This window comes from Panthera tigris, chromosome D2 (assembly GCF_018350195.1).
Source record: "Panthera tigris isolate Pti1 chromosome D2, P.tigris_Pti1_mat1.1, whole genome shotgun sequence".
Lineage (NCBI taxonomy): Eukaryota > Metazoa > Chordata > Mammalia > Carnivora > Felidae > Panthera > Panthera tigris.
Window position 1 is genome coordinate 74,138,017 of NC_056670.1, and position 72,089 is coordinate 74,210,105.

The 72,089-nt window shown below is 47.3% G+C and overlaps 1 protein-coding gene across 1 annotated transcript; it reads right to left on the minus strand.

Annotated features, from left to right (window-relative positions):
* Positions 1-31,882: 31,882 nt before the first annotated feature.
* PRLHR (prolactin releasing hormone receptor) lies at positions 31,883-33,308 on the minus strand. Its single transcript, XM_007084855.3, has one exon. It carries the CDS (start codon positions 33,306-33,308, stop codon positions 32,199-32,201), a length of 1,110 nt encoding a protein of 369 aa, XP_007084917.2. The 3' UTR covers positions 31,883-32,198.
* Positions 33,309-72,089: the final 38,781 nt, after the last annotated feature.

The following is a 72,089-nucleotide window of genomic DNA, read 5'->3' on the forward strand; positions in this document are numbered from 1 at the left end:
TTTTGTTTCTGCTGTGTGCCCCCACCGAGCAGAAGACAATATATCATTGTGGGTTTTTGTTTTTTTTTTTGGCAGGGGGGGGCTCTGCAATCAAATTAGGTACAAACCCCAGCTTACAGGCTGTGTGACATTGTGCAAGTTACTTAACCTCTCTGGGCTCAGTTCCCTCATCTTTAGAAGGGAACGCTAACGGCACCTACATCACAGGATTACTGAGGCTGAACTGAGATAATCCATGTAAAACTCTATGATTAGCCCAGTAACAGTAAGTAGATTATTAGTTATTAGGATTCTGGTCCTGTCCAGTCCAGCTGCTTAACCTGTCTGGCTCCTGATTGCCATCTCCCTGTTCCATCTCAACCTTTGGTTTCTAAGTCTTTTCTGCATCTGGACTTTCCATAACCATCTCCCAGTGCCCCCTTCAACCCTGCCCCACTCTTTTGCCCCTGACTTTCTACCCTGCAGGTCCTGGCCCAACAGGACACATCTTTCCCAGAAGCCCTGATGCAGGGGAACAGACAGCCCGCACAGCAGGCAGAGCTTTGCCTACAACATGACAGTGCCTTCATCTGCAAAGCCGGGTAACAGAGACAACAGGGCAGCAAAATGATCCCTCTCAGCTTGTCCAAGGCCTGAGCCTGCCACCTGACTCACGTACCACCATAAAAGACCCAAAAGACCAAAAGAAAGACCGTCTGATGAAAACAATGATCTACTAATGAGGGAATTAGCATCTGAATGAGTGGCTTTTTGCATACCTCGAGTTCATAGCCTCCACCCTGCAGTGCTTGGTCCTAAGGGAAAGGCCGCAAGCCCTCCCAGATCCCACAGCAGGGGTGTACCATCTATTTATCTGAGCGGGGGTGGCTGGGTGGGTGGTGGCAGGGGGAGGCTGGGAATCTTCATCGAAATGTAAATTTTCCTTTTCAACTGGCATAAGAAAGACACGCAGAAAGAGAAGCGGGTGTCAGGCTCCATCCTCCTTGGTCCTTTCCCTGTCACACTCCTGGGAGAGCCAAGGACTTGCCGCTGATGACATCGAGGGCTGAGGTGAGGCACCTGTGGGGCTGCAGGCAGCCCCGGGCACGCGGGAGGGACTCGCTGTGTTGTTTATTAATTCGGCGACAGATCTGTGCTCCCGGAAGATGCTCACAGAAGACCATCCGTGAACCAATTCACTCTGTTTAGCATTTGCCAAGTGCCCAATATGAGCCAAGCCCAAAATGACAAGATCCAGGCCTCTCACTGCGGGGACTAATGGTCACAAGGGAAGCCAGCAGGGAGGACTCGGGGGGGTTGGGGCCACAGCAGGTACAGTTGGAGGGTGGGACAGCATGCTGGCCACCCTCTTTGGGCCACTGGCAGCTTTGATGCTTCGCGGCTACTTTCAAAACATTTGCCCAGGAAGGGCTATGGTATCAGTTGCTAATGTTCAGCATACAGTGGTATCCCACAACACGATTGCCAATTCCACGTATCGTGTGCGGTGACCTCATTGGGAAAGGTGATAACAGGGCTCCTATCCTGCCATTTTTGAGCACCTGCTAAAGTTCAGCATAAGAAAAGGTCAGGAAGTGCCTAAGAGAGGGCCAACTCTCTGCAGGGGAGCCTAAGAAGAACATGTAACGGCTGTAAATTTGCTCCACAACACTCAGATGACAAAAAGAAAAAGGCCAGATTACATTCTTTAAGAAAAAAAAAAATCAAATTAAATTAGATCTGGCTCTGAGCCTATGTGACTAGAAACTCTATCTCAATCACGTTTTGAAAGCAGAGGTTTATGAGGGTCACATGACATCCCGGGGGTTAGGCGGTGGCCAGAAAAGGTGGGTAAGGCCCACGCTTAGTGTGCCGGGGTCGCCGAATCACCGTTGATCCTTCTGCTGAGTGATGTTCCCAGCCCCACTGCCTGGGTGAGCACAAAGGTTCTCCACAGCACCCACTCCACCGAGTGAGGGGTCAGCTAAAGGCCCCCTCTCCCTCTGCACCCCACATCTCAGCTTTAGTAGTACCTCTAGATCAGCGCACAGCCATCCCCACATCTGGCTGCAGCAGGCCAGTGGGACCCAGGACCAGAGCATTTGTGGGCCCATACCCCACACATACACAAATCCACTCCCTTCCCTGTCCTGGACGAGCCCAAACGCACCCTCTGGCCTGAGCCACCTCTGCAACCTCCCTCAGCTTCTCCAAGGACCTACATCCCCAAACAAAACCACGATGGGTCAGGGATCTCCCTCCCATGCGTCTGGCAGGTGCCATTTTGACTCTGAAACACCAAAGCAATTTAGTTGGGAAAGCCCTGCTTGGGAACGGCTTGGTGCCTGCTCAGGACGGGAGGAAAATACCGCTCTTCTTATGAGCCTCAAGGAGAGCCATCGAATGAGTGTCTGGATAAACCTCCTGTCCCACAGGCCCCCACAGAGCAATGCACTGTCATGTACATGTTATACAGCCCATACACAGCCTCTTAGCTCCCACTGCTCCAGTCCTGATTTTGTATTGCAATTAATAAAGTTCTCAAAGACTTTCAAAGACCCAGTCTGTCCCCAGTTTCCGTGATGGCACAGAGCTGCAGAAAGGACAATGACCTTAGAAAAGTGGTATTTCAAGCATGATGAGAACATAGAGAACATCTGTGTTTTTCCCTATTTGTAAATTCTTATTTACCTTTTTCTCCTGCTTAAAAACAAAATATTTGCATATTATGTATTGTTCAAGGGGCAGCTGGGTGACTCAGTTCATTAAGCATCTGACTCTTTGTTTCAGCTCAGGTCATGATCTCAGGTTTGTGAGATCAAGCCCCACATCGGGTTCTAGGCTGGCAGCATGGAGCCTGCTTGGGATTCTCTCTCTCCCTCTCTCTCTCTGCCCCTCCCCAGCTCTCTCTCTCAAATAAATAAACTTTAGGGGAAAAGATGTTCAAAATATTTCAGAAATATTTGGTCTAAGAAACAAAAATCCTCCCCCCCCCCAAAAAAAAAGCAAAAATCATCTACAATCTCACCCATCGGAGTTAAATATCAACAATGGTTCGGCACATAGTCCTCCAGATATTTTTTCCCAATGAGCATATTTTAATTACTTTTTTATTTATTTTATTTACTTTATTTTTTTAAGAAACAAAGCCTTTTTTTTTTTAATTTTAATGTTTATTTATTTTTGAGAGAGAGGGAGACAGAGCATGAGCAGGGAAGGGGCAGAGAGAGAGGGACACACAGAATCCGAAGCAGGATCCAGGCTCTGAGCTGTCGGCAGAAAGCCTGACACGGGGCTCAAACCCATGAACCGTGAGATCATGACCTGAACCGAAATCGGATGTTTGACCAACTGAGCCACCCAGGCACCCCTACTTTTTTAAAAAATAAGATCGTACTATATGTGAAATATTTTTTCAACCAACAGATCTTGGACCTGCCAAAAACTGAGATATACCTGCCTCAGTCTTTCTAAGAGCTGTGTGGTATTTTACTGTACGCACATAATTTACGTAACCTGTCCCCTGCAGGCTGACATTTTATCTACCCACATTACAAGTGAGTCCCAGAGGGCCTAATGGGCTTGGGCTGGGTCACATGGATAATTAGAGATAGACCCTAGACTAAAGCCTCCGCTTTTGTCAAACCAGAGACAGCCCCCTAAGTTTCTATTTTTTTTTTGTATTTCATTTCCCAACAGCAGGAGCAGGGTCTATACGGGAGAAGGACTTTGGGTCAGCTTTTGTGCCGGTGATTCCAGAGAAGAATTCAGGACAACTGGCTGTCACAGCTAACAGAATGCCATTCAGGTCCTTTCATTAAAGAATGAGTTAGACACATGCCATCCTACTGAATTAGTAAGAACATAGAGACAAAGAACATAAAAGAACCTGGGTGGGGGAGGACTGGTGTCTGGTCCTTAAATCAATTTTTGATAATGAGTGTCATATATTTAAATGTTCACACATAATCATCACATTAGCATTAACTATACCATCAAAGACAATCTGATTACATAATATGCTTCTTCATGTATCACCGCCATGAACTTGTTAATACATGTAATTATAAATGGAGAAGTAGATTGGGGGTATATCCAATAGAAGCCTCTGGAAGGCTGGGTGTGATTTCCTGCTGTTTCCCATCAACTTGAATGAAACAAAGCTAATGATTGTCCTGGCACCATGATGCCAGGACACACTGCCTGGCCATTTCTCCCAGGCATCACAGCAGACCTGCTGTTGATGCTTTTCAAGGTGTTTGTGGGCTCTGTGTATCATCCTCTGGTGGCCAGAGGCTTGTGCCTAACCTTTACCAGCTTCAATGGGAGAGGGGTGGGGTGGGGGTATTGGGAAGTTGCTGGGGTGGTGCCCAGATCAAAGGGGACTAAACCAGCAAAATTCAAAAAAGCAGAAGTAACGCTGGTCCTAGAGGAACAGCTCAAACATTGCCCCACTGTCCACACATTGGCTACACACTGTGGATACTGGGGCTCCAACACCTTTGCTACAGATGCCTCGCTCACCCTGCTGAGGCTCCAACACCCTATGTTGGCCGCTGTCCTCATCCTACTCGTGCTCAGATTTACCCATGTTCACACTCCTCCATGCTACATGAGTTCTCATACTCCACGACATGCTCTGACACCCCTCACTAGGCCACCCCCACGTGGACACCAATGCCCTCCTCACTGTATGCAGGCCCCACACCTGCTCCAGGTACTGAAAATCCAACCACCCTCTGCAGATCCCTCCCTTGCCTGGCTCCACCTAAGAACTGCTGGACCAGATTGTTGGGGATATATAAAAATGGTTTGTATAAGACTGAAAGCTGAAGGCATTTATCTTCATAGATACCAGGTCTCTCGGAGCCAGCTGATGCCTCCAAGGGAGACCCAATAAAAATGGATATATAAAAATGGATAAATAAAAAACTGGATAAAAATGAAGAAATCTCTGACATTCAGTCTTGAAGACAACCATATGCCTTATGGTAAGAGCAGTGTTGCATTATGGGAAGTGTTCAGGCTCTGGGCTTAGATCCCCTTCTACCATTTACGACCTGAGCAACCACTGAGCAGGTCGTTGATATCTCTGGGTCTCCATTTTTTCATCAGGTTTGTTTGGTGGTAACTGTTTTAAGCCTCTTGTACATGGGAGACACTAATAAATGGTATCAATTATTATTATTGCTGGATAAGAATGGGGTACACAAGCTGTTCCATTTATTTCTTTTTTCTATCCATGTCTAGTCCAGTTAAAAAAATGCAAACAGAATTGTCTAGAATATTTTCTGTATTTGTCAAGTTTCCCTTTAAAGATCCATCCAAAACATCACCTTATTTTAGCAAGATGGATGAAAATTCCAACTACCAGTTTTTAAGACTGTTTTCTATCTGGAGTTTCCACTGAGCCAATGCATCAAAGGTTCTCTCTCCTCCACTCGGTGACTAGGGGCAGTCACTGGCCCCCAGACTACCCGCAACCTACTTGAGATGCATCCGTGAGCCGTTCATGTTTCAGATCCACCCCAGAGAAAACCCTTCAGCAGCTCACTGGCTGGGTATCCTTTGGCAGATCTGCAACACCTCCCTCTCTCCTTTCAGATGGGAAACTGAAATCCAGTGATGAAAGTCTTTATACTCACTTTAACCCTGAGAAAAAGCAGGGGAACTCCTCAAAGAGACTTTCTCAACCAAGCCATCATTGGGATGTGGACCTTTGTGTCTTCCCTGAAATGGCTTTCAAGATCACTGTTTGACCTTTGATATTGGTGTGGCTATCACTCCAAGACTAGGAGAACACCAGTTTGGTTTTCTCATGGTAGGCACACACAGAAGAGCTGGTTTTGGGGTGCTTCCCCCATGATATAGGGAATGGGAACAGAGAACTCATGATCATGGGAAAGGGAGAACAAGTCTTTAATTTCACCCCAAGTTTTGTTTCTCCCACCACTTCTCAGGTCAGCTCCTTGGGTAGACCAGCTGCCTGAGTTTCCTACGTGGGCTGTGCAAAGCTTCTGGTGCATATATCCAGCCTGATGGGGAGAGAGAGCCCCCTATCAGCAGAAGGGCGAACTCAATACACGCTACTTTAATCAGAATTACAACTCTAGTTAGAATGATTTTTAAGAGTGAAGGCAAGACATCCACAAGACTCTTTCTTCAAGTGAAATCTGTTGTATAAGCCTAATACGCAAAACAGGTGAAAGAAAAGCTTGTCCAGTATTGGCCAGGTCAGTAGAAAGTGTCCAGATGAACACGTACACACAGAAAATGAGATATAAAGCTAGTCATATTCTTGGGGACTCCTGAAATTTGAAAACCACCAACAAGAGGATGGAATGTGGGTTTTGATTCTGAGACACCTCAGTTTGAACACCAAACCTACTTATTTCCTAGCTCTGTGTCTATAGGTAAGTGATTTCACTTCTCTTAAGCAAGGCTCCTAGTCTGTGCAATGGAGACACTAACACTGATCTTACTTTTTTTCTGAGGAGCTCTCATAAGGACGATCACAAAGTACATGAAAAGCATCTTGCACACTGCTGGTGCATGGTGAACAGCATTGTGAGCATCTCAAGTGCTTGGATGTTTTCTCCACTTTTCTAACTCACTTAGCTCCCATCCAACAGTTGAAAGCATGGTTGCTGAATAAACGCTTGTTGTTTTCATTGCCTTTTCTCCATTAAAAATGTGTCCATGTAAAAGTAGGCCTCCACAGCCCTAAATCCTGAGCTATCATTATTCTGAAAGAGCACAGTGGGACACAGATCATATTGAGAAGCATTAGGCTAAACAGAGCTTTTAATTGCAAATGGCAGATAAATGAAGATGGGTCCCTCTATGTGTGTGCACACGAAAATTGACAGTCCAGATGGCGATAGGAAATTGAAAGTGCTACCTGCAATGCTTGATATGAATTACAAACTGATCTTCTATAATAGCCCAAATATCTCTAAAGACGTTTAATGTAACCATTCAGTAGCACACCCTTTTTAAAAAATAAATTTGCTTTACTGAATGTGTAAATGGATTAATTGATAGAGGGTCACAGAAGCCTTTGCCACAGTGTTGATAATCTTGTTAATAAAACATCATGAAATTTTTCTAGGGAAAAAAAAAATCCTTTTTCTGATTTCAACCTTAACCGGAAGGGAAAATGTTCTTTGCAATGACAGCAAATCTAAGAAAAGCAGGAGAAAATCATCAATAAATATAAAAAGGAGGCATTTATTAATCAGAAAACAAGAGGAAAGAGATCACAGTAAAATAAACAAATGTCCAGATAATGTGATCAAGAAAAAAAAGAGAAAACAGTTCCTAAGAATCAGAAATAAGTGGAGGGATATAAACAAAGATATGGAAGTGATTTTATTGTTTTTAATCTGAGAGAGAGAGAGAGAGAGAGCAAGTGAGAGAGAATCCCAAGCAGGCTCTACACTCAGCATGGAGCCTGACACAGGGCTCGATCCCACGACCCTGGGATCACGACTGGAGCCAAAATCAAGAGTCGGACACAACAGACTGAGCCACCCGAGCGCCCTGGAAGTTATTTTCAATCATGGAGAAGTAACAGGTATATTCTGTGATGATAAATTTGAAAAGCTTGATAAAATGGTTTTCTAGAAAAATATAAACTGTCCAAATTTTCTTAAATAGATAGAAAATCTGAGCAGACTAGCAACTCTGCAAAAAACTGAGAGTAGGCAGAGAATTGGAAAAGTAGTTTACAAGGCCCCTGAGCCCAAATGGTTTTATAGCCTATTTCATTTAACATTCAAGAAACTATCATTTCCATATATAAATAGTTCCATTAAGTCTGAAATAGATCCTAAGTTTCCCAATTCAATTCATGAAGCTTAGCATAACCTTGACACAATACCATGAAAAGAAAAAAACAAGAGACATTATGAATATAGATAAAATTTAAATTGCAAATCAATAAGCAAATAAGCAAAATTTCAAGTAATAGTAACACCATAACCAATTATGATTTGGAATATAAGGCATGCTCAATAGCAGGAAAGCTATTGATGTAATTTATCATACCGATGGATCATAAAAGACATAGCACAAGGACAGCCCAGATTTAGAAGTCAAACATAAGACCTTGAAGCTAGAGCCCCTGGGTTGGAAACATGGCTTTTCCTCTGATGCTGACTTTTATCAAGCAATTAAACTTCTCTCGCGCGCCTGGGTGGCCCAGTCGGTTAAGCATCGGACTTCAGCTCAGGTCACGATCTCGCGGTCCGTGAGCTCGAGCCCCGCGTCAGGCTCTGGGCTGATGGCTCAGAGCCTGGAGCCTGCTTCCGATTCTGTGTCTCCCTCTCTCTCTGCCCCTTCCCCGTTCATGTTCTGTCTCTCTCTGTCTCAAAAATAAATTAAAAAACGTTAAAAAAAAATCAAACTTCTCTGTACCCCGGTTCTCTCACTGAAAAATGGAGATACTGACATTATCTACTTTATGGGGTTGTTGTGGGGATTGAAAAATTCACATTTATAAAGTTGTTTACACCAATGCATGGTGTTTAGGAAGCCCTACACACATACTTGCTAAGTAAAATAGACCTAATCTTCATCTCTATAAATGCTGATGGCAGTTTATCATTCCCTGTTAGAAACTTTCAGTAAACTGAATAGAATATTTCCTTAACACCATAAAGAATATCTATCCCAGACTAATGACTAGCACCACTCCATCCTGGCAATAAAGGGACACCCATGAAAATCAGGAGCAAGATCCTGATGGCCACCATCACCCCTTTGACCTCTGCCAGATGAGTCCCCAAGGCAGCCCAACTACAGGGAGAAAGAAATTATTCTCTAAGTAGACAACACTATTTTGTTTGCAATCAGATTTGTCTTCAATATTTTCCTGATCTTCAGCTAATAATGAAATAATCCAAGTTATTCAATTATTTCCTCTCATGCCAAGCCCTGACATAGAATACTCAGAGGTCCCACATAAGCATTCTGGTGAGAAGCAAAGTGTCAAATGGTCCCGAGGGATGGTGCCCACAGAGACCAGCAGCTCCTGGCTGCGATGCTGAGAGCCTTGTGGGGGAAGCAAGCCCCGGTTAGAAAATTTGACACTGGAAGGAGATTTCTTGGCTTGGTCCAAGGTCATGCTTCCTTGACCTTCCTTCAGTTCCCTTTTTTTAAATTAAAAAAAATGTTTTAATGTTTATTTATTTTTGAGAGACAGAGACAGAGAGGGAGCAGGGGAAAGGCAGAGAGAGAGGAAGACACAGAATCCAAAGCAGGCTCCAGGCTCTGAGCTCTCAGCACAGAGCCCGATGCAGGGCTTGAACCCATGAACCGTGAGATCATGACCTGAGCTGAAGTCAGATGCTCAACCAACTGAGCCACCCAGGCACCCTGATTCCCCCATATATGAGGATAGTGTGACCCAACCAACTTTTGATTTGGACAATATGTCCATACACTAAAGATTAAAAATTTACTAAACAAATATTGAAACTCTGTAGTTAGTCTTGTTTTTCTCACAGAGCCATGGGTTAGCAGTGCTGAAGCTACCTTTTGTATACACTAGGGCTGAGCAAATAAATAATGGGGGCCAGGTTTCTCACTGGTAGATAAAGGAGTTACAGAGACAGAAAGGGGAAAAGCTAGAATATACCCTGTAATGCTGGGTTGGAACTGGTAGTATCAGTGTGAACAATGGGTCTTAACATATACAGACTACTCAACATGAAAATAGATGTGTGTGTGTGTGTGTGTGTGTGTGTGTGTGTGTACATACATCTATGTCTTAGCTATATTCACTACAAGGGCCTAGAAACAATGTCATCCCAGTAGCAGTAAGCTATAAGCATCCAGATATTGGTTTCTAAATACTCTGATCCATTAAAATGAAACAGAATTCCTTGGAGAAATTGCTGATTCCAGGGTGGAAATAGGAAAAGTGCAAAGATGAACCTAGAACCTAGAACATTTTATGCCCAAAAGTAAGGAAGTGTTCAAAAACAATGACAACCCATCAAAAGGACTTGGAAGCCAACTTGAAGGTATCTAATGGCAAAATCTGGGACAACTGCACATCAAAATAAAGAATGATAGTAAAAGCTTATGACCTATTGACTATAATAAGAATCCACACTAATGTAAACAAGCAAACACATATATTCATACTTACATGAATAAATAGATAAGTAAGAAGGAAAAGTTCTTCTTTACCGAGGAAAGTCAATGAATAAATGTAAAAGAAATGATAGGATTATAAAATCACCTGTCCGGCCAATTGATTAAGGCAAGAATACTCAATGGATAATCAAATCAGTAAGCGAAATTTTTATTTTGACATATGAACATTTATGTGGTTACTAAGTATCTTTCCATAATATGTTTATTAATTATAAATGGCAAAATAGCAACTTTACAGTAGAGAAACCTACCAAGCAACTTATGTCAAACAATCAGCTTTAACATCATCAGCAATAGGTCAGATCAATAGCACGTGTCTCTTAATATGATGCACTGACAGATCACGACATCATTCCTGCCGAAAGCACATACTCTGAATCTAATCACGAGGCAACATCAGACAAACCCAAAGGAGGGGCCTTCTAAAAGCTTGACTGCTCTAGAGTCTTCAAAAATATAAATCCACAAAATATAAAACAAGTCTCAGAAACTGTTCCAGTTTGAAGGAAACTGATGAAATGTGACAACTGAGCACAACACACGATGCTGGGTTTTCTTCTGCTATAAATACACTTACACTGTGTCTTTATAATTGAGTTCCTAGACAATCGTAGTCTGGGTCTGGTCTCATATTGGAAATAATGGATAATGGATAATGGATTAACATTAATAACATGTAATAACTAATAATTTTAGACATTGTACTATGACTATCTAAGAGAAGTTCCTTGTTTTTAGAAATTCATACAAAAGTAGACAGGGATAAAGTCTTAATCATGTCTGTAACCTATTCTCAACATTTCAGCAAAAAATTAATAATGTAGAAGTAGAGAAAGAGAGACAGAGAGGAATAAAGCAAATGTTAAAGGTTACCATGTGGAGCTCGGTGAAGAGTAATACCAATTCTTTGAACTACTCTTACAACTTTATGAAAGTCTAAAGTTGTGTCAACATTTTAAATTTTTAAAATAAAAAGGATGGTGTTGCAGTCTTAAAACATAGCCATGAATTCAGTGGTACTCTTCCCATTGAGAGGTAGGTCAGTGTCCCTTCCCCTTGGTTATGGGTGGGCTTGTACCTACTTGTACCTTGGACTGTGACGGAAACACTACCATGTGACTCTAAGACCAGGTCATCAAAGACGACCATGCAGCTTTCGCCCTCATAACTGGAAAGTTTGCTCTTGGAGCCCAGAGCCACCCTGAGACCACCATGCTGGAGAGACCACATAGAAGCTTCCAGCTACCAAGAGTGCCAGTTGAGCAGCCTCAGTCCAGTAACCAAACAGTTGAGTGAAGAATGTCTTAGAAGTGGATCCTCCAGCCCCACCTATTCCCACCCCCAATAATTTAATGTCACCCCCAACCATTTGAGTCACAGCTGAGATCCCTACTGACATGACAGAACAGAAAAGAGTACCCCTCTGTGTCTTCCAAATCCCCGACCCACAAAATCCATAAGCATAATAAAACTGTTAATGTTTCATGCTACTTGGTCTTGGATGATTTGCTACACAGCCATAGGGACCCAGAACAAATAGCTAGTATTTCTACGGCACTAACTGTAGGCCAGCCAATGTGCTGAGCACTTCACCTGGATCGTCTCCCACACCCCTGTGCACACCCTGTGTGACAGACACTATATTCTTCCTGTCTTACAGATGAGGAGATGGAGGCCCAAAGAGTTTTTATAACTTGCCCAAGGCTGGTTCATAAAACTAGGATGTTTTCACGGGAGTCCATATTTACACTGGAGCACCAGTTTGTCCCCATCAATGTATTCATTCCTTCAGTTCCCATTGACCCAACAAATAAACCACATGAGGGGCTGGAGACACTGCAGATATGGTTCATGCCTTTGTGGGACGTACAGTCCGGTAGAACAGACAGAAATCAAACACGCGACACCAGAGGAGATATCAAAGAGCAACATGATTAGTGCAGGGAATGAAAGGGACACGCATTCTGATTCAGCCGAGCAAGTCAGGATTATCAGGAGGCTAGAGTCCTTCTAGAGCAGAATTCTAGAGCAAAAATCTAGAGCAAGATTCCAGAAGCCCCTGCCTCACTCTCACGGGCTTGGGGCTCCCTGTTTATGTTTCAGACAAGCTAGGATGCAGACAAGTCTCTGCCTGGGCTGGCTTTAACCACCTGGGCACAGGGCAGACCAATATGTGTGGCTGTTTCCCCAAGAACTCCCTCCCCCCACCCCACCAAGGGGAAGTGAATTGTGATGAAATGTGGCCACTGTTCCCTCCAGTTCAACCAACAGAAAAAGACGGGTTTCGAGTATGCCACCATCATCAAAAACAAGTATATCTGAGAGGGCCTAGGAATCTGTGTTCTTCCCAGCTGGTCAGGAGTTCTGAGCTCTCACGGACAGGACAGGTGCCCCATCACAGCCATTAGAGCCCAGAGCTGCAGGAATCCAGCCTGAGGCCAGGTGCCAGGAGCCCATAATGTCTCCTCCCTACCCTCACTGCCCTTCCCAGCTCTCCCAGCCGGGGACCCATGAGAGTCTAGCATTCCAAGCTGGGGGCGGTGGGAGGGGGGTGCTGCCACCTTGCAGAGCCCAAGAGCCACTTTCCTTCCACAGCTTTGGTCTGACATCTGGTGGAGGAAGGAGACTTGGCACATTTGGTCATTTAGGAGGGTAGCTGGAGCCCCAGGCAGACATCGCAAGAGCTTTTCCTTGTACTGAAAGGAAGGTTCTGGAGAGCCAGGGGCAGGGAATTTCCCTTGGACCAGTAAAGCCCACCAGGTCTTGGGGCAGGTGCTTCCCCTACATTAACGCACCAAATCTTTCTAACGCAGCCATGAGGCAGGTGAGAGCTTTCTCAGATGAGGAAACAGCCCCTAAGAAAGGGTCAGTGGTAAGAAGTGGGGACCTCCGCCTGAGACAGAGGTTGAGGCCACTTCCCATCCTGGTCGTTCTCAAAGTGCCATCTAGTCCCCCTGAATGCTCACTTGGGTAGTTTCTCCAACTTAACATGGCCAAACCAGAACTCTTGACCTCCACACCACATCTGCTGTCCCTTCCTCTTCCCACCTTCATCTTCCCCATGGTGCCATCATCTGCCGGTTGCCCAGACCAAAACCAGGGACCCGTCCTCGTATCCTCTTTCCCTCCCATCTACCACATCCAATCCATTGGCAAGTCCCGGCAGAGATCATATCCGAGGCTTGCCCTCTCCGCTGCCACCCCAGATCAAGCCTTCCTCACAGTCCACCTGGGCCTATGCAGGAGCCCCTAACTCATCCACTCTCCTCCTCCTTTTCTAGGCCTCTCATGCCATTGCCCAAAGGGATCCTTTTAATTTTTTTTCACATGTGTTTATTTTTGAGAGACAGAGCGTGAGCAGGGGAGGGCCAGAGAGACAGGGAGACACAGAATCCGAAGCAGGCTCCAGGCTCCGAGCTGTCAGCACAGAGCCCAGCGCGGGGCTGGAACCCTCAAACTGTGACATCATGACCTGAGCTGAAGTCGGACGCTTAACCGACTGAGCCACCCAGGCACCCCATAGAGGGATCCTTTTAAATAGAGAATCAGATTGCGGCGCCTAGGTGGCTCAGTCGGTTAAGCATCAATACTGGTTCATCAATACTCATTTCCATAATTTATCATTCCGTTACAATAACCCAGGCTGTTCCCTCTTGTACCGCTTACAAATGAAGCAGCTGGCAAGTGACACTAAGAGAATATGATGCCCCAAACAGGGAATGGCAAGGGTGAGACTAGGCCTGGCTCCCCACAAGCAGAGAGAAGGCTTGGGACTGGGGGCTCCCTCAATTTGATTGGCTTTCTCCCAGCTGAAGGAAAATGAGATGTGGGCGGAGCTTAGCAGACTACAGAGGAGCGTGGGCCCCAGCGTCCTGGACTCCTGCCGTTTGGTGGGTGGGACAGCTTAGCAAAAAGGTACAAAGTCACAGCCTTGATGGCAAAGCAAACCCCCCAATGCTCTCGGTCTGCTTGTGGGCTCTGGGGAACCTGGCTCTGCTGAGCCCACTGGCTCTCCCTGCCTGTGTGTATACGGACGAGGGCACACCACAAATGATTTCAGTTCCGAGAACACAGAGGGAGCTGGAGGGGGTTCTCAGACTTCAGCCTCTGCAGAGACATGGGTATATAATGACCCTTTCATTGATTGAGGGGCAGATGGCAAGGGCAAGTATCGATCCTAAAACTCTGGACAGGAAGACGAATCGTAGCAGTGAGAGAAGAAATGTCTACATTTGAGAAAATTGAGAATATGCCAGAGACTAATGTTAGCCCAAGACCTGTGTCCGTAAGAAAAAATAGAGCAGATAATGCAGAATCTTGGAAGGAACCATATCTATTCATCAAGCATTTGCATTTATGGGATGCCGGCTCTGGGCTGGCTTTCAGAGTGCCAGAAAGAGATGATGCCTCCCTCTCTGGAGCCCCCTGTTGGACATTTCTTATACTCTGAAATAGTGTACAGTATTGTATCATCTGGGTGTGGGCGGGGAGGGGGGTGCTCCTCATGGTGAGGACTGTCATTTCTGTGCCCCTAGCAGAGAGCCCAGCACTACTCAATATTTTTTTTAATTTTTTTTTAACATGTATTTATTTTTGAGACAGAGAGAGACAGAGCATGAACGGGGGAGCGTCAGAGAGAGGGGGAGACACAGAATCGGAAGCAGGCTCCAGGCTCTGAGCCATCAGCCCAGAGCCCGACGCGGGGCTCGAACTCACAGACTGTGAGATCATAACCTGAGCCGAAGTCGGCCGCTTAACCGACTGAGCCACCCAGGCGCCCCAGCACTACTCAATATTGAGGGTTGGTGGGGGGAGGTGCTTGAAGCTTTTCCCTGGAGAGCAGCTCATCCTAGGAAAATACCACTCTTTCTCACAAGGTGGCGCTCAAGGCTCACACAGATTTGGACACAGCCCTTTGAGCACTGAATCCTCTTACAGATCATCTAAATCCTACCAGGTTTTTATTTGTTTTTAATATCTGAAGGGGAAGCTGATGTTCTTAATCAGCTTTCCTCTCCCCAACCCCATCAAAATCTAATTTTTTTTTTTTCAAACCCAGACTCTTGTCTGTAAACGAGCCGTAAAATGGACTCCTGAGCGTTGTCTGGGCACCAGGCTGAGCTCACTTTCTATCTAGATGGCTGTAACATGTGGAGTTAGTTTGATTTGTTGATATCTAGGAAAGCAAACTTCTCCATTCCAAGCCAGAGGAGGCCAGGCTGGATACTGTTGTCTTGCTGGCCTTGAACTAGTGGATCTGATCCAAGCCCATTCCATGACTTTTATTGGAATTACTGCAGTTAAGAAATTCCTTTACAGCCGGCCTGCTAGTCATAAGGCTGTAAGCCTGAGCTTCTACAAAAGCACAGAGGAAAAGAGCTCTGAGAAGTGGTAAGAGAGAAACAGATGAGTGGGGACCTCCAATGAGTCACAGGATCTATCATGCCTAAGCCAGCCCTGGACTTTCCAATTCACTTCAACCAGCATTCCTTGCCTGCTTAAAGCCAATTTCACAGGGTTTCCTCTCCCTTGACACTGAAAGAGCTCCCACTAACACATTTGAAGAAAGTCCTGGTCACCTGATATGTTTTTGTTTTGTTTTGTTTTTTGAGAGAGAGAGAGAGCACAAGTGAGTGAGGGGCAGAGAGAGAGAGAGAATCCCATGAGGTGCAGAGAGAGTGCAGAGCCTGAAGCGGGGCTCAAACTCACGAACCGGAAGATCATGACCTGAGCTGAACTCAGATGCTTAACTGACTGAGCCACCCGCGCGCCCCACCTGCTATGGTTTTATAGACCAAAGGCAGAGGTAAGCGTTCAGTCTCCGAGGTCAGTTGCCTATATTTGAACCAGGAAGTTGAGGCAGCAACTTCAGGAAGCCCAGAGACAGCCTTGGAATTGCCCAGCACCTGAAACCCAGACACCATGCTGGGTACGATACATCTCTGGGCTTCAGGAGCGTGGGGGAATAAGGCAACCTCTGAGTGCTAGCTCTGTGGTGATAAGTATGACTGTAATAGCTAATTTTTCGGATGAAAATAGGATTTCATAGCGATATCTGCACCCCCATTTGGGTTGCAACATTATTCATAGTAACCAAGATATGGAGACAACCTAAGTGTCCATCAACAGACACATGGATAAAGAAAACGTGAGATTATGTATATCCATCAGCCATGAGAAAGGAGAAAATCCTGCCATTTGTGACAACATGGATGAATCTTGAGGACATTACGCTAAGTGACATAAATCAGACAAAGACAAATACTATGATCTCACTTAGATGTGGAATTTCCAAAAGCCTAACTCACAGAAACAGAGAATAGAATTGTGGTTACCAAGAAGGCTTGCTGGGGGCGGGGGGGGGGGGGGGGGGGGGGGGGGGGGGCGGGCAGGCGGGGACAGGCGGGACTGGAGAGAGACTGGAATGTTGGTCAAACCATACAAACTTCCAATTATAAGATGAATAAGTTCTAGGGACCTAGTATACAACCAGGTGATCATAGTTAATGATTCTGCCTTATATACTTGAAAGTCGCCAAGAGAAAAGATCTTAAATATTCTCACCACAAAAAAAATTATGTGATGAAGGTGCTAGCTAAGACTACGGTGCTCATCATTTTACAATACAGAAGTGTATCTAACCAACACATTATATGCATTAAACTTACCCAATATTATACGTCAATTATATCACAGTCAAGCTTGGGGGAAAAACTAACCTTTCATGAGTAAATGTGTGCCAGACCCTACTCTAAGTGTTTTATGTGTATTAGTTCGTTCAATCTTTGCAATAGTTCTACGTGACAGGTACATTTGTCATTTTCACCAAGAGGTGAGGAAGCTGGGTCTTAAAGAAACTAAGACACTTGGCCAAGGTCACTCACAAGTTTAAAACGAAAGGGGAGAGGGGGAGGGCTGGATTGAAATCCAGGTAGTTGAGTTGAGGAGCCCAAGTGAACCTCCTGCGAGTTCAGACCCGGGGCCCAGGCTGAGGATGGGACTGAGCAGCTCCGGAGTCATCTGAACCAGCATCCCAGGCTCTCAAAGCCTGTGACCGGGACTAGAGCTGGCCCTAAATCTGGTGGAGGTGACCCCGTGGGCGCAGACCCACGAGTGAAAGCAGAGCGCTGGTGTGGACCAACAAGTTCTCCTGGGATTAAGGCCCATGTCCAAACCCTGGATCTGTCCCTTCTCGGCTGGGCACTTAACCTCCCTGAGCGTCGGCCTCTTCTCTGTAAAATTGGGCGGACAAAAATACCCACTTTGCAAGATCGCTGTAAGGATTCCAAGAGATCATGCAGATACAACATGTATCACTGTGCCCAATGCCCAGAGAACTCACAAAAAGTTCAGTATTGTATTTATTTTATATGAGATAGGGAGAAAGTGACTAGGGGACTACAAAAATCCAAGAGGCTTTGGAATTTTGAAAATGAGACACAGCAGTGGAGAGTCTATAAATCCACGGTTCTCAGTCGGGCCGCACATTAGAATCACTTAGGAGACTTTTTTTTTTTTTTTAATCTCATCCCTGCACCCTGCACCCTGCCCCTAGACCAATTACATCAGGATCTATGGGGAGGGGGCCTAGACATTGATTTTTCTTTTAAAGCACACTGGGTAACTAGTGTTCAGCCAGGGTACAGAGCCACTGCTGGGGAGCACAAGCATTTGGTCCAGCAGAACCTGAATGACGAGGCTCTCGCCAGCTTTCTTCTGGAAGTAGGAGGGGGTGGCCTCTCCAATGGTAAAATCAAAGCTAGGGCCCCATTCTGACAGCTGAAATTTACACAAGGTTTGGACAGGTCTGTTCTCAACGTCGGTGTTGCAATTAGCAGCTCCTCCCGGCTTCGGTGACATGGTGACAGATGGATGAAATGAATACGCTAGGAGATTAAATAATGGGGAGATGTTATGCCAACAAAATTAACTTGTCCAGCCCTGTTCCTTAGCAACTGCACTATTATTTCAGGTTTCCTTTCGAAGCCTCTGGTTGTTCACACCACTCCCTTTCATTAAGATGCGAGGCACCGTTATTTATAACTTCAATGAAAAGAGAAAATCAAGGAATGAGGCAAAAGAAACTTCTAACCACTCTCCGAATGGCATCAGGCCGGCACTGTGCAAATAGGATCCAACTGGCAACTCGTAAATTGGGGTGCTTAGTTCATTTTCCTGCAGACATAGCATTCTGTGCCCCTCCAAGGCTTCACAGAGCGGTTCTGCCTTTTATGAAAACGCAGTGCGGCTTCCAATCCAATCAGGGGCTACCCGGATCGTCATTGTGTGGGAGTCAGGCCCTGAATGCCGGAGTTCAGAACACAATGTCCTCAGAAGAAAATCGCTTTTGTGTTTCAGGAACAGGCACAGAGTGGGTAACTGGCTGGTTGTCAGAAGGGGTGGAGGAACCCTCCTCTTTCTAAACTCTGCCCAGTTGAGTTACCAAAGACCATCCTGTTCTCAGATGGAGTCTCTCCTGGATAAGCAGCAACTACCAGGCTTCACTGAACTTTCCCGACTTCACTGAGGTGGTGTTCGTGGCTCTGGGTACCAGGAATCCCTGAGATCCAGTGTCTGGCCCAGAAACTTGGCTTCTTGTCATCCCCTAATCAAATCCAGCCGTGCTCTCGGCCGCCCTGGCCTGATCATCCTACGTATTGACCGCTGGGGGCTTTTGGTCTCAGACGATTTTTTTTTTTTAAGTCTCTTCCAGAAATCTCTGCTTACAGGGTTTGCTATTGCTGCTCTGGGCTTGAGGCTAAGAATATTTCCAACTTTATCCTTGGAAGCTTGGGTTGTTAACCAAGGTTAAGAATTCAGTGGGTCTATGAACCGGGATCAGAAAATAATTGACCTTTAATTTTGACTCACCTACCACAAAAAAACTGCCGTTTCCCTCAATTATGAATGGAGGCAAAAAGACAGTCAAATTAGAGACATCAGTGACCCTGTCACCAGCAGAAGTCACAGATCATTTCACATCACACTTGAACTCTGATAGATTCTCCCAGCACCACTTATGCAAATCAGGTTTCAATGTTACTGTGACCATCAGACCCACCACTAGATATTTTATTTACTATATTAATAAAGAAATGGGTATGTGAATACATCCCCATTGTAAGTTTTTAAATATTCCTTTAATTGCGTTTTAATATAATTGATTTCCTTTGTAAACATATGTGTTTTGTGCACTTTGAAACGTTATCTTGGAACTTCTACTTCCAGGAAGATAGGTGGAACTATCTTTTTCCTATTCCTCCTGCTAAGTACCATTAAAATTTCTGACACTATATACGTAAAGAAAACATAAGATTCTGAAAGGTAGAAGGAAGGACCAAATAGGAACCTTGGAACCCAGAGAACAACCCAGTGGTAGGTTCCCTGGGTTGTATTTCCACCTAGTATATCCCAGACTTGGGCCACAAACACTAGCAACACAAAACACCACTAGACACAGGCAAAATTAAAACGTATGCCCCCAAGTTTGCTCTCTAGCCAGGCACAGGAAAGAAGCTTAGCAAGAGAGATAACTTTCAGGCAATAGCTGTTCTACTCCAGTCAAAGACCACAGAGAAACTGTGGCCACACCCACACCAGCTGCTGTGCTGGATAGGGTCTCTTTGCTAGAAAAGATTAACATGTCCCAGGTACATGGTATGTAGCCTTTGATCAGGCAAATGCATTCCTTTCCTCTCCTACAAAAGAAAAAAATCAGAAACAGTTTGCATTGAGTATATGTTTTATAGTTCTGTCCCAGGACTAACTTTCCTGCTCTCCATCATAATAGAGTCCAAAGAGGTTGACCAGCTGAACATCCAACAAATCACATTGGCTCACTACCGCTGACATGGTGCTAATTGGACCAAATAAGCAAGATGAAAGGGATACATTTGGAATTGAGCACAGGCAGGACCAGACCCCCAGGTCACCCAGCACAATTACATCAGTACCTTTCCATCGACTCACACCTATGGTCACAAGGGGAATCCCCCGTGAGCAGCTAATGTTCACCAGTGGGTCAGTTCGGTATGTTGGTACAAGTCAAAAATAGATGGTGGCTGCATTCTAGCCCCTTCACTAATAACCTTAAAAGACCACAGAGGCTCGAGTGTAGTTTCAGGCAGTGCCTGATCAGCCACTCTGTGTGTCGGGTTTACCTGGTTAGAACATATGTGGACTCGTGGGCAGTGTTAAATGGTCTGCTTCATGTCAACAACTATCAGCTCCTCCAGGAATCCCCTCATTTGAAAAGAGCCAACTCATTCAAGGCCATGCCTCCTTCCTTTGGCCACCTACATCCAATGACTGACCGACATGGAGAATGGTCCCACGCTTCCCGTTCCCAACACAAGACATCCCAGATATTCCCAGAGAGTTGGTGGAGCCCTCCACCGATACTGACTTGCAACTCACCTTCTCTCTGACCAATTATCCCCTCCCCTTCCACAGGGTGTTGATCCTTAGAACTCCTTAAGAAACATGCTGCGTGCTAACCTCTGTTTCAGAGATTAACCAGAAAAGGTTTTTTTCTTACTTAAAAAAAAATTTTTTTAACGTCTATTTATTTTTGAAACAAAGCATGAATGGGGGAGGGTCAGAGAGAGAGGGAGACATAGAATCTGAAGCAGGCTCCAGGCTCTGAGCTGTCAGCACAGAGCCTGACGTGGGGCTCGAACTCACCAGCTGTGAGATCATGACCTGAGCTGAAGTCGGACGCTTAACCCACTGAGCCACCCAAGCATCCCAGAAAAGTTTTTTAATATGTTCAGAAGAACTCCAAGGTAAGTTGGAGTTGGGGAGTGTTATGGACTGAATTATGCCCCCTACCTCAATTCATATGCTGAAGCCCTAACCTCCAATATGACTGTATTCAGAGACAGGGCCTTTAGAAAGAATTAAATGAGATCATAAGGGTGACACCTTAATCCAGGACTGGTGTCCTTATAAGGAAAGAAAGAGATGCCAAGGATACACACACAGAAAAGGCCATGTGAGGGCACAGTATAAGAAGACAGCCATCTGCAAGTCAAGGAGAGAGGCCTCAGGAAAACAAAACAAAACAAAACAACAACTAAATTTTCTGACCCCTTGATCTTGAACTTCCAACCTCTAGACCTGTGAGAAATAAATTCATGTTGTCTAAGCCCCCCAGTCTCTGGTATTTTGTTATGGCAGCCTGAACTAACACACAGCCCTAGCAAACTAGCACAAATCGCTAAAGGATTAAGTTGAGGAGACTCCCCAGAAGAAAGCAATAACGAGATGTGACGCTAGTCTTGAAGGAAAGAAGCTGATCACTTAATAGTTTGGAGACTGAACACCAGGGGGAAGAGGTGCAAGGAATGAGGCCAACAAGAAATTTTCATTTGGGGTTGTTGCTGAAGGACTTGTGTGATGTTTTAAGTACTTTGTGTTGGGACATAAGTCCTTTCTGGGTAAAAGGTTTGAGGACCAGTCTGGAAACTGCTTGCCTCCAGACTTCTTTTTGAGTCAGACAATAAAGGTCCTCAGGATTAATCCTTTTGGTTAGTTGGGTATTCTCTTACTTTCTACAGAAAGCATTCCTGATTGAGGCAAGGACGAAGTGCCTATGGTGTAGATCCCATATTGTACCTTTTCTTCCTAATGTAAATAGGGCAAAGAGGAAACATCTGATCTGAGAAGACATGCAGAGATCTGATGTCAACTCCTCTCAAGAGCCCTTTCTCACCTGTTGTCTCTTCCCCCTTCTCACTTGAACCGCCCCAGTTCTGATCCTTATTCTCCCTCCGCCAGATGATGTTAAGGATTCTCTTACTCATCTCTCTGCCTCCTGTCTCTCCCTAACCCACACTTTTCCTGTTGTCAGTGTTGCGTCCTAGAGTACATTTTTTAATCTCCCACTCATTCTAAACCTTCAGTGACTCCCTACTGCCTCCCAAACAGTCCAGACTCCTTAGGTTGAAAAATTCAAGTTAGGATATTACATGGATAGGGATGCAGGCTTTGGAATTCAGATCCCAGCTCCACCAATTACTAACCGGGACACCTTAGCAAGTTATTTGACTTCCCTAAATGTCTGGTTGCCTAGCTGTAAATTAAGAAGAATAATGAGAATAACTACTCCCTAAGTTGGGAAATAATTGATGTAATGGAAGGTACCCAGCACAGAGTAAGAATTCAACAAACATAGCTGGCAGTACATCATTTTTTTCATGTTTACTTATTTATTTTGAGAGAGAGAGTGAGGGAGGGGCAGGGAGAGAGAGGATCCCAAGCAAGCTCCATGCTCAGTGCAGAGCCCAACACAGGGTTCGATGTCACGAACAGTGAGATCATGACCTGAGCCAAAACCAAGAGTGGGACACCTAACCAACTGAACCACCCAGACGCCCTGAATGTTGCTGGTATTATATGAATCTCCCTGGCTCTAGCTTCAGCCAACCCATCTTTCATCATCCTTATAAGCGCAGTTAGCACCTTTCACTCAACATCACCCTTTCCCACCTGGGTCCCTTTACTAACGCTCTTCCCTGGCCCATAGCATGCTTTCCTGCCATTATTCTCTCCGTTGCTTACAATCCTAGGTACCTTTCGAAGTCTGGCTCAAACGCCACCTCGTTCACAAAGGCTTCTTCCATCACGAAGGCCGAATGTGAATATCTCCGCCTCCGCTGAACTTGCGTGGCACTTCCTTATATAGCACTTTTGTGACAGGCATGTCTGAGCAGTATTCCAGTTTCTTGTCAACTCATCTTCTCCCTGGCTCCCAATCTGTGGAGACACCTGGGCTGACTCCAGCCCTCCTCCAAGATGGTCTTCGCTCAATGACTCTGGCCTTTGGAGTTTCAGCAAACTCTCCCCTCCGTCCTCAGGGATGTTGCTGAAATCAGGGATGGTAACAGCCACTCTGCTTCCACTGGCTGCTGGTTACCCACATTCCTCCTACTTCCCTATACCTCACCCTCCCCTTTGTAAACAGGCCCTTTATCAATAAACCCTCCTCAACTGTGTTAGGACCTGGTTGAAACACCTGTGGTCAAAAAGGGTGAAGTACTTGACTCCCCACGGGCCTTTGACTTTTGTGGATTCAACACTACAAGAGGGACCCCCCCCTGCCTTTCCCAACTCCTGGGAAAATCATAGCCTGGGTTGTCAGGGTGTCAGTGTAAACACCAGCTATTGTTTGCCAAGGAACAGCCAGGGTGGCACCAGCCACAATCAGGTGATGAGCAGGGTCTGGAAACAGCCAAGGAGAAACAGCCAAGGCCTTTGTGTTGGGAGCCAAGATTCCTACAACCCACTCAGATGGTATCAGTCAATGGGAAGGCTCCACAAAGAATCATCCCCTCACCCTGCCCCCACCCCACAAAGGAGCAGCATCTCAATACCTGTGATTCGGTGAATTCAAACTGCTCTGCATTCCTGCGGAGCTCTGGGAGCCCTTCTAAGTCCTGGAATCATTTCTCCAACCAATGCCACTCGCTGGCTGAAAAATGGCTACACAGTGGTACATTCAGACCACAGACTCCTCTTCAGCCTAAAATGAGGGCCATCCCTATGTCCCAATATTAAAGGCCATCCTTGGTATAATTTTAAGGGGAGGGGGAGTAAATTATAAAACATTACGTACAGTTTAATCCCGTTGTTGTAAAATATATCCTGAATATATGTGTGCTCCTGGTAGAGTCTGGAAACAAGAGCATAAACCATTTTTTTAAATGTTTTTTATTCATTTTTTGAGAGGGAGCGTGTGAGCGGGAGCAGGGGAGGGACAGGCAGAGAGGGGAACAGAAGATCTGAAGCTGGCTCTGCACCGATAGCAGCAAGCCCAACGCGGGGCTCAAGCTCACAAACTGTGAGATCGTGACCTGAGCCAATGTCACATGCTCAACCAACTGAGCCACCCAGGTGCCCCAAGAACAAACTATTAATAACCCCTAGGAGAGATGAGTGGGAAATTTTCACCTATCAGTCTTTTAAAGTAAAAGATTTGTTGATTTTGTAATTAAAAAAAAAAAAAATCTAGGGACGGCTGGGTGGCTCAGTCAGTTAGGGTCATGATCTCACAGTTCATGGGTTCAAGCCCAGTGTCGGGCTCTGTGCTGATAGCTCAGAGCCTGGAGCCTGCTTCGGATTCTGTGTCTCTCTCTGCCCCCCCCCCATCAAAAATAAATGAATATTTAAAAACAATCTAAATGCCAGAGGTCCTTTATTCAGCAAGAAGCCTAGCTTTAGATCAGCAACTTCCTAGAGCGGTGGGCCAACAGGTGATTTTTTTTTCCCCCTGGGCTAGCTTTATTCCACCAGCTGACCTCATCTCTTCTACACAAACATGAAGTGTGTTCTGGCAGGTTGTGAACCTCAGCTCCCAACAGGAAGACCTAGCCGGGAGCTGCCCTGCTGGTTTACCCAGGAAAAACCACCAAACTCACTGCTCCAGGTGAGCCACTGGAGAGGCCACCCAGGTCCAACTCCTCCTCTGGCCCTGCGAATCAGCTTCCTCCCTCTTTGCACTACCCCCACCCCCAGCCCCAGTTCCCACTATTTCCACCAGCAGGAAGGATGGGATCACTGGAGTCCCCAATACATACACAATTTAAGTGATTTCCTGTTACTTCCCACTTAGAGATGATGTGCAGGAAATAGGCAATCGGCTCAAGTGACACAATCATGTCGGAAGCAGGATGGGGAGCCTAGCGCTCTCCAAGCAGCACCCTGAAACCCCCCCCCCCGCCCCCGCCAACCACCCAACCAACTGCCGATGCCCGCCTGCTTGCCCTGCAGTCAAGGGCTCAGCCACACGGACACTCCAGGTTTCTTCCTTGGAAACCAGATGTTTCCACAGTGATCAAGAGTTACCTAAGAAACTAAGTGTGGATCACTGAGAACAAGGCACCAGAACCTGCCGTGGAGAGAAGCCCCAAAGTATGCCTTCTCCATGCCCGGGCTGGACAGCTGCCCAGGGCAAGAGTTGCTGCCCAAGGACTGCCTGAGTGCATCCTATCCATGCTCCTCACCAATGCCAAAACCTCAGGAAGAACCTCGAATGCACCTCACTGGGCCCGCGGGAGCAGGAGCGCAGAAGCTCCCGGGCGCCTAGACCCCCTGCCCTGCAGCGCCCCCATCCATACGCGCCCCCCTTCAGGCAGCGCACGCCGCAGTGTCCAGGGGCTGGGGCGCGGAGAAAGCAACGGAATCGGGGCGGGAACGAGATGCAGGGCATGGCCTTGGCCTCCCCTGCTTCGGGGAGTAGAAGAGTGAGAGGCAGACAGACCGAAGACAAGACCCGGAGTTGGGCGAGAACTGGAGAGCATGCGGTTGGCGCGGGTGCGAGTGGTGCCAGGGGCAGAGCAGTTGCAGGACACTGAAAGAGCGTCGGGGGTGAGGCTCCCGCCCAGCTCTGGTGCGGGTGAGAGATGCTCCGAGGCTGAGAGCAGGGGCGAGGGACGCCGCAGGCGACCGGGACGAACAGCTGCAGTGAGCCCGCGCTCCGCCTGGGGGCGCGCGGTGGCCGGTCCGGGCCTTGCGCACCGAGGGGCTGGGAGGACGGTGAGACGCTACGAGAGGCGACAGGGAGGCCACCACGGCGTCGACCATGGCAGGCCCGTGGTGTAGGTCCGGCGCTGTTGGCCACCACGGGGTCTGCAACAGAGGCGCGCGGCCCCGTGAGCGCCCCCAGCGCGTGGCTCCGCTGCAGAGCGGCCACGAACTCCGATGGAGATCCACCGCGAGACCAGGAAGCCGAAACCCAGACACTGCGTGATCACTTGTCTGCAGGAGGACCACGAGGTAGCACAGGAAGGTGCTGGGCACCCAGCGCTGGAATTTGGGGACCTAGGCCAAGGTCAGCGGCACAGGAGCCGGTGGTAGAGGGCCAGAAGTTAGTCCCATGGTGCAGGGACTGCGTGCTGCTGCCCATGTGGATGCAGAGGGAGTCGCTGGTGACTGCCTCTGAGCCTCTGAAAGCACCCCCGTGGGGTGGGAGAAAGCAGGACCCCAGCAGCCAGGCCACGGACACTCACCTGGTCCCCCCGGGCCAATCCACCCTTGCCAAGGTGGATGGCACTAGTGCAGCCCACGGATGTGCTGGTGCAGCTCACAGACCCCACCTGATGTGCGAGACGACAGGCCCTTGGGTGTCCTGCTGGAGCCCAATTTCCCGCGGCTCGGTCAGGCAGAAGGACCTGTGCTTTGGCCAGGTCTTGAGGCTTTGGCTCAGCTGCATGTGATGACAATTGCTTATTATCAGTCTCAGAAGAGGCCCTTAAGGTTTCCATCTCCCAGAAAGTCATGTTGATATGAAAATGCCCCAAGCTCTGCAGTTATATCACAGAAAGAAAGGGGGCTTTGCTGGAGGAGACTAGGGTAGAAGGAAATAGGAATAAAGAGACTTGTTCTAAAGAAACCGTTATGGCCGTTGAAGGCACTTACATGTGCTCTCGTTTTCCACCTGTGCCTGTGCTTGGGTCTTTTTTGTGAAAATGAGGAGGTCAGTGTGCCCCAGCATCTGCAGTGCAGATGGGGCCTGGGAAGGACTTGCCCCACACAGTGGCTCCACCCCCCGCAAGGCCAGGCCACCAACCTGACCGCCCCAGGGCATGCTATGCTGCAGCCCTGCACCCCCTCCCCAGGTGCCGGGGCCATCCTCCTAGGATAAAGACCCAAGGGTGACTGTGGTGTTCCGGGCTAGGGAAGAAGCCCAGCGCCTGACTTCTAACCTAGAGCTGGGGCCTGAAATTTGTATTTGATTTTTCCAGCTCAAAAGGATTTTTTTTTTCATTACCTGGAGATACTGAGTGAATGGGGGTAGGAGGGAGGGAGTAGCTTTCCATTCATCTTTAGATGTCACTCCAGAAGGAGGAGATGAGTCCTGGGACTGTGGGATTTAGTCATCAGCAAGTCAGGAAGAGGGTTTTTTGAGAGCTGAGGGAGGGAGGCGAGGAATACTTAAAAGAGGAGACTGCCCTTTGCTTTTTCTGGCTCAGCTTTTCTTGCTCCAGCCCCAAACATCAAAATGAAACACATGTGACCTTTCATTGTTAGGTCCCTCTTGAGAGCTCTCTGTGAGATTTACCACATTAAGGGCCCAGCTGGAGATCCTGTGCAAAATCCTGTTGTCCACTTCTGCCTGGAGCTTATCTGAGAAACGATCAATTGTGTGAGCTCCAAGACCCCACAGTGGGCAGGAAATGTAATGAACAACCCTCCGCTGATGTGATGAAGCGTCTGCAACAGAATTACCCAGAGTATCTCTCCCACACGATTCACCTTATACGAACCCACCAACCCACCAGAAGGTGGATGCTTGAATCCCACCACCTCCTCTCCATGGGAGTGGACAGAGCCTCAGATCAGAGGTATATTATAGTTAATATGGGGAAATAGCAGAAAAGGGGCTGAATAGAGAAATAAAGAGCAGGAAATGAAGAGGAATTGAGTTGGAAAGCAGGGGGAAAAGATACGAAATCTGTTAAAACTCAATTTTCAAAACAAGGCTTTCTACTTGCAAAGACTGACTGAGAATGCAGTCTTTCAACATACCAAGTCTGCAACACCCATCCATCCAAAGAAATATTTCACACGTCCAACATCTGTTTAGAGTTTATCTCACTTTGCAAAATAAATGGATCGCTGGAAAGGTGTCCATAAATGCATTTTTAAGTCTTATTTTAGAAGTGTCAGAAAATCATCTTCATGACTCTGTCATGAACATTTTGGAATCTGGGTGATCAAATTTGACTTACAGACCCATGTGTTGGGTGTTTTTAAATTTCTGAAGTGATGTGTGTCAGTGGATAATAAAATGTTAACCTTTAATGATCCAGATTAATGATGAATATAGAAATTAATCATGAAATTCTCTACTCTCCCTTTGATAGACCTGTCAACTTAGGCACATGCAGTTTTGGAGAGCAGAGAGCTTGGTGCCATGGATTAAAATGCTGTCATTACTGAGATTTGGACCAAGGGGTCACAGAAGACCCCAAATGAACAGTTCATTCCTGGAATTAGCTAGAATTGACAAATCTGGGTTGAGTAGCGTGTTTTCCTTGACGTGATTTATTTTCACTGTGACCCTGGCCATCCCGAGGTTTCATAACTGGAGATGGTACTAATTTGATATTTATTGAGCACCCACAATGTATCAAACACAGTGCAAGCCCCAGACTGAAGAGCTTCATACAGTAAGTCAGTCACACATGCGTCTTACGCAACAAAGACATCAGCAAATGGAGGGAAATCCATGGAAGATCTGCTTTGGGGAACAAAGGTGCTCCTGGCCGCTTGTCGGTGGGGGATAGACCCTGGGTTCACTCTCAGATCTAGCTGTACCCTTGCCTGGGTCCCCTTGATGTCAGCCCCATGCCTTGCATTTGCAACACTACTAAATGTTCAGACATGCAAGCCACAGGACAGAGATGGGTTAACTAGCCAACCCGAGAAACCTGGAACTTAGCACCACCAGTAGAAAAGGCTGATGATCCACAAGAACAAAAATTCAGGAAGGTTACATCAATCGGGATATTGTTACCTTAGCATCTCTCACAGTTGCTATTTCCAGGTGACCGTTGCCAATGCATATTGAAACACTCCCCAGCTGATTTAGTGAGATAAATCTATTGATGGGCTGCCAAAAGTGAGGCCCGGTGACAATGCTCGCAAAGAGAATTACAGAATCTCCCATCAGCCTCAGAATGGGCTGCTGCTAATTACCCGCCTGCCTCTGCTCCCAGCTTTATGGCCTGTATGATTCCTTGCAGGAGGAGGACTGGATGCGTGGTATTGACTAAGTTATATCAAATAAAATTTTCTACTTCAACGCTAAGTGGATTTCTATAGGACTCACTTCTGAGAGTGTTTTTTTTTCACTTTTTAATGTTTATTTTTGAGAGAGAGAGACAGAATGCGAGCAGGGGAGGGTCAGAGAGAGAGGGAGATACAGAATCCAAAGCAGGCTCCAGTCTCTGAGCGGTCAGCACAGAGCCCGACGCAGGGCTCGAACTCATAAGCCATGAGATCATGACCTGAACCGAAGCCGGACGCTTCACCAGCTGAGCCACCCAGGTGCCTCCTGAGAGATTTTCTAAAAAGTCAGTTTGCTTTATAGTCAAACTAGTCCCAAATAGATTCCAGATAGGGTAAGAATTAATTAGTTGCTATTCAGTAGCCAATTTGGATAATTTGTAAAGATGTTTATAAACACGGCATAATTCTCCAGCCTCTTTAGGCTCTCCATAAAGTCCATGTAAATGTTAAAGTTTTTAACTTAAGTTGTAGGCATAGAAACAGGTGGCAGCTTTTCTAGTAATTAATGAGGACACTTTCTTCTCACAGTTGATGTAGACTTACATCAAGCTAATCAGAGAACACTTCAATTTTTTGAACACCCTGGAAACCAGGATTTGGAATAATTCATGGTGTATAACTTTATAATGCAAATGATCTAGAGTTGAATCATGATACTTAAAAAAAACTGGACGCATACACTCACTGCCTTACGTATAGGAGATTTGTAAGGAAACCTGAATGAATACTTATATATTCTTATTATAAGGATTTGCCTCTGTGTGATTCATGGGATACTGTCTGAAAGCTAGAGGAGTATTATTCCCCATCTGTAGCATAGGACGCCCTGCCAGAATTCAACTCCAAATTTTTAATACCTTTGGCAGGTACAATCAAAGCTTCATTCAGATGTTTCTGAGATTCATTAGAAAGACAATAATTCTTAAGGGGCTTAACCTTGGATGCACATTAAAGTCACGTGAAGTGCTTTGAAAAAATGCTGATGCCCAGGCTCCATCTCTAATCAATTGGACTCTCTGGGGATAGGGCCTCAGCACTGGTGTTTTTTGGAAGCTCTCCAACTGATTCTAGGAGCAGCCAAGGCTGAGAACAGTGATTTAAACATTCCAACAAAGAAAGTACAATTAAGTGGGGGTGCCTGGGTGGCTCAGTCAGTTAAGCATCTGACACATGGTTTCAGCTCAGGTCATGATCTCATTTTGTGAGTTCGAGCCCCACGTCGGGCTCTGCACTGACAGTGTGGAGCCTGCTGGGGATTTTCTCTCTCTGTCCCTCCCCTGCTCACTCTCTCTCTCTCAAAATAAAAAAAAATAAATAAATTTGAAGATTTTTTTTAAAAAAGGAAGTACAATTAACCAGATCCCTCCCCAACGAATCCCATCCTTTCCCCCATCCCCTCCATTCTAGATGCATTCCCATCAAAAGAATGCTCTGAGGAAACATGAAATGCCTGTTTGGCCTTGAGCCTCCCAAGTAATGGAGCTGTGAACCACAGGAGCCAGTCTCTGGGATGCCTGGGGAATGAGCTCATGTGGAACAGGGAGTGACATAGGCTTTGTTCTCCACATCCACAGATGAAGCTGAAAATATTTATGCCATTGCTAAAGGTAACCTGCATCTCCCAAGTTAACCTGCCTATCCTTTCTCCCAAGCCAGACTTTTCCTGCCTTCCCCCGTGCTGGGAAAGGTCTAGCCACATAACTACTAAAGACTCATATTGCTAACTAACCCAACCATAAATACTTACTCTCCCATCATGGCTGCTGGCATTGGAGTAATGAGACTTAATCCTTGTCATCCCCAAGCCTTTCTCCTCTTTCCCTTCCTTTCAGGGCACACTTTAATGAATGAATGAGCCCATTTCAGAGAGTAAGCTAAGGAGAGAGCTTGATTCTACTGTATAGTGAGCTAGGGCAGTACTGGAGTCTTAGAGATGATAACTGAGTTGCTGCAGTTCCTGCACTAGTTCCTGTCCTATGTGCCACGGGGGCTGATCTGGCAGGTGGATAGCACGTATCACTTCACAAAACTCCCACCCTCACTGTCCAGTCACTGCTCCAACATCAACGTGAAGATCCTTGTCCAGGGTACTTGTCCTCATTTACAGAATCCTCAGGAGGCTAAGACGAGGGTTATCAGCCTGGTATCATGGCCCAACAGTCTTCACTTGTCCCTCTAACCCTAGAAAGAATTAAGTATTTGATGGTGGTCTGGTGGCGGTTTATTTTTCTGTTCTGGCCTTAAGTAAATGTCTCCCCATCCTTGTATCCTGGGTTGATTGTGTTCCAAGTGTGTCACCACAGAGCAGGTGCTGAGCAATCAGATGACAGCTGTTGATCTGTTGCAACTGAGCAGTTAGAGAATGCTATCGAACATGGTTTACATTGAGTATTCAGAAAATCAAATATCTGTGTTCCTGCCTTGTAGCAAAGACTGGGTGTGTATACACAAACATACACCCAGATAGATGTCTGTCCTCAGTCATATGCCTCCTTAAGTGATCTGGACCTTTTCTTCTTTATCCCTATTTATCTCTTCATTGACTAATTCATCTTATCAGTTTCAGATAGAAGTTAGGTGACAAGGAGGAGGGAAAACACTTAGAAACCACCTTTCAGAAGATCTTGCTATCAAAAGGTGGTTTCTAAGTGTTTTTGCGCTATGGATTCAAGTGAAATTAAAAGTGAAACCCTTTTGGTGTGTAATGATCTTATTCAGGAAATGCTGAAATCCCAGATACAGACTTGTCATACTTCCCTGGAATCCTAGGAATTAATGGGTTCAAACTTACTAAGCAACATCAGGTATTCTAGCTCAGTTGAGTCCTTTTTAAAAGGCAACCGGAAAAAGCCTCACCAACCCCAACGCAGCCATTTGAAATCCCAACCCCATTGTTCCTTCATCTCACCATTGAGCAAGCAGAAGGGAAAGCGAGGAAAAGAGCCACGGTTCTGAAATACTGTTATGAACCAGGAGAAAGGGCTTTGTTTGGCATTCAGGGCATAGGGAGGAAATAATAAACCCTCTCACCTCTCCTTGGCCTCTTTCAAGCAAAGCACAAGACTCCCTCCAAAGCCCACTCAACATTTTACAAAGACACAAGGACAAAGCAAGATAGCTGGACAAGAGGGCTAGGCTGGAAGTTTGGTCACCTATTGGATTTGCTCTGGCGCTGGGGATAAGCTCTCCAGTCCGGCCTCAGGTGGGCACCCTCGGAGACTAGTGGACATGGAGGTCCCCAGCCAAGGCCCGGTGCAGTGGCATCAGATGACCACGCTGACTGTCATGCTCTGGCCGTGGGGCACGATCTTGCGGGGCCAGGCAAGCAAGAGCTTGCGCAGCTCCTCACGGAAGCTGTCGTGCAGCCAGGCGTAAATGAAGGGGTTGTAGCAAGCCGAGCTCATGGCGAGCCAGTGGCAGAGCAGCTGCACTAACCCAAAGGCGTAAGGGTCGATGGCTTGCGGGTCGAGGTCCCGCAGCAGGTTGAAGACGTGCAGCGGCAGCCAGCACACGGCGAACACCACCACGACCACCACCAGCAGACAGAAGGTGCGGCGGCGGCGCGCACGGTCCCAGTCGGCCTGGCTCTGGGTCACGCAGCCTGGCACCACGCGGTTCCGTAGCTTCACCGACACCCGGACGTAAGACAGGAGGATGACCAGCAGGGGGAGCAGGTAGGTGACGAGAAGCAGCCCCCAAGCATAGAGCTGGCGCTGGCGCTCCTGAGACCCCCAGAATTCCTCGCAGAGGCGCACACGGTGCGGCTTGAGCTCGACGTGGTACGTGTGCATGGCGGCCGGCAGCGCCAGCACCGCGGACAGCGCCCAGATGGCCAGCACCGCATAGGCGCTGAGGCGCAGCGAGATGCGCCTGCGCAGCGGGTGCACCAGCACGACGTAGCGGTCCACCGCGATGGTGGTGAGAGTGAACACCGACACGTAGACGGTGACGGGCTGCAGGAAGAAGACAAGGTGGCACAGGCCGCCGCCGAACACCCAGCCGCGTGGCTCGAAAGCGTAGGCCAGCGTGAGCGGCACGCAGGCGGTGCACATGAGCACGTCGGACAAGGCCAGGTTGCCGATGAGGAAGTTGGTCACGTTGTGCAGCCGACGCACCCGCGCGATCACCAACACCAGCAGGCAGTTGCCCACCAGCCCCACGACCACCACGATGCTGTAGAGCAGCACGATCAGCCCTTTCAGCTGATGCACCAGCTGCAGGCTTTGGAAAGGCGTGACAGCCTGAGCGCCTGGGCCAGTCACCGACCCATTGTCCGAGGCCTCTGTGCTCTGGTTGGCAGGAGTTGAGGCCGCCGGTGGCAACCCAGAAACTAAGTCAGGGACCGGGGGACCCTGAGTCGGCAGTGAGGCCATAGCCACCTGTCCAAAGAGAATCAAAGTCTGTCACTTCCCATTGTCCATCCACCCCCTCCCATTGTCCATCCACCCCCTCCTACACCATTCGTGCCTCCCTCCCCCACCTCAATTACCCAAATACTCCCTGTAGAATAACTGGCCAAAATAAATCAACAACAACAACCAAAAGTGCGGTCATCCCCCCTATGTAAAAATAAATCTATGCTAGGTCACATATGTACAGATTATTTAAACGCCTCCTACTCAATTTAGAGCCTTCGCGGTCCACGCAGGTCAGACCCTGGAGCATGGTCCTACCTGGCGAGTGGGGCTGGGCGGGCGGGAAAACGCTACGGGGAGGGAGGGGCCGAATCCCGGCTGTCCCCTAGCTGTCCTCAGCCCACGACGGCAACGCAGGCTTCTCGCTTCTCCGCCGGAGCTGAACGGATTCAGGAGTTCCCAGTGGGCTCGCAGTTTTTGAGAGGGACCCGGAGCGCCTCCCCTCCGCCCCGCCCCCCCTCCAGCGCTCCCTTGTATGGAAAATGGGGGCGGAGCGCGCACCACCCGACTCGGTGCTTAGACAACTAGAGAGAAGGACAGTGGAGAGGGTGGAAACAGAAAAGGAAGGAGGGGCCGGCAAACCTGGGTCCGAGGCACGAGGGAGAATCTTGACTGCAGGGGCTTGCTGCGCCTGGGGAGAGTCCTGCTCTGGAGGAGGGTGAAGTGGACGAGGAGAGAGGAGCGGCGTCTAGCGCTAGGCTCGCAGGAGCTACGACCCGGTGTAGTTTCAACAGCGAAGGCGCAGGGGAAGAAGTGGAGTGAGGGATTGAGCAACACCACAGGATGTGAAGAGGTCCTTAAGAGCTGGATCCTGCTTAGAGTCTGGGCTAGAGTGGGTAGAAGGTTCCTGCGGAGATTTAAATTTTAGAGCCTGAAAATAAAATTAAAAAATAAAATAAAACTTAAAGCCTGGATGGAGCTTGCCGCAGACCTTCCGGCCTTTGCCCTTCCCGGGACCCACTGAGCCCTTCCCTTAGATTGCGGCGCGCCAGGAGAGCCGCGAATCCGGCCAAGCCGGAGCAAGAGTTCAGAACAGCGGACAGCTCCCGCGGCATGCTGCGGGGTGGCGCGTGGGTCCCCGGGAGAGGACAATTAAGGAGTTCCCGCCCCTCTCTGGGTGCAGCGCTTTCAGAGAAGGGACCTAGCCTGGTTCTAAGAGCCTCGCTGCCTGCTTCCTGGACCGGGGCTGCCGACTCCGAGAACAGTAGGGGGGGGGGGCAGATAAACTGGGGTCTCTGGGGGTGGGAAGGTGGTGACGTGCTCCTGCTATGGGTCACCGACTTAGTGCCAATGACGACGCTTTCACCTCCCTAGGTCAGAAAATGCTGCCCTCATGCCAGTTACCCTACACAGGCACAGTTCAATTCTTGGCCCCCACAACCCCCCTACTCACCCTTTTTGCTCTTTCTTTCTCAGCTACCATGACTTACCCCTATCTGCCAGATTCTCCCAGGACAGTAAGTAGGCAAGTTCCTGAACTGGGGCCCTACCCTCTTCCTCCTTACATAAACACCCCCAGGCCTCCTTACCTCATTTTAGGACTAAAAATAATACTGGTGATTGCAGGATTTCCACTAGGATAACAAAAGTAATGAACATTTGAGAAGCTTGAAAGTTACATAAACCTTTAGTAGTATTAAGTCGTCATTGACATGCAAATTAACCTGGACCACAGTGGGGAGAGGGTCAAAGAAGGAGGCTTTGTAACCTCCCTCCTTTGAAGCTGTCTCATCCCCTCTTTGTCCCCTTTCTGGTAAGCTCTTGTCCTTTGTCCTCTAGCTGCAGATACCCCATTAGGCTGGAAAGAAGTAAAATTAGTACACCTTGCAAATTCAAGTGACTCACTCATACAGGAGGAAAAGTCAACATCGGAAGAAAAGCAATCAATTTTATGCAACTGTATCTATTCCAAACCCACACTCCCTGAGTTGTAATCAATTTAGCTAAAGCCAATATGATATGGGGAGAAAAAAAACTCAGAATGAAATGCAGTCTCTGCCCGTCTAATCCTTTGTCTGGTAGTGTTTCTCATCATGTTCACCAACAGGGGTTTATGCACCCAAGAGCAGAGACACTCTTTTGCTTCAAAGTATCTTAAGAGGACAGGGCGCCTGGATGGCTCAATTGGTTAAGCATCTGACTATCAGCTCAGGTTCATGATCTCACAGTTTGTGAGTTCAAGCCCCACGACGGGCTCTGTGCTGACAGCTCAGAGTCTGGAGTCTGCTTTGGATTCTGTGTCTCCCTCTCACTCTATGCCCCTTTCCCACTTAAACTCTGTCTCTCTCTGTCTCTCAAAAATAAATAAACATCAAAGTATCTTAAGAGGAAATTGCAGTAATGAAGGTGAAAAAGGATTTGGGATGTAGTTAAACCCCATAACTAGAGCCATCATTCTGGTAGATATCACTGATACATAATACTAAAAAATAATAAAAAGACAACCTTCACAACATTTGCATGCAAATGTCAGCATTTGGAAGTTCACCATTGGGACACCATCCAGACAAGAGAGTTGGTCATTTGCCCCATTGCATTTGGAAGTTCACCATTGCGACACCATCCAGACAAGAGAGTTGGTCATTTGCCCCATTGCATTTGGAAGTTCACCATTGCGACACCATCCAGACAAGAGAGTTGGTCATTTGCCCCATTCCAGATCAAATCTGGTAAGAGTTTTGGTCCTGTCAGTATTTGCAAGGTAAAAAAGAAGTAGACTAGAATAGCCCACTTTAAATCTTTATTCTCTCTGGTCTTCACTGGAATTAAGACTAGTCTCTCTCTCTCAGCCAGGACATCACAATTAAACCATACCAATGTTCAGAATTTCCTGTATTCACAGTGCTCCAGAAATCTGAGAGATCATCAATAAAAAACAATTTTGTAAGACAACTGGAGGAAAAATAACACTTCATATAGTAGATAGCAAATCACAGGATTTTATTACCTCTACTTCCTTAAAAGCTTTGAATGGCCCATCAAAGGAAGGTGAGGCCTTTAGCATGGCATTTCCAATCAACATGCACCCCGTTCCTATTCTGATCCTTTTTTTTTTTTTTGTCTGGCCTCCCACCTCTATCCAACTCTATGTATATGCAAGCCTAACTGGACGCTAACACATTCTCACCATTCCTGTTCAATAATTCTCTCAGGGTTTGCTCCCTTTCTTCAGAATGCTGGTTGCTTCATCTCCACTCACCTCCATATCCTTCATATCCCACAAGACCCAACTCTTAGATTATCCTGTCCTGAAAGTCTTTTCCCTTTCGTGATCTTTCTGTCCTTTATTACTTTCTACCTTTGAAAGTGTTTTACCCCCTGCCTCCACCAACCATGACTATAAACTCTTTATGGCTACCTACAACATGCCTGAGCCCAGCAGATACCCAATACCCGTTTCTTTTGATTGAACAGATAAAAATAGCCACTGTTTGTTGAGGGCCTTTCACATACCAGGCACTAGGTTAAGTACTCTGCATATATTGTCTCATTTGATCACCTCAAAACTAGTATACCCATTTTATAGATGAGGAAACTGGCTCTTCAAGGCTAAGTAACTAACCGTAATGGCACAACTAATGAGCATTGAGGCTGGAACTTCAACTTAGATGCACCTGATCCTGGAGCCAAAGTCCTCCATTTCTGTACTTTACTGCCTCTGAATGAATGACAGATGTACCTGCACACACGGGAAATACAAGTAGATTCAAATGGGATTAAATAAATATAGGAACCCCTCCCCCACTGTGGTTTATTAAAGGAAGCTCTAACAAATGTGATTGCAACCCTAACCTTATTATGTTTAAGTTGAACAGATCTTTATGGCTCACCCCAAATGTCCCTTGCTCATACCCCATGTAGGAGACAAAACTCTGGGCTGCATGAACTTCAGGAGATGGTATTATGCTTTATGATGGCAGTAGGCAACTGGATACAGAAAACAGAAGACAGAGACAATAGAGATAAGGACTGCAGTTAGAATACGGGAAAACTTGGTTAAGGGATCTGAAAATTCATGCCGATACACTGCAGTTAGCCCAACCATATGAGAAGCCACTAGAGATCTTTTTTTTTTAATAACTCATTGGGGAACAGCAATTTTTGACACTTGTCTAAGTCCAGGCAGTGACAGAATAGATGCTCCCCCAGAAATGAGTTTTCTCCCTTAAGCCTGTCCTATGTGTGTATTCCAAGAGGCAGGCTCCCACCGGCTCTTCAGGCTGAGCCATGCAGCAGATTGGAGGCCAACTCAGCACAGCAGGGCTGGCCTCCTACAAGTGACAAAAACCTGAGACAAGCAGTGTGAGAACTGACATGACATCATACAGTAAAGTGAAAAAAAAAAACCCATATGTTTCCCTTAGATCACTTTGAGAAAGTGCCTTTCATCACAGACTCCAGACATACCAATTATCACTTCCAGTTTTTCACGCACACACTAGTCATCTTTAAGTTCTCCAACACAGCATTGCCCAAACAGAGTGGAGGCATAAAAGGTATGATTCTGACCAGGAACAGTCTTTCTTTGGCTGGGTTTTTCTTCTCAGCCTGTTCAAAATCAAAAGGGAGCCCCAAATAGTCTTGTGCCTTCTGCAGTGGCCTGTGGGGCACACATCTTGCTTCTGCCCTGTTTTAATCTGGGCTCCCCAGAAAAGGAGTGGATGAGTCCCCAGAGTAACACGAGAAGTTGGGGTAGAGTAGGAAACTCTTCCCTGCCACCTGAGAAAAGAGAACGATGAAATCTGCTAATCAACAAATACCTGTGATATATCCACTGTGTGAGAAGGTGTGGACCAGGTGCCCCGAGTGACAGAGAGATGAGTAAGACATATTCCTGCCCTCAATGAGATTGCAGTCTAGGGCAGAAATTAGCTAGGAACAGAGTTAGCTGGCTGAGAGAACTATGGAAACAATCCCAGGTGCTACTCTAGGAAACTCAATCATAAACCTGAAAAAACCCTAACGAGGGCACTTGTTGGGATGAGCACTGGGTGTTAGATGTAAGTGATTAACCACTAAATTCTCCTCCTGAAAACAATATTACACTATATGTTAACTAACTAGAATTTGAATAAAAATTTGGAAATAAAATAAAACTGAAAAGCCCTGTGGCTTTAGGAAGTTAGCCACCTCTGAGACTTGATTTCCCATTCTTTCCAGACTGTACATCTCATTATAAAGCTGTGTCTTTACTTTAAAAAAAAATAATAATGGTTTGTACATGATTTACCCACTCAACTAAAAAGAATACCTTGACTTAGCAGCCAGGGTATTAAGAATCGAAAGTCGAAAGAAGCACTGAAGTCCTCCATATGGATGGGCACACTTGTATCTATCCCTACACCCACCTCTGGACAATTTTCTTTATTATCCAAACACTTAAAGAAATAAATGCAAAAGACATTTGCAGACAAACACAAAACTTTCCTCCCTACGGAAAAGGTGATCAACATATAAAATAGAAATAAAATATAAAAGGCTTCTCTAAGCAAATCTTGTGCCACAGCAAACAAAGAGTTAATCTGCTTGCCCTTGGGTGGGGGGGGGAGGTGCCTCAACCCTCCTGGTTTTCTTTAACCTCATGGAGTGTGAAGCGGTACTGTTCCCCAAACAGGGCTCCCTCAGGAAAGAGCTGCCTGTCTGCGCTTTTACCTGCTACCAAAGTCCTAAAGCCCCACGTCTAGAGGCTTTCAGGAAAGAAGGACCTTCTGCTTTTTGTTTTAAACTGAAAACTCCCACCATTACCGGAAGAAAAGAATCTTCTGAAAGGACTCTAGGTTTCAAATAACGTTGCTACTGATAAAGTCCGTGGGTCAGTCTGAGTTCCTCTTTGCCAGCAATAGAACCAGGGCACCTGGATGGTTCATTCGGTTGAGCGTCCAGCTCTTGACTGAGGCTCAGGTCATGATCTCAGGGTTCATGAGACCAAGGTCCCATGTTGGGCTCTGCACTGACAGTGCTTGAGATTCTCTCTCTCCCTCTCTCTATGCCCCTCCCCTGCTCAAGGTTTCTCTCTTTCTCAAAATAAATAAACATGAAAAAAAGATTTAAAAACAATAGAACCCACTCTGGCTGGTGTAAGTAGAGAAGAATGGCAGCTAGCCCACAAAGCTTTTGGAAGGATTGGGCAATCAGCCTCAAGGCTAAGCTTCCCAAACCATCCCTGATGAGGAAACCTTATCCTCCCCAACTCCCCTGCATCCAGTTTTGCAGCCACTGTTTCTGTCTCCTCCACCAATGTCACTTCTGCATTAGGAACTCAATCTTGCAGCCATCACTGTTCCCAAAAGCCAGGCACCTCTGTTGCACTCTGTCCAACAAATGGGGCCCCATTTCCTCAGGTCATTCATTTTTTTTTAAATTTTTTTAATGTTTATTTATATTTGAGAGAGAGAGACAGAGCGTGAGTGGGGGAGGGGCAGAGAGAGGGAGACAGAATCTGAAGCAGGCTCTGGGCTCCAGGCTGTCAGCACAGAGCCCAATGTGGGACTTGAACTCACGAGCCCTGAGATCATTACCTGAGCCGAAGTCGGATGCTTAACCGACTGAACCGCCCAGGTGCCCAGGTCATTCATTTTTGAATGACCTCATTCAGGTGCATCAGAGTGGCAGAGCCAGGATCCCAAACCTGAGCTTTAATTGCAAAGCATGCTGGGGATTTGTGTTCTGACCTCCACATTGGGAAGATAATGAGGAATTTCTCCAAATACAAGCAGATGATGGTAACCATAAGTTATGACAAATGTTCATCATCCTCTGTTATCAGTCTTTCATAGCAACAATACTGATTTTAAAGATCAAAAGCTATGAGAAGACCCCTATGATCTCTTAATTCCCTGCCCTGATTCTTCAACATTTTGAATGAGAATGTCAAGAGAAACATGAGAGAATTAAGGTTGTATTATGAATATGTTATATTAACTTAGCTTACCCTAATAAATGTAATTAACTGTGCTCCTCTTTATGAAAAACAAAACCCCAAATAAAACTAGTTTCCAAAATATAAGAAATACAGCAACACCTATACCAACGTTTCTCACTTCGGCACTATTGGATCAGGTAATTCTGTGTCATGGGGGGACTGTCTTGGGAATTGTAGAATGTTTAGCAACATCCCTGAACTCTACCTCTAGAAGGTAGGGCACACATACCCAATTGTGACAACCAAAAATGTCTCTAGACATTGCCAATACCTACCGGGGGAAGGGATAAGGGACAAAATCATCCCCTATTGAGAACCAGTGACTCACACCTATACAGCACTTTTAAAGTACGCAAAGCACTCTCCTTAGAAGGGCCACCAGCCTTCATGGCCAACTCTCTTCAGACACCTTGACCCCAGAATTGCATTGGAAAACATTTTCTTTCCCAAATTGTCCTCTCACTACTTTCTGAAAGAGCGACAGGGCAAAAAGAGAAAGATGATATTTAAGAGGGAGAAAAAAAAACAGCCCTAAGATAAGGAAAGCCCAAGATGTTTGCCAATGGAGGAAAGAACTGGTTCCAAAGCCCACATAAGGAATAGCATAGGACTCTGGGGTTTGTAAAATAGTTATACCTCTACTAAATGTGAATTGCTGGGCAAAATTCCTTATCCTGGAAGAAGCCCAACTTTGAAAACAAATTGATCAATCTTTGAAAAGAAATTATCAGTTAAGAAATTGATAATTCCCACCTCTGGAAGATGTTGAGAAGATCCACCATGAGTGAAAGTACTGGTACATAGCCAGAGCACACAGTAATGGTGGCTACTCTTGGATCATTCTTTGTCCTGTCTGATGTCACTTCCTCTTGTCAAGAGGGGGCATCTTTCTAGGAGATATTTCCAAACTCTTCCACTTGAATGTTACTCCAAAAGATAGTCCTTTGTGAGAAGAATTCTCTCCTTCCCCTCCCAAATGCTTTCCTTCATTTCATCATTTTTTATGCGAAACATCATTGTTTCCCATCATTGGGAACGCAAAGCCCAGGGCAAGATATTGTAAGGAGAGTCAAAGACAAGAAGAAGAGGAAGAGGAAGAAGAAAAAGAAGAAGGAGGAGGAGGAGGAGGAGAAGGAGAAAAAGGAGAAGGAGAAGGAGAAGAAGAAGAAGAAGAAGAAGAAGAAGAAGAAGAAGGAGGAGGAGAAGGAGGAGGAGGGGAAGGAGGAGAAGGAGAAGAAGGAGAACATTATTGTCTAAAAATCTGCAGTGTAGTAAGAAAGAAATCACTGAGATGTATGACCATGGTCAATGCCACTACCACCACCTGCTGTGAAAGACAGACATTAATGCTCACTGGGAAATTTGCTAATTGGCTTTAGTAAATTTGAATTGTGTTAACCCTTATAGATCATATTTATTTTTAAGCACAAGAGTCTTTAAAGTGTTCATAGCATTTTTTTACCCCACCGTATCAACATTGCACATGTTACTTAAATATGTTCCCCTTCCTACGTTTATGTGAATCATGCACAACTTCAGGCCCATTACAAATGTCTATGAGTTAAGTGCTCAGGTGGCAGGAAATGAACAAGAATTCAGGGCTCATGTCTTTCCAATCACCAAAATGCTCTGCAGGCTGTAGCTTTGTGTCAGGAATCCATTGCCCTCTTTCCCCTGCCATTGCTTGGGGTCATTTCTTTCCAGAGGAGGGCCACCAGCACTCCTGGAGTAACCAGGTGAAAATGCTTCCTGGCACAATTCCTTCTTCTTCTTTGCTGATTGTCTCATTTTGAAATGCAGTCTTTAACAGTATCCCAAGTGTTGCATGAAGGACGCTGACAATGCAGCCCGGTTTTGGTGCAATTGTGCAGGCCTGGGGGGATCCAGGCTGGCTGAGTTGCTGGCTCCCTGACAACATTCTACAATAGCTCTATCCCTTGCCCTTGGCTTATCTGGGGGTTCTCATCACCAACGGCCTCACTGCAACATTCCTGGACCTCACTGCATTCCTAAAGTTCCAGGACCCAGCCAGGTCACCTTCTCTGGTGACACTCTGTACAAAGAACCCATAAAAGACACAAGACTTGACTGACTTGTCATATTCAAGATCTCAGCACTAAATTTACTTTTTAACTTTTGATTAGACTTTTATCAATACTTTAGGCATGAGCAGCATGGATCACGGATGGTGTATCTCAGCTTCGTCAGGGAGGAGTAGAAAATATATACAAATACAAAAATAGATAAACACAGAGACCAAAATAAAGCACTTGAAAGCCATTTTTATTACATCCTTTGGGAAAGGCAGAGACAAGGCAATTTGCTTTCCCATTTTGATTCCAACCCGGCTTCATTATCAGCTAGAAATGGTTTTTATGGCAAAAATTGTCTTGCATCTGCATTGTGCCATTTAGCAGTGAAGGGCTCTTTGTAGTCACATTTAGATGGGAACCTTGACCTTGCAGAAGCCCCTCATTTGGGTTTCCATTAGTATATGTCTCCTGACAAAACTCAGTAATGAACCCAAACCACATCTCATTATGTCCGTCTCTGAATTATTATGTAGACACATCTAAGTTCATTCTAGTGTCACTATCTAGGGTGAGGGGCCCTTTCCTATTTTTTTTAGGCCAAGTGCAGAACTGGAGTGGTCCTCACAGTGTTTTCAAGTGCATTATACATGTGTGTGCACACACACACACGACATTCAGCGATGGTAGTCTGGCAGTTAGAATGTCTGGGATGGTGTGTCCTCCCAGTGTCTCATCTTTGTCACCAGGGAAAAAGCCCTGGCTCTCTTTGAGAAGATCATGAGCAGTATCCCTGCAAAGGGTGAATAGCAAAAATGCATTACTCTTCTCCCAGTGGGACACAAAGACCACCTTCATCAGAATCAACTCTGGTGCTTATTTAAAATGCAGATTTTCAGATCACAAGACAGACCCATTAAATCAGAATTACTGATGGTGAGACCTGGGAAAATTATTTTTTCACAAGCACTGCAGACTACTCTGATGTACGCTCAGGTGTGAGTGGCCTATAGTCTGCCATTAGGTAGTGAATCTATATAATCCTGGCTCCCTACTTCCCCAACGTTATTGGGATACCAGCCGAGGGGGCACAAAGCAGCTGCCAGGGGAGCCCAGCAGTGGATTTCAGCCCTCCCTTTCTCCTTACATGACAGATAATGGGAGATAAGTGTATTGTGCCAGCTTTCTCTATAGTTTATCTTTTTCAAGTTGTTTTTAATGACATCAGTAGCACATGCACACATTCTCCTGTTTAATAGAAATGAAACATAAGCCTGACGTCCCCTTGACCTCAACCCCAGTCCCTCCCTCAGAGGTTACACATGGCCTTTCCTGTGCATTTATATGAATATATCGAACCCACGGAAAAGAAATATTGGTGGACATTTAGGTTGTTTGCAACTTTTTTGTTATAACAAACCTCAGTATGATAAAGATGTTCCAGATGTTGGTCAAAGAATACAAACTTTCAGTTAGAAGAAAAATAAATTCTGAGGAGCTAATATTTGGCAGGGTGATTATAGTTAATAATACTAAAGTAAGGGGCGCCTGGGTGGCTCAACTGGTTAAGCATCCAATTCTTGATTTCAGCTCAGGTCAAGATCTCATGGTTCCTGGGCTCGAGCTCCAAATTGGTCTCTGTGCTGACAGCATGGAGCCTGCTTGGGATTCTCTCTCTTTCTCTCTTTGCCCCTCCTCTGCTTGCATGCTCTCTCTCTCAAAATAAATAACTAAGCTTAAAAAAATACTAAAGTAATATTAAAGTACATAATACTAAAGTATAATATATTTTAAAGTTGGGAAGAGGGTAAATGTTCACAAAAAAGAAATGGTAATTATGTGATGTGAGGAAGGGATTAGCTAATGTTATGGTGGTCATCATTTTGCAATATGTAAGATTATCAAATCAACTCATTGTACACTTTAAATTTACACAACGTTATATGTCAATGATATCTCAATAAAGCTGGAAAAAAATCCATATGTTAAAATTTGGATTGAAAGTAAAGCATAATATCAGTGATGATGTTTCTAGCTGCCCAAAATATTCTTATACAGCTCTGTATTCATTATTTATTTTGTAAAAACTCAGAATTCAAATTCAGACAAATAAAAATCAAATCAAGTGAACATGTTCCCACATTCCTCCTTGGGGAGAATTCTCCTGGAGCTATTCAGCAAAGGGAAATTTATAAGACATAAGACATGACCCAATTCACACTGACCACCAGCACTGCATGAGACTCTCTTTTGCTTAATGAATTTTAAGAGCTTGTTATATACAGCATGAGTTCTTATAATGCTCAGATAAGTATGGAAAAGAAATGCATCATTCTTCATGATGCCGGGAATACCCCCACATCCCCTCAACTAATGGCTAATAAAATGTCTAAGGCAGAATCTAAGTTACTGGACCCCAGGATCAGGTGGAGTTTGTAGGACAGGCTGGGACCATCACCAGCCAGGCTCTTGTAGGAGTGAGCTAGGACAAGGAGTGAACTGCCTGAAGAGGTCTAACAAGGACACTAACGTTCCCAGCCTATGAATCAGGACCCCCCGGGTGTGAACTCCCACATTGCCAATTGTCTGTACCACGCAGGGCAAGCCCTGTCCAACTCAGGATCTCTGTGTCCTCATCTGAGAAGCAGGTCTGGGGGACACCTGGGTGGCTCAGTCCGTTGAGCGTCTGACTTCAGCTCAGGTCATGATCTTGCAGTTCATGAGTTCAAGCCCCACATCAGGCTTTGTGCTGACAGACTGTCAGCACAGATTCTGCTTCAGATCCTCTGTTCCCCTCTCTCTGCCCCTCCCCTGCTTGCACTCTCCCCAAAATAAAAATAAATATTTTTTAAAAAAGGAAGAAAAGGAAATCAGGTTTGGGCAGGAGACCTAGACGATTCTGAAGGTCTCCATAGGCTCTCAGAATCCGGGAGTCCAAGATGGCGGCCCCAGACAGTCAACTACCCACATACCTGGATGACATCACCGCCTGTCCACACACCTGCATGACACCATTTGTGTCCAGTTCCACCTTCATGAAAGGTGATCCACCTTTTATCTGACATACTTGGACATCCTTCACAGCCACACCTTAGCTTTTCTCACCCCAGGTCTGACTTTCCGGCAAGTCTAGGTAATAACCCTGGGCTCTTGGATTCACACTTTCACTGAGGAAGAATCCCTGGGGGAAACAGTTTAGTCCCTGGGTGCTCCTCAGGACATTTCAGCTCTCAAGCTGTTAGCATCATGAGGAAAGTCAGCCTGCATAATTGTTGGTGGGCTTCAGAGTTTAGTAAGTTGCATTTTGTTCGATTCCTTTGATTTACCACATCCAATAAACAGTTACTCGTTCTCACTCTGCAGGCACTTTCCGGACAGGAAAAGGCCCCGCTGGTTACTGTGATGCTTGTACACGCAAGATTCAAAAAGTTGTAATGGTCTGTCTCCGTCTACTGTTCTCCAGCTACTTCCCTTTGGTATCACAAATCCCAAAAACATAATTGAAAGAGGCAAAGGGGTGTTTCCCCCCTACATTAAACCCACAAAATTAAACATAGCTAGAGAGCAACCTGAGATATTCCTCTCTTTTTTTTTAATGTTTATTTTTGAGAAAGAGACAGAGAGAGCCAGGGAGGGGCAGAGAGGGAGACAGAGATTCCAAAGCAGGCTCTGTGCTGACAGCAGAGAGCCCCATACAGTGGCTCGAACCCGCCGTGAGATCATGATCTAAGCCAAAGAAGTAGAAGCCAGACGCTTAGCCTACTGAGCCACCCAGGCACCCAACCTGGAACATTTCTTCCGCAAGTATCTTCATTAACAAAAAAAGAAAAAGAAAACACCCGGGACATAAGGCAATAAGGGTTTTGTTTTTGTTTTTGTTTTTGTTTTTAGGCATTATCCAGCCAGGCATAAACATTCAAGCGGCTGACAATCCTGGGAAACTACTGGATAGGACTTAAGAGCTTCCTGCTTTCATTTCTTCATTTTATTTTTTCAGCTCTCTTCACTGGCCGATGGAAAATGGGTGTAAATATTTCAGGGGCTTGTTCCTGCAGGCATGGTCCGTGGGCTGGTGGCATCAGCATCACCCATGCCATCGGGACGTGTGTTAGAACCTCAGGCCCTGCCTTTTCATACCGTCTCAGGTGACTGGTGTGCACAGCCCAGTTTGAGAAGTGCTGTGCTAGAAGCTTCTCCCTCTCGCCTTCAATGAGTGCTCAGAATCGCACCCCTCACTCTGCACCTGGGCAGACACACATCAGCAGCGTTTAAGAAAACCCCTCTGTGGAGCTCAGGCCAAAATTCAGGTTCTGAAAAACCCTGAAATCCTGTAGTCTACCCAGACCTCGTCCTGGTCTTTCTAGTGGAAATGCCTTATACCACGTGCAGATCCCACACCCCGTTTTGTTCACCAAAGCCCCCCACCACGTTCCTGCTCCCCCCGGCACAGGCCCACACGTGCGTGCACGTGTGTGTATGTGTGTGCAAGCATGTGTGAAAGTCAGGTGGGGACTTAGCCATACTTTTCCCATCATGGCAATTATCATCTGTCTGAGCAAGGCCCCTCTCCTGTAAATGTTTATTTTTCCCCCTTATCTCCTTCTATAGGCAATTATCCTAAAGATTTCACATACGTATCCTTGAATATACAGACAAATCCTTCAAATGAGTGCTGTGGGCTTGAAGGAAGGCTTAATTTACATAAATATTATTGTGCCATAAATCTTGTTCTGGGGACTCATTTTTTTCATTCAATACTAGCTTCCAGGGCGCCTGGGTGGCTCAGTCAGTTAAGTGTCCAACTCTTGATTTTGGCTCATGTCATGATGTCACGTTTCTTCGGTTCGAGCCCCACGTGGGGTTCTGCGCTGACAGCATGGAGCCTGCTTGGGATTCTCTGTCTCCTTCTCTCCCTCTCTCTGCACCCCCCCCCCCACTTCACCATTGATGAGCACTCTCCCCCTCTTTCTCTCTCTCTCAAAATAAATAAACAAAAACTAGCATTTAAGGTCCAGTTGATGCCAGAAGGAAAGCATCAGAACTCCCAGGAAACACGTTCCCAGCCCTTTGGGTCCATGGCAGGACCCAGGGGTAAGACCTCCCTCCTCTGCCCACAGCCCACAGGGCCGTCCCTTGCTGCTGGGAGGCTGGGAATGTAACACGTAACCGTGCTGTTCCTTATCAAAGGAGCCGGAGCCGTCCTGTGACAGCTGACAGTCTGTCACGCTGCACTTCTCCTAAGCTGGTGGGCAGGCTGTGCTTTGTGGCCCTGATTGCACTTCTGTCTTCGTGCTAAGGATGCCCAGCGCCCCCCCTGTGGCTGACTCCTGGGAGTGCATGTGCAAGTGACCCCTACCTGCATGCAAGAGGCTCTCTTGTCTTCGTGGTGTCTCTAGTCTTCTCTATCTTCTCTCTGATTTCCTCACTTCCCGAATTTCTTTTTTTTTTTTAATGTTTGTTTTTGAGAGAGAGAGACAGACAGTGAGCGGGGGAGGAGCAGAGAGAGAGGGAGACACAGAATCCGACGCAGGCTCCAGGCTCTGAGCTGTCAGCATAGAGCCCGACAAGGGGCTTAAACCCACGAACCGTGAGATCGTGACCTGAGCCGAAGTCAGCCACTCAACTGACTGAGCCACCCAGGCACCCCCTCACTTCCTGAATTTCTGTGCAATAGGAAAACAATTTGTTATTTGTAACCCATCTGTATTCTAAGGGGAGAGGCTCCCCCAAAGAATCCTTTGTTTGCTGAAAGGGAGAAAAAAGAGATTGAAATTGGCCTGTCTGGGGAAAAGGACGGAGGCATGGCAGATGGACAAAGTAGTCGTGGGGGACACAAAACAAAACAAAACAAGTATCTTGAGGGAAGGTTGATGTAGCTTTGCTGTTGTATGAGGTAACCTCTCTTCTACCTCCCGTCGAACCTTCGGGAAACCCTAAACTTTTCACCAGAGCATTTGGCATTTGATAGTGGGGGGGGGGGTGGGGATGGGATCCCAAAAGTGCAGAGTCTGGCACCCAGCTGGCCACGGAGTGAGAGCCGATGCTGTCCCTGGGGTCTCGGTCATTTGAGGTCGAAATGCCATGTGTCATCACCAGCCTTGAATTTTCTGGTTCGGGGCGGCGGGGGTCTCAGCTGCTGAGAATGAGGTACTGATGGGTACTGGTGGGTCACTGGCTTCACCTAACTGCTCAGCAGCTGCGAAACCCACCCAGGGCACCGGTCCCTTCCCAGAGGAGCCTGGTGTGATACACAACCCCACAACTCGAGGCCAAAAGCAGTTTTTATGGGCGAGGAGACTGAGGCCAGGCTGAATGACAGGCCAAGTCCCCCAGCTATTCAGGGGTGCGACAAACCATGGCTCCAGTGCCCTGAAACTCACACCCCATGCTTTCTCCTCTAGTTGCTGGGTGTTTCTGTGACGCCAGTGACCCCCTGGAAGAGTAACAGCCTCCACCTGGTTTCCCACCCCTTGATGACACGTCTATTCATTCAAAATAGCATTCCCCACTGGTTGTGTGCCCACAATAGGAAAACTAGAGAAAAGAGCTATTATGCAGAGGCCGGCTTTGGCTAGGCTGTGCCCACTCCCGGTGGGTAAGAACATCCCCAATCATGTTTATCTTTGAAAATCCTGCTTCGTTTATAAAACCAAGAAAAAATTGGACACTTCTCTCCATTTCGAGTCCATGCTGATCTCTCTTCCACTTCCCAGCCCCTCCCACACCTGCTCCCCCCCCCCCCCCCCCCCCCCCCCCCCCCCCGCCATCCTGGGTGCGGGCTCTCTCTTGCATTTAGTGCTGCCTCCTTCTAACGGTTTTATTTGTGTGGCTGATTGTCCCCGTGAGACCAGCCAGGGACGGTGATTTATCCTTCTCCTGTTCCCCACAGTATTCTGTAAGTTCTGGTTAAATTAAATCCAGATGAAGTCAACTTGACAATTTCCAGATTTAGCCGAAGTGGCTGTGAGCAGGAGGGCACCCTTGAGACGCGAAGTAGGTTCTAGTCAGTTGGGATGTGTCAAGAAAAAAAAGCTTTCCTTGGAGACAGAGTGAGACGGTTGTGTTTCTGCTTTACAAATTCAACCTTTGCCTTTTTCCTTCCATTCCTTGAAGGCAAAGCATTGATTTTACAAGAGAAGGGATTGATTTGTACAATGTTCATTCACCTTCCTCCTTTTCGCTGAAAACGGCCTTTGAACCAAAGCAGACACCACTGGGGAGGAGTTCAACGTGAAGCAGAGGGCAGATGGGCTTTGGTGACTCTAAGATGTTAGGAGGGTGGGATTGTCCCTGGGCGGAGCGGTGAGAGGGCTTGCGGCTGACAGGTGTCTCCACCCTCCTCAGCCTGGCTCCCTCCCTGCCATCCCAGGAGTCCCGAGACAAGCAGCATTAATGCAGCACATCCTCTGAATTAATTCCAAGAGGGTAACTCGTATTGCCTGCTGCATAAGCCTTTGCCTGCCCTGGTTAATTATTCCCGGGCCCCAGGAGCTCTGGTGTCCAGACCAGCCATCCCTAAGCTCAAGGGTTCAAGGTTACAAACTCCAAAGATCCAAATCTGGGCACAGGTCTGGGCCAGAATCCAGAGACAGGAGCAGGGGAAATGGGAAAATACTCCCACTGCATGCCCGCCTCCAAAAATGACAACTGCTCTGAAAAGTTGAAGTCTCCTGGGAGACACGCGGCAGGCCTGTGAGGACAGCTAAGGAGAGGAATTTCCACTTGGGAATAAGTTTGTAGAGGTTGGAACACAAGCTCGAGGAAGCGTTGTAATAAGTGAGTGGGTGCCCAGAGGTGGTCATCTGGAAGGCTTCATGGAGGAGGGAGTAGAGAGGGAGTAGAGACCTTTCAAAACCACTTCCTGTTTGGGGGTAGGGTCCATAGCAGAAGCAGAGTGGCAGGGGGGTTGAAGACATGGGCTCAAATGTTCTAAACCTTCCTGGCTGTGTGATGCTGGATGAGTCACCCTACCTCTCTGAGCCTGTTTCCTCTTCCATAAAATCCGTGTCAGAGCAGCCCTTAACTTTCTAGCGCTCTGGTGAGTCTAGATGAGATACCAGGTAAAGGGCTCCATGGAGGTCTTTGCACATGGTTAGTGCTCAGTAAACGTTCAGGATCGTATCAGCCCTTTAGAGCCATTCTTGGCGCTCATTCATTTTTTCATTTCTATCTCACAGTAGCCTTGAGAAGCAGATGAGATTGTTGTGCCCATTTTCAAGACTTGGAAGCTGAGGCTCAGAGGGACTGAATGATTTCCTGAAAATGCCATCACCGCAGGGGCAGAGCCTGGCTACACATGGGGTCCATCCGCCTCCTTGCCCCACTGTTCCATGTGAGAACAGGACATCAGGGCGGCGAGTGTTCCTAAGAACACCAAGAAGCTTCTAAGCTTGCAAAGCAGTTCGCCCAGAACAGGCAGAGTCACTCATTTTATTCCTTCATAAAACAGAGAGGGCAACTGCTCTCATGCTATACAGCTTGGGGTTAAGAGTGGAGAGTATGAGCCAGACTGCTGGGTTGATCTCTAGGCTCCACCACAGATTAGGTGCCTGGCTGTGGGTCATTACTTAATCTCTAGGTGGCCTCAGTTTTCCTCTCTCTAGAATGGACACAGTAATCTGTGTACCTACCTCATAAGACCGAATGACTTCAGTGCTGGGAATAGCACCCGGCACAGAGTTAGCTCTCGGGGAACAGTAGCTGTGACGACCCACGTTGCGCAGGTGGGAACCTGAGTGCTGAGGGGCAGAGGCTGGAAGCTCAGTTTCTAGGACTCTTCCCATCCCCCCTCGAGGGCCTGGTCCATCTGTTCCAGACTAGATCCGCCAGCTGGAGCGTGTCAGTCCCTGAGCCAGCCGCCTGCCCAAATGAACAGCCACCTCCCTCTCACTGAATCCATGCATAATGCCACCTACTATCGCGGGATTCTTTTGAAAATATTAAATAGATGTATTTTCTATTTCCTGAAGCTTTGTCGCTTTTTAGCCCCAATCAGGGATTTTAAGCCCCAAGGGTAAAGAGCCATGTAATCATGACAGAGATTTTATCGGTATTTAAAGGCTAATTTTGACGTGTGCCTTGAGCAAGGAAAGTCAGAATGAAATAAGCAGGTTGAAAGCGCTCGCAGATTCTAGACCAGGAAGGGAAATGCTTTCAAGTTCAGGTGAAAACACTGTCTGAAAACATAATGTGCTTTTCCCCACCCCCTGTGATTAAATAAAAATCTAATTAAGTCACAGAGTTTGCCATGGAGAACTCCAATGAAGGCACAATGTGATTCAATAAACAGGAAAATGCTCAAACGCGGTGATCACACACACACACACACAGATTCAAGCCGTCAAGACCTGGTGTTGCCAGGATGTACATAAAACTGGTAGGAAGCACCATCCACACATTTTAGAACTGTTGCCAAATGACGTAAGGGTACCCGATGCTTCCCAAACAATTTTAAAACATCAGTAGTATAAACTCTCATCTTCAAATGATGTCAGATCTCAAATCTTTTCTTCCCACTCCAAGATAAGGGCTTGGAAAACAACGAAGGCTGTTATTTTTCACAGGTGGCATGTCTAGGGTGGAGAACCTTTTCCCCGAGACAGAGGCGAGTGATGTGGAAAAGGTGCGGTGGGGTTACCCGGCTGTGAGCCCAGCCCGAGCTCACGGTGATGGGCAGTCATTAAGAAAATGAACACCTATTTAAACAGCATTAATAATCATGATGATGATGATTGATAGAAGCATAGGGTATGAGTTTAAGGAAATGACTCTCTGATTATTTCACTTACGTACTTAAGGCTCAGCCTGACCTGGGGCCAGTCTGGAAGAAAGATGTGGGCACACTAGTGTGTATATGACAAGAAGGTGTGCAAACTGATGGGAACCTACAGGCCACATCTAGGAGGAAACGTGGAAGGCACTGAGGCTGTTTAGGTTAAAGAAACCAAAGAGTGATTAGCAAGACCTAGGGGCAGAGCAGGAGAGGCTGAGGGCTCCAGAAAATGGACTCGTAAGATTGTCTTGAATACGAAGTTTCCAACAAATACATTCTTCATTAATATATTTTCACTCCTGAGAATATAGCAAGTAGAATCCTTTATATGCAAAAAATATTCTTGGTGCATATATTTTCCTTGAATATGTTTTGTAATGAGTTCATTAGAGTCAATGAATATATCATCTTAAGGCTATAGCCTTATGAACATGTTCTTATAAATATATTCATGCCGCCTCATCTTCCTGTCTTTTCCTCTGGGACCCCCACCTCTCTACTCCTCATCATTAGTCTCTGTTCTACAGCCTGTGGCTTCGACAACAGGGAGCAGGGGCAAAGACGCACTGAATTTCCTTAAAATATCTCTACGAAGACAAAGGGAAACCAGTAAGTTAAAACTATCTAGTTTTCTTTAATTTTTTACTTGATTTTTTTTTTAGTCAATGTGGTGAATTGACAATGGGTAGCCGCAAATTGATCTTCTGTGAATTAGCCTGGTGGCGGGTTTGGAAAGCTGTGAGTTTTAGTTGGCTGCAAGTCAGGTATGAACTCACCGTGCTAGTCTGTATCAGGGTAATTAGAAATAACACTGGCTAATAAGAAAGCTCTACCTATTCAAAACAGTATTAATGATAATGACCCTTCCCTTTGACCAAGGTTGAATCAGAGGTGGTCAGCTGACCCTGACCCAAGCAAGGCCATCAGAATTCTTCCCTAAGACTTTTCGGATTGAGGGGCGCCTGGGTGGCTCAGTCGGTGAAGCGTCCGACTTCAGCTCAGGTCACGATCTCGAGGTTTGTGAGTTCAAGCCCTGCGTCGGGCTCTGTGCTGACAGCTCAGAGCCTGGAGCCCATTTCAGATTCTGTGTCTCCCTCTCTCTCTGACCCTCCCCCGTTCATGCTCTGTCTCTCGCTGTCTCAAAAATAAATAAACGTTAAAAAAAAATTTTTAAAGACTTTTCAGATTGAAATTGAAAAAGGGAACAAGCCCTCCCTAAGACAGATCCTCGTCTCACCTACCCTGGTGAAACAAGCCGCTACCTGCAGGGAGAGAATAGACCTGACTGGCAGAGAGTGACTGGCAAAGGACACGGAGCAAGAGAGCATCTTGACAGGGTTCATGCACCTGGATCCCACTCTTCGTGAAGCCCAGGAGGAGGTGGCTAGTTCCAGTCTGAACGGATGAGTCAGGACATGCTTAGAAATGAATCTTAGTAGATGAGAGAGATTTAAAGAGGGAAAAAAACCCCAAGACCTGGGAGGTGACAGCGGCCCAGCCCAGAGGTGCCAGTGGTACAGGTGGCTGAGCAGTTTGGATGAGGAGAGTTAGGTGCATAGCACCAACTGGGGAGACAAGACCAGATCTAGAGGAGACCTGTAAGCTAGACTCAGCCAGAGCTTTGCTGTCTAGGGACAGGGACCCACTGACGGGGATCTTCAACAGGGGTATGAAGCTCAATGCAGGGAGGATAAAGGATTGAATGAAGAATGGCAGGAGGCGAGGCACCCATTGGTAGACTGCCCCCTAGAGGTCCAGGTTAGCAGTGAGGGGAGCCCAGCGAGGCAGGGAGAGTGACGGAAGGGTATTGCTAACTCCCTAAACCACCGTTCCCACCACTGGATGCACCACCTTCTGTGTGGGGCTGGGGATGGGGCGAGAGGTGTCAAAGGGAAGGGAAACAGGCAAAAGCAGCAGCTTCCGATGGTTTCACATACTACCCAGAGCACCTAGAGCGCGCACACCTGCCTGTCCTGGGTTCCTCAAATGCTGGCCTGGCGCATTGCCCCTCAAGGTCGGCTGGACAAGCGCGTTTCTCCTGAGCTTGCCAATTTAGCTCTTGTATCTACTGGCAAAACTTGGTTCCTCCTTCTAAACCAGAGATCCCCTCTGACCTATACCTTCCACCCGACTTTTTATCTGTCCAAAAACGGAGCTCAGATAGAATTTTTTCGTCCACCTGCCCTTTCTGCTTCATTTTTTCCCTCATGTCACTCCACACTGAAACGTGCTACCAATAAAATAATGATGCTATCCTGGTTGACATAATTTCCCTTATTACGCCATATAATCAATTTCTAGACCCTTCTTCTGCACAGGAACACCTTCTTATCCAGCCCGATGGCTATACCAAGGAGCACTTTTTTCTTTTTTATCGCCACAGATGGAGGGCTTTGATTTGCTTCCTCGTCCCTCTGTCCTGGGTACCCCATAACTCCTGCCATTTCTCACAATGGTTTTTTAAGTTCTGTGCTGCCCATTGTCAAGGTAAGCTTCTTTCACCATGAAAAGGCAACATCATTTTTTGCCACTGCATTTCGGGGCCTTCTGAGATGTCAAGGGTGATGTCCTTAAAATTAAGCACCTATGGGGCGCCTGTGTGGCTCAGTTGGTTGAGTGACTGACTTCAGCTCTGGTCACGATCTCACGGTCTGTGAGTCTGAGCCCCGCGTCGGGCTCTGGGCTGACAGCTTGGAGCCTGAAGCCTGCTTCGGATTCTGTGTCTCCCTCTCTCTCTGCCCCTCCCCCGCTCGTGCTCTGTCTCTCTCTGTCTCAGAAATAAACATTAAAAAAAAATCTTTTTTTAAACTTAAGCACCTGTCCCTGGGGGCAGGACCAGGTACTACCAGGTACAGGGGCACTCTGTGGCTTGTTGGCTCCTCGGGACAGAACTCTTCCCTTGCCCTTCCACTGGGGCACCTCCGGGACTCCCCAGGTGGGAGTGCAGGGTGGGGAGGGGCAAAAGAGCCTGGGGCAAACAGGCCTCCATGCCAAGGGGCTTCTGCGCAGCATCGTGCAGACAGGTCCATTGTGCCCTCTCCTCTGGAAGGATCTGAGTTCTGTCAGCTTCTAGTCAAGAAGCAAGATGGGCTTGGGGCACCTGGGTGGCTCAGTCAGGTAAGTGTCTGACTTCAGCTCAGGTCATGAGCTCATGGTTCGTGAGTTCAGGCCCCACCTCGGGCTCTATGCTAACAGCTCACAGCCTGGAGCCTGCTTTGGATTCTGTGTCCCCCTCTCTCTCTGCCCCTCCCCCCCCACACACTCTGTCTCTCTGTCTCTCAAAAATAAATAAATGTTAAAAAAAAATAAAAAAAACAACAACCAAGATGGGCTTCTATTTCCCTGGCAAGGACACTTGGGACACAACATTACTTCCCTTACGGCCATGCTCAGAGCTGGGCAGGACCCAGCCCCACATCCACGTCTGGCCCAGCTCTCTCATAACAGTCCCAGACTCTTGGTGGGGACCCTTGTGACCTGATGACATACTGCACACTGTCGGCCTCGGAGTCAGCCACAGGCAAGTGAATGCGCTCACAGCAAGTGCTGGGAAGATTCCGCAACAACCCACTTCCTTTTACTCGTGTCTTTCTAGGTTTCACCACCCTGTTAAACATAATCCACCTTTCCCATAAGTACTGCCCATTAATCTCCTAGCTAAACAATCAGAACTTGTGTTTAAATACCTGTGTTTCCCTCGAGGTCTACAAATGTCCATTTCCTTGGCTCTTTTTGACTCTTGGCTTAGCTTTCTGGAATTGACCTCCAAGTGCGTAGGTGTAGACGTCACCTGCTGGAGAGCATGACTTGAATACCAACAATCTGAAAAGACAAACCCAAAACTCTCCCCAGAGAAACACCAAGGAGTCCTAAGGTACAGAGTACCCAGCACAATTTAAAAAAAAAAAAAAAATGTTTTCATACATTTAAACAGAAGATAAAACTGAAAGGAAGAGAACAGAAAACAGGAGCTCTTGCAGTTTTGCTTAAAATCCTCCAGCCTCCTCCACTTGAGCTCTGTATTTGAAGGTTTGGGAGCTTAAAAATGTCGTTTCTCCCCTTACTCTCACACTCTGCCTCTATCACGCTCACATTTCAGTGCCCAGGTGTGCAGGCTTTTTCTCCGCCCCAAGGATCCAGCCCCAGCAGGATGTCCTCCAATTTAACTCAATTAAATTTAACAATTTAATTTAATTTAATTTGACAATTTAAATCTAATACTCTCTACCTGGAGACGGCGTCAGATCCCACAGGGTAAGGGTTCAGTCCCACAGATGTGGCCCCTCACCCTTCAGGCACCAGGTTATTTCTTGCCTGTGCTTCTGATGGGCTATAAACTGGAGGTCCCCACAACACGTGCCTTGGGTTTGGTAATTTGCTAGAGCGGCTCACAGTATTCAGGGAAACAATTTACTTAACTAGATTATGGGTCTATAATAAAAGGAACATTATACGGGTCTATGATGACTCAGGAACAGCCAGAGAGAAGAGGTGAATAGGGCTAGGTATGGGGAAAGGAATATGAAGCTACCGTGGCCTCTCCAGGCACACCACCGTTCCAGTACCTCCGCATGTTCACCAAACCAGCATTTTTTTGGAAGCTTCATTATGCAGGCATGATCGATTAAATAAATCATTGGCCCTTGGTGACAGAGTCGGTCTCCAGCTCCTCTCCCCTCCCGGGAGGCAGGGCTGAAAATTTCAACTTTGTAATGGGGGTTGGTTCCCATGGCAACCAGCCCCCTTTTCCCCAGTCACCTATTAACATAAAGTCAAGTGTTGAACGAGGCATGTTATGAATAACAAAAGATACCCATTTTACCTCCATTACTCTGGAGCTATTTCAGGAACTGGGAACAAAAACTAAATATTATATCATTCTAACAAAATATTATAACAAAAGATGTCCCTATAGCTCTTCTCACTTTAGGAAATCACAAGCATTTTAGGGGTTATATTCCTGGAAGCTTGGAGGAAGACCAAAATGTATATGTATCTTGTCATATCACGGTGTCTCAATTTTCTTTTCTCCTTTAATTTTTGTTTCCACTTTTGCTAATTTCTATTTCTCTGTCATAAGCACCTTTAGTGCAGAACCCTATCTATTTTCTCAGAGGGATGTGGATACCTACCGTGGCGCGGTCTCACAGTTCCTTAAATTAACCAAGACTATCAAAAGGAGAAAATCAAATTAATATCTGAAGTCCTCTAAGAAATGTGCTGTGGCAGAGACTGCTCTGTATTCATGGAATTCTATTTCCTTTTCCTCCTGGACACAAGCTGGACTAAGTTTCCCAGCCTCTTGTGCACTTAGGTTGGCCACGTGACCAAGCGCTGGCCAGTGGAACGAAGGTGGGCTTGTTGAACATCACTTCCAGGTCTGGCTGGAAAAAAACTCCTTCCTTCGTGATCTTTCTTTTCCTTTCTGACAGCTGAATACAAAGAAGGCAAGGCCTTAGAAGATGAAAGACTGGATAAAGGAAGTGAAAGGGCGGGCCTACCCCGGCCGACTCCATCTTGTTCTGTGTCCTTCACCTTGACCACACCTCCTCCCCTTGACCACACCTCCTCCCCTTGAGTAACCTCCCCCCCCCCACCTGCCTAACAGGACTCGGACCCTTCCCCAGCCAATCGGCTGAGGCCACAGCCGTTACCTCACCAACTGCCCCTGGGCCCCAATAAAACCTTTGTCCTTTAGAACCTCTCCCCGGTATCTCACTGCTGTGTCGGTGCAGGTAGGGGATTGAGCTCGAGCTAGCTCGAATAAAGACTCTTTTGCTTTTGCATCGGACTCGGCTCCCTGGCGGTCTTTGGGGATCACGAATTCTGGGCATAACATTTGGGGGCTCGGCCCGGATCCCCGAGACCCCCGAGGGACCCCGACCCGGAGAGCCTGACTGGTCACGGTTAGTGTCTGTTTGTTCTGTCTTTTCTGTGTGAGCTCATTTCTGGAGTTCTGGTAGTGCCCGACGCGGTCTAAGTGGACACACAGGAGGACCACGGGCCGGGAGTTTCGGAAGACGTTCCGATCCTCCCTTCTGGAGGGACGTGGAATCCCCTCATCGGTTTTGGAGGGACGTGGAATCCCCTCAAAGGTCTAAGCTAGCTTTCAGTTTTGCTTCTATGGAGTTGGAAGACTTTCTAGGGCCCCTCTGTTTGTCTGTTTTTGTGTTTCTGTTTTGTTCTGTGGACTTACTGGACGGACGTTATGGGACAGACTCAGACTCTCCTCTAAGTATTATGACTGATCACTTTAAGGATGTGAGGGGAAGAGCTAACAACCTCAGTGTGGAAGTCCGAAAGGGTCGATGGCAGTTTTTTTGTTCTAGCGAGTGGCCAACTTTCAATGTCGGATGGCCACCAGAGGGGACCTTCGACCTCCCTACCATCCACCGAGTCAGGAGTGTCATCTCTCAGCCTAAGACGGGCCATCTTGATCAGCTCCCTTACATTATCACTTGGCAGGACCTTGTAGAAGACCCACCCTCTTGGCTTAAGCCCTTCCTAGCCCCGCTCCCCCCGGAGCCAAAACCCATTCTTGCTTTGCAGGGGACAAAGAAGAAAAGTCTTGCCCAGCCTTCAGCACCCCTCTACCCTGTCCTACAAGGGGGGACTGAAGAAGAATTAATTTTTCCTCCCCCGTATAACCCCTCTAGGATGCCGGAAGAACACCATCCTCCCCTTCCGGGGGAGGCAGCCGCTGTTCCAAGAGCGGGAGGCGGAAAGGCTCCAGGGGGAAGCCCGCCCTTTACCAGACAAAGGGCTCAGAGGGAGCAATCCGCCTCCGTCGCCGACTCCACTATTCTGCCCCTGCGAGACACCGGACCCCCAGACGTGGAGGGGAATCAGCGCCATCACTGTTGGCCTTTCGCCACTAGTGACCTCTACAATTGGAAAGCTCAGAATCCTAAGTTTTCCGAGAAACCGGCAGGGCTTATTGATTTATTAGACTCTGTTCTTTTTACCCATCAGCCCACGTGGGACGATTGCCAGCAGCTTTTGCAGGTCCTGTTCACGACTGAAGAAAGAAAGAATCCTCAATGAGGCCCGAAAACTAGTTCGGGGCGCAGACGGGAATCCCACCACCAACCAGGCTCAGATAGATGCCTCCTTCCCCTTAACTCGGCCCCAGTGGGATTTCAACACGGCAGAAGGTAAGGAGAGGCTCCGGGTCTACCTCCAGACTCTAATGGGGGATCTCCGAATGGCTGCTAGAAAGCCGACCAATTTGGCCAAGGTAGGAAATGTACAACAGGGAAAAGATGAATCTCCGGCTGCCTTTTTAGAACGGATCATGGAGGCATTCCGTACCTACACCCCCATGGATCCAGAGGCTCCGGAAAGCAAGGCAGCTGTTATCATGGCCTTTGTAAACCAATCGGCCATAGACATTAGGAGAAAATTACAGAAAATAGATAGACTAGGAGGAAAAAGTGTGCAGGACTTACTGGTGGTAGCCGAAAAGGTGTATAATAACCGGGAGCCTCCTGAGGATAAGCAGGCTCGCGCCGTGGCGGCTGCCAGCAGTAAGCAGACTCGAGACCTGGCCAGAATACTACTAGCTACCACTGCTGACTCCCCCGAGGAACGAGACCACCGTCTCCGGCAGCTGGCAGACGACGCAAGAAAAGGTAAAGGAACCACCAAGCGGGAGACATCCGTCTCCGGCAGCTGGCAGACGATGCAAGAAAAGGTAAAGGAACCACCGAGCGGGGGAAGCAGAGGCTGCAGAAGGATCAGTGCGCACACTGCAAGGAGATAGGGCATTGGGCCCGAGATTGTCCGAAAAGGGCCGGTGGGAAGGGAAGCAAGACTGATCGAGTAAAAGTCCTAGAGCTAGATGAACTAAGTGATTAGGGGAGTCGGGGTTCGGACCCTCTCCCCGAACCCAGGGTAACTCTTAAAGTGGAGGGGACCCCTGTTGACTTCCTTGTCGACACCAGAGCACAACGTTTGGTCCTCCGCACTCCACAAGGAAAACTAGCCAGCAAGAAGTCCTGGGTACAAGGGGCAACTGGTATGAGCCAGTATTCATGGACTACCCGAAGAACAGTAGATTTGGGAACGGGCCGGGTATCCCACTCCTTTATGGTAATACCAGAATGCCCCTACCCGCTGTTAGGACGGGACTTACCAAGATTGGAGCTCAGATCTAACTTTCAGACAAGGGGGGGCCTCAGGTCACCGATGGCAAGGGCCACCCCATCCAGGTCCTGACCCTGAAACTGGAGGATGAATACCGCCTCCACCAGGAGGCGCTCCCGAGAGGATAATATAGACAGATGGCTACAAGAATTCCCCTCGGTTTGGGCAGAGACGGGGGGGGGGGGGGGGGGGATAGGACTAGCCGCTCACAGGACCCCGGTCCTGGTAGAGCTCAAGCCAGGAGAGAGTCCGGTAAGGATCAAACAATACCCCATGTCTCAGGAGGCCCGGAAGGGGATCCAGCCACACATCCGGAGACTACGAAGCCTAGGGGTACTAGTTCCTTGCCAGTCTGCCTGGAACACCCCCTTACTGCCGGTCAAAAAGCCTCACACAAATGACTACCGACCGGTACAAGACCTCCGGGAAGTAAATAAGAGGGTCGCGGACATACACCCAACTGTTCCCAACCCATATACTCTCTTGAGCTCCTTGGCGCCCTCCAGGGTCTGGTATACTGTACTAGATTTAAAGGACGCCTTCTTCAGTCTGCCGCTGGCACCCCAGAGCCAACCCTTGTTCGCCTTCGAGTGGCATGATCCGGAGGAGGGCTACAGTGGGCAACTCACCTGGACACGGCTACCTCAGGGATTCAAAAATTCGCCCACCATCTTCGACGAGGCACTACACGAGGACCTGGGTGAGTGCAGAAGGGAGCACCCTGGCCTCACCCTCCTGCAGTACGTAGATGACATCCTGATTGCTGCCGACACGGCCAAAGACTGTGAGCGAGGGACCCAGGACCTGCTGGCTACCCTGGGGGCCTTAGGGTACCGGGCATCCACGAAGAAGGCTCAGATATGCAGGGAGAGGGTAAGTTACCTGGGATATATCCTGGAGGGCGGACAGCGGCGGTTATCAGATGCCAGACAAAATGACCCTAGGACAGGAGATCTGGATCACGACCCCACACGCCATTGAAGGGGTCCTGAAACAGCCTCCTGATAGATGGATGAGCAACACACGTGTGACTCATTACCAGAGCCTCCTACTCAACCCTCCACGAGTGCGGTTCCACCCCAGTGCAGCCCTCAATCCTGCAACCCTGCTGCCCGACCCTGACCTAGGTGCTCCACTACATGACTGTGTGGGAATCCTGGAAAAAGTACATGGATTCCGGACAGACCTGACCGACCGGCCCCTCCCCGATGCCACTTGGTTCACTGACGGCAGCAGCTTTGTGCAAGATGGACACAGGTATGCGGGTGCAGCGGTGGTCACCGAAACGGACACCGTATGGGCGGAGGCTCTACCCTCCGGAACGTCAGCCCAGCGAGCAGAGCTCATAGCCCTCACCAAGGCGCTGATGCTGGGAGCTAGAAAACGGCTTAATGACTACCGGACTTGGGAGACCCAGTTTTACTAGATCAGCCCAAATACTCCCAGGAGGAGTTACAGCAGATCAAGAAACTCCCCATGGCCCAGGAGATAAAGGGATGGTGGTATACACCTAACAAGGAGTTCGTGCTGCCAGACCGGCTCGGAGTCTCAATATTAGAGCACATGCATCGGTCTACTCACATGGGGGCCCGAAAATTAAAAGACTTAATCCGACATGCCGGAATCAAGATTCACCAACAGGACACCAAAATAGAGCAAGTTGTATCTGCCTGCAAGACCTGCCAACTCACCAACGCGAGGGACACATCAAATAAAAAAGGAACCAGGCTCAGAGGCACCAGACCGGGAGCCCAATGGGAAGTCGACTTCATTGAAGTCAAGCCAGGAAAGTATGGTTATAAATATCTTTTAGTATTTACAGACACCTTCTCCGGCTGGGTGGAGGCATACCCAACCAAGCATGAAACGGCTCAGAAGCTACGGTGGCTAAGAAGCTACTAGAAGACATCTTACCCAGGTATGGTTTTCCTGCCATGGTAGGATCAGACAATGGACCAGCTTTTATCTCGCAGGTAACACAGGCAGTAGCCAAGGCGGTGGGGGCAAACTGGAAATTACATTGTGCTTATAGGCCCCAGAGCTCAGGACAGGTAGAAAAAATGAATAGAACCCTAAAAGAGACCCTTACCAAATTAACCATGGAGACTGGCGGGGACTGGGTGACTCTCCTACCGTACGCCCTTTACCGGGTTAGAAACACTCCTTACACTCTGGGTTTTACTCCCTATGAGATCATGTTTGGCAGGCCACCCCTGTTATTCCCAACCTTCGGGCTGAACTTCTTGCTGAGTTTAAAGATCAAGAACTTTTTCTTTCCTTGAGAGGGCTCCAGAGGGCGCACGAGGACATTTGGCCGCGCCTCCACGCCATCTACGAGGCTGGCCCGACCCCGACACCTCATCAGTACAGGCCGGGAGACTGGGTCTACGTCAAGAGGCACCACCGAGAGACCCTCGAGCCGCGCTGGAAGGGACCCTACATTGTGGTGCTGACAACCCTCACCGCTCTCAAAGTAGACGGCATCGCGACCTGGGACCATCATACCCACGTTCGGCCAGTGGACCCCTCCTCGATCCGGAAGGACTTCGTCACACAATGGGCTGTCAGTTGGGACCAACACAACCCGCTCAAGCTCAAGCTACAGTGCATTCGACCCACCTAATATTGGTAACTCTGTTAACTCTGCTTGTCATTGCTCATGCTGCCAGGAGTACCCACGCCCCCCAAAACATCATAGACACCAGCTCGGGGACAATACTTAATCAGACCTCCCAGAGCCACCCCAGGGACACTTGCTTCCCAGAACTTTGTGTAAACCTCCAAACTCTGTTCCTCTTGTCACCATAAATGCAGCCGGTCCCATGATTGGGTCTGTAAGCTACATGACAAGGGGGGAATGAAAGGGCGGGCCTACACCAGCCGACTCCATCTTGTTCTGTGTCCTTCACCTTGACCACACCTCCTCCCCTTGAGTAACCACCCCCCCCCCTCACCTGCCTAACAGGACTCAGACCCTTCCCAGCCAATCGGCTGAAGCCACAGCCATTACCTCACCAACTGCCCCTAGACCCCAATAAAACCTTTGTCCTTTTAAAACTCGCTCTCTCTAGCTCTCTCTCCCCGGGGTATCTCACCGCTGCGTTGGTGCAGGTAGGGGATTGAGCTTGAGCTAGCTCAAATAAAGGCTCTTTTGCTTTTGCATTGGACTCGGCTCCCTGGCGGTCTTTGGAGATCATGAATTCTGGACATAACAGAAGAAACATAGGGCCCTAAAATGATCATATAGAACAGACTAAGCCCCCCTCCCCCTTCCCAATGACCGCTGCTGAACCATAGTGAACTGTGACATGAGCAAGAATTACAATTTTACGGGTTGCCTGGGTGGCTCTGTTGGTTGAGCGTCAGACTCTCGGTTTCCACTCAGGTCATGATCTCATGGTTTCATGGGTTCAAGCCCCGCGTTGGGCTCTGTGCTAGCCGTGAGGAGCCTGCTTGGGATTCTCTGTCTCCTCTCTCTCTGGCCCTCCCCCACTCGCGCTCTGTCTCTCCCAAAATAAATAAATAAATAAACTTTAAAAATTATTTAACAAATACAATTTTATTGTATTAAGCCATTGAGATTGGGGACCTTTGTTGGATGGGTCTACCCCAAATTATACTTGTGCCTAGGAAGATAATTTTAAAACTTCCACCCAGGAAGTTTACAGGACAACTGCCATGTCTGTGACCAGGCATCCCCAGACTTATAGTCTGTACTGTGCTCCTTAGGAATCAACCCACAAAAGGCTAAGACACAGATTATGACAGGTTCAGTTCCACAGTGACCTTACATTTAGATATTTCTCTATCCTTCCAAATAATTGGCATATTTTTCCCATCCCCAGGAGTTTGGGGAGCCACACTAAAAAATAAAACAAAACTCAGCCAAGTCACCCCTGTAGGGTGCTTGTAGAGAAGCTTTGGTGTAGATATCTGAATGTTTGCATGAATTAGCACCTGTACCTACACTCATAATGTACCTTCATTCAAAGGCCTTCTTATCGAGGGTCACACATCTGACACCTTTCCAGACTTCTCCCCTCCTACCCTTCTCCCTTGCCCAACCCCAACTGCCCTGGGCCATGCAAAGTCTTTTGTCTGGGTCCCCTAAGCAGTAAGAAGATCCATCTCCACCATCAGGCTGCTGACCTGCCATTAACACCCGCCTGCACGGTTCTGGGGTGTCACGGCCTCTCTCTCGCTTGCCCTTGCCATGACCGACTGGCACAGGCTTGAATGTCACTTTCAGTTTGGTTCATCGTCCTAACCGGCCACTTCAACGCCTGGCAGCTCAATAGTTTGTTCTTCACTGCTGGACTGTCTAAATAGCTCCCACTCAGACATTTCCAGAAACTCAAATGCATCAGATTCCAATGCACTTGGGGGCTGATGGCCCAGGTGTGCCTTTTTCTAATCCCCCAGCCTTCCTTTTTCCCCCTCTCCTCCAAGTCCTTCTCTCATCAAGGTCTGGTTGCATCACTGAGTTTCTCGTGGATTTATCAGCTGAGCTCCTATTTCTACTGACTAATGTTGAAGCCTTTCTATCATCCCATATCATAGCTCGCTCTCTGGTCAACAGTTGTGTCAGTCATGTCAAGACAACAGATTCTGACCGAGGGGAGGGGAGGACGGGAGGCGGATTCCAGGGGCTCTGGCTTGTGATGGTAAGAGAAGCATGCTTAGGGGCAGATGGCTGTTTCACTTTGGGACATGCTGTGTTCGAGGTGTGGTCATCCAACCCGGTGGAGATTCCAGAAGGATTTATGAAGAGGTCTGTTGGGTGCTCCCCTGTGCAGATGGAAGGTAAAGGGCATGGGCGCAGACCCCCTGCCAAGTGTGCTGTCGCAGGGGCTTCTGAAGCCTGGGAGGCAATTAGAGTATCTGAGCCACGGGGATCCGCCAATGCTGGGGGGGGAAAGAAAACACAAAAATAAAAAAACAAGAACGGAAGCAGCTTTTTGCCATCTAGCAAAGCATCAGTGCGGTCAGCACATTTGTACCAGAGAAACAAGCAGCTGACACCTGCTGTTCTTGCAGTGACAAAATAAAAAAACCTGAGACCCCCGCTCCTGGGGAGCCACTGCCTCTGCCAGGTCACAGTGGCCTCACACAAGCTCTTTTTTTTCCTGCCATAATAATGACTCTAGAGATACAACCACCATCATACGAACAGCATGGACACTGTGAAAAGCCTCAGATGGGAGGACACGGGAAGGTCACAAGAGAGCCAGTTGGAGGTCGGGGGGACTTGCACCTTCCACCCTCCCCGTGGCAGGAAGGGAAGAGCTGAGAGGGGGGCCACGGCTCAGAGAGGAGCTGAGAGCTCAGGGCTGGCTGACAAACCAGCTGCACCGAATCGGGTGCAGAAAAGAGTTGGTGACAGCAACTCCGTGACCAATGCAGCTCCTCTACCCCTCAGGGCTCCCCAGGTGGTTGTAGGGAGCGTGGGAGTGACAATTTTGCCAGTCCGTTCCCATCCTCGCTTCTGACCGTGCAGTGGACGCATGTTTGGAAAAGGATGGGCCTGTGCGAGGACTGTTGGGACCTCCCCAAGCCCCTCAGCCCTCGGCTTTTTGATGCCCCTCACCAAGGTAGGAAACCCTCCAAGATATTATGGAAGGATTCCCTGCAGTGAGGAGGTCTGAAAGCTGATGCTTCTGACTTGATGTGTGATTATGGAAAATTACAACCCTCTTCTGTGGCTACTTCCCTCATATGATGCATAAAAGGCAGTTAGCATAGTGAAAGGTTTGTGGCAAATGCTCCATAAATATTAGCTATTTTTATGCCCATGGTGATGAAACATGTTCTTAACGAGCTGATGTAATAATCATCACAGACACTATAAGCACCTACGTGCCAGGCACTAGAGTCCCATCATTTTGTTTACTTTTCATACATACCTTGCATGGCAGGTAATATTAACCCCTGTTTGGAAGATAACAAAACTGAAGCCCAGAGAGGTAAAATGACTTGCCCAAGGTTACTAGCTAATAAATGGCAGAGCTAGAGCTGGAAACCAAGTCTTTTCATTACACCACCGAAGCCACCTCTGTAAAAAATGGAGAAGTCCTATTGAAACAGTATAATGCTTGCAAAAAATCAACATTAGACCAATAGAATAGAACAGAGAGCCCAGGAATCAATCCAAGCATCACCAGTCAACTGATCCTCAGCAAAGGCGTCAAAAGCACACAATCCGGAAAGAACAGTCTCTTCAATAAATTGTGTTGGGAAAACTAGCTATCTATATGCAAAAGGATGAAACTGGACCCTTATCTCACACCATCTACAAAAAACTCAAAATGAATTAAAGACTTAAATGTGAGATTTGAAGTTGTAAAACGACTAGAAGAAAACATAGGGGGAAAGCTTGATATTGGTGTGGGCAACACTTTTTTTTGGATATGACAGCAAAAGAGCAGACAACACAAACAAAAATAGATAAACCAGATTGTAGCAACCTAAAAAGCTTCTGCATAGCATACAATTAAAAGAGCAAAAGACAATCAGTGGAATGGGAGAAGATATTTGCAAACCATATATCTGATAATGGGTTAATATCAAAAATGTTCATACAATTCCTTAGCCAAAAAAACACCCCAAATAACCCAATTTAAAACATGGGCAAATGACTTGAATAGACATTTGTCAAAAGAAGACATACAAATGGCCACAGGTATATGAAAAGATGCTCTACGTCACTATTATCAGGGAAATGCAAATCCAAACCACGAGATATTACCTCACATGTGTCAGAATGGCTATGAGCAAAGAGACAAGACAACAAGTGTTGTTAAGCATGTGGAGAGAAGGGAAGCTTGTACAATGTCAGTGGGAATTTAATTTGTACAGCCATTATGAAAAACAATGTACAGTTCCTCCAAAAATTAAAAATAGAACTTCTTAATGATCCAGTTTCCCACTTCTGGGTATACATCCAAAGGAAATGGAATCAGGATCTCAAGGAGATATGTGCACACCATGTTCATTGTAGCATTATTGACAATAGCCAAGAGAGGGAAGCAACCTAAATCTGTCCATCAACAGATGAATGGATAGAGAAAATGAGGCCAATCTCAAGTGTTCTCACTACAGAAAAAAGTAAAGGTAAGTGTGTGAGGAGATGGGTAGGTTAATTAACTTGATTGTGGGGATTATTTCGCAATGTACACATTTTCAAAGCATCAAAGTCATATACCTTAAATTTATACAATTGTCAATTATACCTCAGTACAGCTGGGTAAAAGAGAGAGAGGGAGAAAAGCCCTCTACCTAAGGTGACCACATAATTTATATCCTGGGAGCAAACATTTTATTGGGTGACCAAATGTCTTGGTTTACCCAGGACTGGGAGTTTCTTGGAACATGAAACTTTCAGTAACAAAACTGGAACAACCCTGGGCAGACCAGGACCTTTGGTCACTCTACTTTTGAGGGTGAAAAGGAACCTGAGTATCCATCCATTCAATTTGTGATACTTTCATATTCTCCTTGTGATTTCTTCTTCGACCCATGGATTGTCTAAAAGTGTGTTGCTTCGTTTCCAAAATATTTGGAGATTTCCTGGATATTTTTTATTTCAAGTGTAATTCCATTTTGGTTAGAGAACATCATTTATATTATCAATATCATTTATATTGAAATTTATTGAGACTTGTTTTGTGGTCCAGCATACAGTCTACCTTGGAGAATCTTCCATTTGCAGGGGAAAAGAACGTGTGTTTTCCTGTTGTGGGGCAGAGGTTCTATAAATGTCAACTAGGAGAAGCAGGTTGATAGTTTTGCTCAGATTGTCCATATATTTTGTCTACTTGCTCCATCAACTACTCAGAGGGGGTAATAAAATGTCCTACTAGGATAGTAGATTTATCTGTTTTTCCCTTTAGTTCTATCACTTTTGTTTCTTGTATTTTGAAGCTCTGTCATTGGGTGCATATACACTTAGGATTGTTATGTCTTCTGATGAATTGGCCTTTTCCATTATTAAGAAGGATCTCTCTTTATCCTTGGCAATATTTATCTTGAAGTCTAGATTAAATAATAAGCTCCCTTCTGACTCTAAAAAAGTTAAGAAAGTATGGATGTCCCTGCAGCAGCCTTGACTCATTTAAAGTCAGAGATATTCTGTGGGGTTTTTGTCACTCCCTTTTTTGGAACATGACATATCTCAACATTTAGAACATCCATTTATGCAAAAAGAAATGTTTTGATTGGTTTAAACCTTTCCAGATGTGACTCCAACTTGGCTGCAAGAGAAGCTATTTCTGTCAGCTGGGCTGATAATACCTTTGTCTTGGGAAAAAGCAGAAATTTATCAGCTCTCTTAGACCCAAATCACTGGGGTTGGGGGACAGATGCTAATGCTGCCCTTTGGAAAAGTCAGAAACACAGGTGACCTTCCCCGGTAACAACCTCCTTCCTTGTGGCTTGTCTGTCATTTCATCCGCACAGAGACACTCTGGGATACGATGGGGCCTTAGGGTCCTTTGAAAGCAAATCAACAATTTATTGAAGCTCATTATGAAGCCAGAACTTATAGAGGGGCCATGGGGATGTGTGTTGTAAAAAAAAAAAAAGATGAGTCAAAGGCATATGTGTGGTTTCTGGTTTAGAAGACAGGAGAATGGCATTTCCAAAGACTGGGGTAGGGGTGTTGGTTGGTCCCACGTTATTTCAGTATTGCAACCCCCATGTTCAGCACAGTCCTAAGCACCCAGTAGATGCTTAGTATGTATTATTGGATGGTTCAATAACTAAATGAGTAACGCCAAAGTCAGAATGTGCTCTCAGAGAAAGTAAAGAAATAAATCAGGGGTCAAAAACCTCGCTCCTTCAGCGTATCCTGTTAGTCAGTGTTCAGTTGCATATAACGATAACCACCCTGGTTAGTTTAAGCAGACGTGAATTTAATTCCCAGAATCGAGTGCTTACCGTGTCATTGTTAGGGACGGAAGAGTAAATAACCTCTAGGCTAAGAAGAGACTCCAAAAGAACTTCACAGAACTGGTTCACCCAGGAGAGAAATCGCTACTTCTGCTGTAACCAGGAAGCAGTGGACTCAGGAAGCGACCGCTGGCTCCAGGTCTACACCGCTGGTGGTCCGGGGTCAAGAAGCTGCCCCTAGAAGGGCCAGCTCCAGAGCTGCACTGTGCCTGATGGAGACACTGCCACGAGTCTCGCACTGAACTCAGTTCTGAGCTCCGGGTCCAAGAAAGCACATCCGGTTAGTGAATCTGAATCACTTCCGGAGCCACAACTGCAGGGACCTTGGAAAACAGGGATCTTAGCTTTTCAGCCTCTGCTGTGACGGGAGTTACCCTAGAAGGAGGCTGAAACAGGATCCACCACAGACACCTGGCTGGTAACCTCAGTCTGGTTGGTGTAAGAAATCGGGGTGCCTGGGGGCTGGAGGTTCACATGCTAAGCATTTCAAGAACATTGTGCTGGCCACATCTGCCTCTTTCCGTGAGTGGAAAGTCCTGGCAGAGAAGAAGAGTGGCTGAGCCTGGGTAGGGAGCGGGGGAGAGGAGACGCCTGGAAGGGAAGCAGGAAAAGCAAAGCAAAAGGGAGAGAAACCAGGAAGGTGGACGTGGCCGGTCGGCATTAGAGAAGATGAGGCCGGTCAGCCGCACCCTGGGTTTGACCAGAGGACGCCCTGGTGAGCCTGGAGGAGGGACCAGGGAGGGAGAGCAGGGAGGGAATAACACAGTGGTGGCATTTGGCAGGATCTGGTAAAGCTGGGAAATGCACACCTGAACCTTTGTGACAGGAACTCACGTGCATGCTCAGGGAGACAGGTGCACGCAGAGGCCCGCGGAATTGGGGGAAATCACGCCAGCAGAAAGCGGTCTATTCATACAGTGAATTCAGACGTCAGAAAGAAGTGTGTGTGTTATCTGTATCATACCCCTAACAGATTTCAAAAACAAAATATTGGATGAGACAAGCATGAAGACAAATGACACGACGTAGAGAACAATTTTATGTCATCGCTTTTAATTTTTTCAATGTGATTTTTTATTTATTTTTGAGAGACAGACACAGAGCACCAGGGAGGGATGGGCAGAGAGAGAGGGAGACACAGAACCTGAAGCAGGCTCCAGGCTCCAGGCTCCAAGCCGTCAGCACAGAGCCCGACGCGGGGCTCGAACCCACAAACTGTGAGGTCATGACCCGAGCCGAAGTTGGACACTAAGCCACCCAGGCGCCCCTATTTTATGTCATTTTTTAAAGAGTACTAATCCTGCTGTGGACACAGGGGTGTGTGCCCATCACAGTGCGGAAGGGGCTACAGCAGCCTTGCAGGAAGTGACTGCGAGGTCATGGAGGAGAGAGACAGCATGGGGAAGCCGGTTGAAAACCCTTCCGCTCCATTGTTAATGTTTACTTTTGCTTTCTTTTGTTTTATGTTTACTATTTGTTTTAAAAATTTTTTTTAATGTTTATTTATTTTTGAGACAGAGACAGAGTGAAAGTGGGGGAGGGGCAGAGAGAGAGGGAGACACAGAATGCAAAACAGGCTCCAGGCTCTGAGCTGTCAGCACAGAGCCCGACGCGGGGCTCGAACCCACGGACCGTGAGATCATGACCTGAGCCGAAGTCGGACGCTTAACCGACTGAGCCACCCAGGCGCCCCACTATTTGTTTTTAAAAAGCATATACGAAAATAGGATAATAGGGTACCTGGGTGGCTCAGTCGGTTAAGTGTCTGACTTCGGCCCAGGTCACAATCTTGCATTTATGAGTTGGAGCCCCACATGGAGATCTGCGCTGATAGTTCTGAGCCTGCTTGGGCTCTCTCTCTCTCTCTCTCTCTCTCTCTGTCCCTCCCCCTGTTCTTGGGCGCACACGCGCGCGCACGTCCTCTCTCTCTCAAAATAAACTATAAAAAAAAAAGAAAATAGGATAATACGTTAACAACTAATAAGTGGTGACAATATGGGTATTGGTTATATGCTTTTTGTACTTCCTTTACTGTGGTATTTCACTTCTCACAAAATAAATTTTTGTTTTCAAGAAACGGACTTGAGTGATTCTGAAGTGGTTTTGCACATTTAACGCAAGGCAATGACCATTTGTTTCTTGCTGTCACATGTGGATCCGATGATTGCTGCCCAGAGGGGCCCAGCATATCCTGCCTCTCCCGAGGTTTAGGCAAATTGATGGGGCTTCAGGCAGCTCCTCTCGGCATATGAGATTTTAAATCCGCACAGCTTCTGCTCCTGGCCTGGAGTCTCTCCCCAGGGTGGTTGTGGGGCAGGCGGGCAGGCTCAGCAGCCTAGAAGGGGGAGGTGGACGGGCCGCAACCCCCCCCAGCCCACTGCCCCCCTTCCAGAGCTGGAGGAAGCGACAGATACCTCAGGATCCAGGGTCCCCTCCCTGAGCTTTCTTGAGGAGTCCGAAGGGAGGAAGAAGGGCGTGAGAATAGGATCCGAGAAGAACAGACAAACCAAGGCAGTGACGTGGAGAGTCCTCCCCGCTCCCCGCTCCCCGCCCCCCTCATGTTGGATGCTCGTCTCAGCTTATCTCCTCCACGTCAATAAATTCTGCTCTCCGGAGCAGAGACCGGGAGAGAGCCCATCGGCTGAGGGACCATGTACACCGGGATCTGAAGCAGACGCTTAATTTTACTGGGAGATTGCCACTCTCCCATCTCCCAACAAACCTGAGGCTGGCTTAGGGCTCTCTGGTCACAAGCAAGAGAAACTGACCTCAGAGAAGGTAAGCAGGAAGGAATCTATCAGAAGGAGACTGGTTACCTCATGGAAGTGACAAGAAAGCTAGAGAAACAGGATCAGAAGAGGGCCTGCGACCCGGGCACATCCAGGGGTCTAAAGAGCAGTGAGACCCTCTCAGCGGTCTTCTCG

What these genes read in the sequence shown, in the direction of transcription:
- PRLHR (XM_007084855.3), bottom strand. Translation starts at nt 33,308, where the DNA reads ATGGCCTCACTGCCGACTCAGGGTCCCCCGGTCCCTGACTTAGTTTCT.